General features: G+C 42.0%; 3 protein-coding genes across 3 annotated transcripts in view; 1 reads left to right on the top strand and 2 right to left on the bottom strand.

Moving 5' to 3' along the window:
* Positions 1-877, top strand: part of ttll4 (tubulin tyrosine ligase-like family, member 4) — a 42,945-nt gene extending 42,068 nt beyond the window's left edge. Inside the window, exon 27 of the mRNA XM_080755792.1 lies at positions 1-877. This exon is cut by the window's left edge and continues 1,081 nt beyond it. The gene's annotated coding sequence lies outside the window, so the exon portion shown is untranslated.
* A 39,337-nt stretch (positions 878-40,214) lies between these two features.
* On the bottom strand, positions 40,215-54,803 carry LOC308309768 (uncharacterized protein; the record flags this gene model as incomplete). Its single annotated transcript, XM_080755685.1, has 13 exons — positions 40,215-40,385; positions 49,035-49,227; positions 49,342-49,408; positions 50,220-50,489; positions 50,693-50,848; positions 51,238-51,292; positions 51,422-51,516; positions 51,878-52,011; positions 52,514-52,708; positions 53,256-53,330; positions 53,469-53,542; positions 53,819-53,982; positions 54,692-54,803. 13 exons carry the CDS (start codon positions 54,801-54,803, stop codon positions 40,215-40,217), a joined length of 1,761 nt encoding a protein of 586 aa, XP_080611811.1.
* A 3,824-nt stretch (positions 54,804-58,627) lies between these two features.
* On the bottom strand, positions 58,628-59,855 carry LOC308309767 (protein SET-like; the record flags this gene model as incomplete). Its single annotated transcript, XM_080755684.1, has 4 exons — positions 58,628-58,787; positions 58,873-59,004; positions 59,280-59,450; positions 59,754-59,855. 4 exons carry the CDS (start codon positions 59,853-59,855, stop codon positions 58,764-58,766), a joined length of 429 nt encoding a protein of 142 aa, XP_080611810.1. The 3' UTR covers positions 58,628-58,763.
* Positions 59,856-72,089: the final 12,234 nt, after the last annotated feature.

Below are 72,089 nucleotides of genomic sequence, written 5' to 3'. Positions count from 1 at the left end.
AACTGATAATACTTGATATGTTAATGAGTTAATTACAGTTAATTACAGTTAATTACATTATTATCTACACAGGCGACGAGCCAGCGTTACCACGGCGACAGTGTTGTTTTCGTCGACTAAAACTACGACGAAAAGGGTTCGTCGACGACCTTTTTTCCACTGACGAAAACTAGATGGAAACTAAATGAAAACTAAGCTACGACGACTAAAACTAAGACGATTTAGTCAACAGATTAAAAACTAGACTAAAATGTCAGGAAAGGGACTAGTGGTGGACAAGAGATCCAGTATAAGTCATTTTACACTTGGTTGCATGCTGAAAATAGCAGATCTACAAGCTCACAGCTTGTAGATCTGCTATTTTCAGCAAGTGTGAAATCAGTCATTACGACGACATCAAGGCCTTTAGTCGACTAAAACTAGACCAACAGTAAGACATTCCAGGTGACTAAAATGTGACTAAAACTAAATGAAAACTTTATGACTAAAACTAAAATAGAAACCTGCTGTCAAAAACAACACTGCACATCGACGTCATGTATTCTAATGAGATTAAAATATTCACGTACTCTAATGAGATTCAAATATTCACGTATTCTAATGAGATGCCATGGTTGACGATGTAATAATGTAATTAACTATTAATAACGGTAACTTTATTACCGATGTGATTGGTTGTTGCTTTCTTTTGAAGTTGTAATGATTTAATCGATTATGTTCTAATTGTTTATAATAGATTTATTGGTTTAATCTATATTTTCTAACGTTTGATAAAAGGGCTATAATATAATATCATAAAACGCTCAGGTTTCCAGACGGGTTTTCACAATAAAAGCTGACGTATGGAGTTATTGTTCAGACATGTTTTCACAATAAAAGCTGGCGTATGAAGCTTATGTTAAACTACGTTTGTGAGCGTGAGTTTTCATTGGTTGAATGGAAGTCATCGGTTTAACATAGTTGTTTTTCATTGGTTGAATGGAAGTCATCAGGGGGCGGTGTTGTGTTGTCGTTCCCTATAGGAGGTTAATGTTTAGTATTTAAATAATAATATACACTAATAGCTCTTATTTTACAGTTTCCTGTCTGCCTGCCTGCCTGCCTGCCTGTCTGCCTGCCTGCCTGACTGCCTGCCTGCCTGCCTGCCTGCCTGTCTGCCTGACTGCCTGACTGCCTGCCTGCCTGCCTGTCTGCCTGCATGCCTGCCTGCCTGTCTGCCTGCCTGTCTGTCTTCATAAGGGATTATTTCACTGTTGTGTGATCCTAATTCGACTGTGACTTGACTGACATGAAAGCGTGTGTGTGTGTGTGTGTGTGTGTGTGTGTGTGTGTGTGTGTGTGTAAACGTATGCAACATCCTGTTCAGTGACACCTGACACTGACTGTCCTGTCATCAGGGTTCTCAACATGTGTCTCTGGACCCTTCTGTCCTCAGAGGGTTCGCTCAGTGGACGACCCCAGCTTCAGGGTTAGGTTCTCTCAGTGGACGACCCCAGCTTCAGGGTAGGGTCTCTCATTCCATTCCAGGCCAGCTCCACTCCAGTACGCTGGAAAAAGGTCTCCCGAGGCCCCCCTCCCCATCCTCTCACAGCCCAGGCCCCTCCAATCACCATAAGCAACTCTTTTTCTGCACTTAATATGAGTGAATTTCCCCCACTCTCCAATGGCCCGAAAAGCGACCGCCGTCACCTCCTCAAGGCGGCTGTGCAACGTCGGGCGGGAGGTTACTCTCCCCGCGAGCAAATGGCCAAGCACCAACCCACACTCCTGAAACCTCCGCCGCTGATGGAACTCATACTGGCACCACGTCCCCTGCCACAGCTGCTCCCTCCCGTTAACAATGCTCCATCCACAGCGCCACCTCATCGGACCCCCTCCCCTCCTGCTGCTGTCCAGCACAGTCCTTTAAATCAAGTGAATCAGCCCACCGATAACAATGCTCTATCCACCGCGCCCCCCCCTACACTTCTGATTGTAGGGGACTCCATAATAAAGGCTATTTCTCCTTCCCTTTGTTTAATCCGCTGCTTTCCAGGCGCGACCGTCCCAATCCTCCTGGAGAAACTTCCACATGTTTTTAATTCACTTCCACCGTCCATCACACACGTGATAGTCCACATTGGATCGAACGACACTGCTCGCTGTCACACCGAGCAGACAAAAACTGACTTTCTTCGCCTTTTTGATCTTTTAACTAGTAGTGGTCTTGTATTTTTTATCTCCGGTCCCATCCCAATCCTCATGGGCAGTGATGAGCGCTTCACAAGAATTGCCAGCCTCAACACATGGTTAACAAGGATCTGCCGCGCCCACGACCTTAACTTCATCGATAATTTTAATCTGTTCTGGGGTCGTGCACTTCTGTTCCGAAATGACGGTCTCCACCCGAACAGGCTGGGAAGTAAAATGTTAGCACATAACATGGTCCGTGGTGTAAGCCACCACACAGCGCTGACCGCAGATAGGTCCGTCTACAACTGACGTCCCCCGACTCCCCCCGGTCTGTCCCAGTATAGTTCCGCCCTGCTCCTTCGCCCTATCTGCACTGGGCTCGGACCAAATCAATTAAATTCATATTTACACTTCAATTCATACTTTCATTCCAATCCATACTTACACGCTCACTCCATCCCTGTTAGAATTACTCCCAGGCTGAACAATCTCAAGCGTCCTGCAGTACCAGCGTCCAGCTCAATTAGTTCCGCCTCAAACCGTGGCACTGTCCTTTCCAACCTCCGCAAACTGAAACGTGTTAACTCACCACCAGATGTCACTGCACCTCTTATGATGTGCCTGTTAAATGTTAGATCACTCACAAATAAATCGTTCATTTGCAGAGACCTCATTATGTCCTCAAATACAGATATATTCATGATTACCGAGTCATGGCTGGGTCCAGGTGACTCACCAACCCTCAAGGAGACCTGCCCACCTGATTACTCTTATTTTAATCACCCTAGATTGGGCCATGGCGGTGGTTTGGCTATAGTTTATAGAAACCTAATTAAATGCTCCCCTGTTGATTTTGGCAGCTACTCTACCTTTGAACTGTTCTGTTTCGTTATTAACGGTAAGACCCCTATTCTATGTGCATTAATTTATAGGCCCCCAAAACGAGTTCCTCTCAATTATTATGGCCAAGCATGATAGAGTAATCCTGACTGGGGACTACAATACCCACGTATGCTGCCCTTCCTCCACTTTTGTAACTGATTTTATTGACCTTTATGAAACCTTTAACCTGACACAGCATGTTAATGGTCCCACCCATAAACTAGGCCACACCCTTGATTTAGTACTCACTCATGGTGTTTCCCTGGACAACTTAGATATTGTAGAATTCCCTCCCTCTGACCACAAAGCTGTCTTTTTTAACACTATGCTCCCTCCTCCGGAACCCCTGCCACGTACATCTTCCCGGTCCCGGACTTTTAATTCAAACTCTAGTCATCAATTTCGTCAGGCTTTCCCAGCCACCCCAGCCAATTCCACCATACTCCCACCACGATCGGTTGATGATCTAGTCGAAGCTTTTAACAGTACATGCTCCCATATCCTGGACTCCATTGCACCCTTTAAAACCAATCACTCCAAGCCCAAAGCCATGCTCTGGCTAAATGACCACACTAGGGATATCAAGAGACAATGTAGGAAGGCCGAAAGAAACTGGAAAAAACACAAACTCACCTCCACCCTAGACCATCTCAGGGAATTGATGCTCAGCTACCAATCCGCAGTGAAGGATGCGAGAAGCAGTTACTTCTCTAAACTCATCACCTCACACTCCCATAACTCCAAAATCCTATTTAAAGTAATTGACTCAGTTATTAGCCCTATGCCCAGTGAGCCTCTAGAGGCCTCCCCTGAAAAATGTGAAGAGTTCCTTAACTTTTTTATTAACAAGGTAGAAAACATTAGACAAAATCTCCCCTCAGTACCCAGAACCCCGGATAACTGTCCACCACCTCCTTCACATCTCAGCTCATTTCATTCAATCTCATTAGCAACACTCATAGAGATAATATCACTCATGAAATCATCCTCATGTGCACTAGATTCCATCCCCACCCTATTCCTGAAAGAGGTCCTGGATACTGTTGGTCCCTCCATCTTAGCTATTTTAAACAGTTCCCTAGCCACTGGTGTTTTCCCAAAATCCCTTAAAAGTGCCCTGATACAGCCAATACTGAAAAAGCCTTCCCTTGACCCCCTCATTTTAAACCATTTTAGACCTATTTCTAAACTTTCGTTTTTATCCAAGATTTTAGAGAAAGTAGTTTCCAACCAATTAATTTCCTATCTTAATTTTAACAGTATCTTCGAAAAATTTCAATCTGGCTTCCGCACCCTCCATAGTACTGAAACAACACTTTTAAAGGTCACCAACGACCTGCTCCTCGCCGCTGACTCCGGGGACTGCTCTGTTCTCTTCCTCCTGGACCTAAGCTCCGCCTTCGACACCGTTGACCACTCCATTCTGATTGAGAGACTGGAGCACTGGGGTGGGGATTAAAGAGGTGGCACTGGACTGGTTGAGGTCCTACCTCACAGGCAGGAGTGTCTCCGTCACCATTGGTGAGGCTTCCTCTTCCCAAGCCCCCTTCACTTGTGGTGTCCCACAGGGATCTATCCTAGGGCCTTTACTATTCAGCCTTTACATGCTTCCCATCGGCAACATAATCCGCTCCCATGACATTCATTTCCACTGCTATGCAGACGATACCCAGCTGTACATGCCACTAAAACCAGGTCCAGGAAAGATCTCACGCTTACTGGCCTGTCTCTCAGACATCAAAAACTGGATGACACAGAACTTTCTCCAATTAAATCAGAAAAAAACAGAAATCATTTTATTCAGCCCCTCCAATTTAACCCTTCCACTACACTCTCAACTCGGTTCCTTCTCCACCAATATTACTCCTGCAGCCCGTAACCTGGGGGTGATTTTCGATTCAGACCTCTCATTCAAAAAACAAGTAACAACAATCCAATCCTGCTACTTCCAGTTAAGGAACATAGCCAAAATCAAGCCATTTCTCTCAGCCCCGGATCTCGAAACCGTCATTCACGCCCTCATCTCATCACGCCTCGATTACTGTAACTCCACAATGTTTATAATATTAGGGCTGGTTGGTGAGGGTCGAAATGGGACAAAATCAAATATCACTATATTTTGGACAAAATAGTCCCGGGTTTCCAGGTGGTGGCATGCCCATTTCCGGGTTCCAGACAGTTCACTTTAGCTTAGTTTGATTGGCTCAGCAGCAGATTTGAACAGGAGGCACATTTCACCATCACGTGTTTTCAGTTCAAATCTGCTGTTGAGCCAATCAAATTAAGCTATAGGAAAATGAACCGGTACAGTGAATAATGTATGCCACACTTGCCACCTTCTGGAAGCCTGGGACTACAGTAACGCATGGAGCCTATATACCTAAATATTATTGTGTCAATAATATTGTATTGCACCGATGATATTTAAAAAACATTACATCCAGAAAAATACAACATTTGTGTGTACATAGAGTATATCACAATATTACGATATCCAAAATCACAAACTATCGTCTGTTCTAGTCCCATATCACAATATTGATATATTGGCCAGCCCTATTATTTATGATAACCCCCCCCCCCCCCCCCCCCCCCACCATATTTCATCCAGTATTTGTGTTTATTTGTGTTTTGTTTTGATGCATGGTTGGTTTAAACGCTCCATCTCCTCCACCTCCTCCCTGCTCTCTGTTCCCTTCCTTCCACACACAGCTTGATTTCTCGGTCAATGTGCCAGACGTGCTGGGCTTCTCCCAGGGTGCACTCTGTTCTGATGCCTCGTGTGAGCAGGCACAAGACAGCACGGGCTCAGTCCCCTGTGACCACCAGTTGGACCTCCTAGTTGTAAGTGACATATTATTAGTGACCTAATTAACTGAAGCCACTTAAAGTAAGAGTGAGGGATATTTTTGTTTTGAATACGGTAGTTTGGATATCTCCAACTTGAAAATGGAGAGATCTGGAGAAACGAGGGTAACTCTGTTACCGAACAAACACTTCTCGTCTCTTAGTCTCTCTTAGTCTTAGATCAGGGGTTCTCAACGTCTCGCGACCCCCGTCCCCCCTCCCCACCCCCAAAAATAACCTTTATATTAGAGAAAATATATCCTAAATGAATACTGAAACCAGGTGTAATCATTAAGGAAACTTTATGCATGTGCTATGTCATTTCCATTCTTTTTTTGGAAAATAATTTGGGGACACCCGGCAGGGTGGGAAATCTGGGTGGGAAAGTGATTTGTCAGCACTCGCCCCACCCCCGCAACACCGCTGAAGTGCCCCTGAGCAAGGCAGTGAACCCCCGGCAGTGGCCAAACAGTATAATCCTGAGGTTGCAATGGTCACCTCCCAGGTTTTCGTGTGTGTTTGTGTGTATCTGTGTGCATCAGATGCAGTATTGCAGCGCAACTCATCAAGTGGCTAGTGATGCGTAATGTGCTTGTCTTTCAGGATGTGATTGACTTAATGACGTGCGACCAGGTGGAAGGTAATGTAGGACAATAATCCTCAATATACCTGACATGTCTCATCTTTGTGTAAGAATATCAAAGGTCTTTATTTTTTGGTTTTTGGCTCTCCTGTTTTAGTTTCCTCCGATGAGAGCTACAATGAGGCGGCTCAGACACTGCTGACCATCGGCGCTGTAGCTCACCACTCTCAGTTGGCCCAGCCTCCTGCTTCACCGCAAAGTCATACAGCAGGTTAGAAACGGTGCTAAGACCATTCTTGTATTCATGTATAGTCATACAGCAGGTTCGAAACGGTGCTAAGACCATTCTTGTATTCATGTATAGTCATACAGCAGGTTAGAAACGGTGCTAAGACCATTCTTGTATTCATGTATAGTCATACAGCAGGTTCGAAACGGTGCTAAGACCATTCTTGTATTCATGTATAGTCATACAGCAGGTTAGAAACGGTGCTAAGACCATTCTTGTATTCATGTATAGTCATACAGCAGGTTAGAAACGGTGCTAAGACCATTCTTGTATTCATGTATAGTCATACAGCAGGTTAGAAACGGTGCTAAGACCATTCTTGTATTCATGTATAGTCATACAGCAGGTTAGAGAGAGCAGCTAAGACTTCTTGTATTCATGTATAGTCATACAGCAGGTTAGAGAGAGCAGCTAAGACTTCTTGTATTCATGTATAGTCATACAGCAGGTTAGAGAGAGCAGCTAAGACTTCTTGTATTCATGTATAGTCATACAGCAGGTTAGAGAGAGCAGCTAAGACTTCTTGTATTCATGTATAGTCATACAGCAGGTTAGAGAGAGCAGCTAAGACCATTCTTGTATTCGACTTTGTGTGTTAACTTCGGGTGGACACCTTGTAACATATTTAATACATTTTCAGGAAACTGAATCGATCCAATGTAGTTATTATTTAGTATTAACAAGCTCTTGTTAATACTTTTCATTGGTTAGTATTTATTCATACAACCAACAGACATAATGGACCACTTTCACAAATCTTCGGACGTAGGCGATCTACAAGCTTACAATGTGCATGATCGCAACATGTTTGAGCTTGTAGATCGGCTACTTTTTGCACGTCGTCATACGACAAAGTAGGGCGTAAACTAAATAAATATGAAATATGGACATAAAAGGTTTCTGCCCAAGAGCAACGGTATGCGTAAAGGGACATGATATGATGATAAATTAATTGTTCCACTATGTTGTTTTTTTGCAGGAGGACCTTTCAGCCATGGCAATGAGACTAGCAGCCGCGACTTGGAAGAAATGCCCACTGAGATTGTCCCACACACACAAAGCAGTGGCTCTCCTGAGACTGACTGTGTACAAAGCAGTGGCTCTCCTGAGACTGTCCCACACACACAAAGCGGTGGCTCTCCTGAGACTGTCCCACACATACAAAGCGGTGGCTCTCCTGAGACTGTCCCACACACACAAAGCGGTGGCTCTCCTGAGACTGTCCCACACACACAAAGCGGTGGCTCTCCTGAGACTGTCCCACACACACAAAGCGGTGGCTCTCCTGAGACTGTCCCACACACACAAAGCGGTGGCTCTCCTGAGACTGTCACACACGCACAAAGCAGTGGCTCTCCCGTTGCGGGTGTACCCTCTGGACCTGCGTGCACAGAACCGTCACAGACGACTGATGAGGACGTACCAGACATCAGTATCCTAGACGTCTGCGCCGAGATTGGTGACTGGATCAATGAGGAGGCTGCTGAAGGAACGCACAGCGGTCAGAAAACGAACGCTGACGTAGAAGCTGCTCCTGCAGTGGAAACGTGCCAGGGGATGTCCGAGCAGAATTCTCCGCCGGCCAAGAGGCGACGTTTACCCAAGGCCAAACTTAAACCCAACCTTGGCCGAGCCGCTAGGTTTGCTCAGTCACAATCTAATGAAATCGAAGAGACGGCCACCGTGCCTGTCACGCAAATACAACGCGGTGCCGCTCCTGTTGCAGCTGTACCTTCCTGCCCCGTGTCCACAGAATCATCACTACCGGCGACTGATATGAATGAACCAGACAAGCCAATGGAATCATCAAGTGTGACCGTTTCTTCTGAACTAGCGACAGTATCGGAGTCAACACTGTCGGACGTTGTAGCAGCACCCGTAGCTGAGCCTTCTACTGAAACGGTGCTCAGTGTAGACAACATAGGACCTGGTCTTCAGATGGACAGTGTAGACAACATAGGACCTGGTCTTCAGATGGAACTCAGTGTAGACAACATAGGACCTGGTCTTCAAATGGAATTGGGCACAGACATATCTGAGCAGCATTCCCCACAGAACAAGGGAAGCAGCTTCTCTAATGTTGAACACGAAATCATTTTGGGAGAGGCTATCACAAAGTCTATGATCACAAAGTCAGACTCTCATTCCAGTGAAGAAGCACTGCCATCTACTGAGAATAGTTGTACTGCTCATGCTCAAGATGAAACGATAACGTCTGGCATAGCTGCCACGGATGCTCAAGACGAAGCGAGGACTATAGCTGCCACAGAATTGCAAGTAATTAAAGAATCAGTTTTGGACACTATTCTGGGGCAAGACATAAGTGACCGTCCCGCTACTGTTTCATCAATAGGCACGTTGTCAGACAGTCATGGAAGTCGTAATGAAGCTGGATTTGCATCTCAGAATAAAAATAGTTGCTTCTCGGAGCATAAATCTGGAATGTTACCGCCCCAGACCACAGAAGACAAACATCCAGAGTCCACAGAGGACAATAACGGAGATCTAGAGTCCAGTGGAAGCACCTTGTGCACAACTTCAACACCACAGAGGGACACAGCAACACAGTTAGAACCACAACCAGTCGACAATACTCATCAGAAATCACCACAGTCTACCAACATCATTGAACCAATTGCATTTGCGTCGCTATTTAGCCGCTCACTCGCAGAGATCTGTACCCCTGAGGAGAAAAAGACAGATGTCAAACCTACATGTCAAGGAGACTCGAGCTCAGACTCTGGCTCAAAGGGAACCGTACCCCAGCAAAGGAGACCACGCTTCCCCAAACTCAAACCCAACATAGGAGTACCCGCCAGAAAAACACAGTCAAGGTTAGAGCTCCCAGAGGACACTAATAAACAATGCATGGTCAGCTCCTCGAATGTCTGCTCAGAAAAACAACCCGTTGAGCATTTGAAACCACCACTGTCTTCCTCGAGCACAGTCGATCACAGGCCACAAAGTCCTCGAGCCACAGGGTCCGAAATGCTATCGGAAAAGAGTGACACTGATTTGGAGATGGTCAACGAGTCTTTTTGGGTCATTGACGAGCCGTTCACGGTGACAGGAAACGCTCCTGAAACTCAGAACCGTGACAAAGTCACAAGTGAAGAGCCACAGAGAAAGGACAGTATTCCGGATGCCACCGACATGGTTTCTGCTTCACGCTTGCAATCGGTGGCAGAAAAGGATAGCCCACAGAGGAGAGGTCGTGTCACTAAAGTCAAACCCAACCTGCGGCAGGCCACTAGAGCCACACCGTCCAAGCCACAGCTCCCGGTGCAAACCCTCGCCTGCTCTGAATCAGACGGACTGGTCACCGGCACCGGAATACAACCAACCCGGGATTTAGATATTCGTTCGGATGTGCAAATACTAGAAGATTGGAGCAAGGATACATCATCACAACAACAGTCTCTCTTCATCCCAAAACATTCGGGGTCTTTGAAAGAACCAGGCGCTCTTCCAGCGATGCCAAGCTCGCCTTTGGTAACTTTGGGAAGCAGCAGTTTAGCAGCCGACGTCCTAAATGAAGACGACGTTATTGTGGATGAGACGTCATGGTTTATGGAGAATCCGTTTGAAGGGACAGACTGTGTCCCTGAAACACAGATCGCCGACATGCCCACTAGTAATACACATCTATCCGCAGAGGAGCCTTCTGCCAGTCAACACAAGATGGTTCCCACCAGTGAACCTCTATCCACAGAGGAGCCGTGTACCAGCCAGCTGAAGATAAATAGAAAATCTCTTCCAAAGAGGGGCGGCAGAGTCACACAGGCCAGAAAAGGCAAAGTAAGTGAACCGCAGCCCACAGAAGATGCAACTACCACTGGAGTTGCTCCCCCAGAGGAGGAAGATGCCGGGAAGGAGAACAGGGTGGTAGAAGAATCAAGAGAAACAGTCTCAAAACGGACCAGGACGGGCCCTTCTACCGCGGATAAGACCTCTGTGAAACCCAGACGAGGCACCAGAGCCACAAGATCTAAACCACAACCCACAGAAACTATCTGTGCCAGCTCGGAGCCAGAGACTGTCAGCGAAGCATCGCTCCCTACTGTGGGCACCGACTCCACCCCAACAAAACCAGCTCACGGTTCCATTATGCAGTCGTCACTGTCGCGGTCTGCCCAGCACTCGGAACGTCAAAATCCAGTAACTGGAGAAATCGGCGGTGAGATTATGACCTCCCCTGAATATACAGTGATATATAGTGAAGTAGCCTGGCTTATCGAAGATCCTTTTTCGATTAGTAACACGGAGGCCTTCGAGTTATCTACTGAACCCGCTGCACCATCTACTAGTCTGGCAATGGAAGCTGGATCTGTACCGCAAAGTGGCTTCACCCTGAGGCCTTCCACAGAAGCCAAAGAGCTGAAACCTCAGGCCAGGACAGATGCAGCTTCTACTTTGGAACTCCAGTCTGCAACAGATGCCTCCTCCGCTCAGTCTAAACGTGGACAGACCACTAGAGCAAGCAGAAAACGAGAGCCAACACAGATCAACTCTGATCCTCACCCATGGACTGGTGTGATCCACGTGTCTGACTCGGACCAGGACGTTGGAGATCATACCGTTGTCCAGGAAGGCCTTTCTGAGTCCGGCACCTCTGAGCCGACAGCCAAGGATGGTCTGCAAGATTTACAACAGTAAGATATATATATAGTCATCACTCATCAGTTTCGGTTTTGATGAATCTAACATTATTGAGAAGAAATTATTTGTTTTAATATGTCAACAAATCAAATTAAAACATTATTTCTAACTGATGTTTTTTTTAATAAGCGACTGAACCGATTTGTCTGACCATTTGAATCCTATTTTATAATTTGCTGTACAACGGTGTCGCACAGGATTTTTTTAATAAGAAATCTATTGATTATCCTGCGAACACGTGCAGGCCATTTGAAGAGGAGAGGTAACATTACAAACCGGACATTTCTTTTTGTCTCCTCCCTCAGTGCCGATGGCGCCTCGTCTGGGACGTGTGAGCATGAGGAGACGTCAACGAAGGCTCCGCCCACTCGCAGGGCCAGGCTCCCTAAACCCAGACCTCGCCTGGGCACACGCACGCCGCCAGTCCTGCAACCAACACCAGGTTTGAGAAACTTCAACTTCATTGGCTGCGGTTACATGAGGGCCTTTTCATTCTAAATGAAAACTTCAGAATTAATCAATTCAGAAGTATGTTTTTTTGCTGCGTGTTTACATGGGAAATGGTCAATCCGAAATGAGTGTTTACATGGACAATACTTTTAAATTCCATTATTTCATTCCGCTTCAGGTTTGGGGCTGGGAAGGCTTCTGATTGGATAGGGGGTGGGGCGGATATGTTTACGTCCAGTGGTGGAAAGTAAATAAGTATCTACTTTAGTACTCTACTAAAGTAAAGATTGAGGTATTTCTACTTTACTTGAGTATTTCCAATTTCCAATACTTTTACTTCTACTTCTACTACTTCTAGACTACTACTCTAGGACCCCCAATTTATATTGTAATATCAATGTCAATTAACTCTGAGTGTACAAACTATCATTTAGCCCATAACCCACTTTTGAAACTGCTTTCCATTTGATTTAAGCTGTAGAGATGGAACGTAAATATAACATTGCTGTGGTTATGATGAAATAAATATATTGTAATTTTGTCTCATGTTGGTAGCCCACCATGCAGAATGTAATTCAGCTAGATATAGCTCATTCTGACACCTGCTCAACAGTTGTACCTGATTCATTGATTATTGTATTAACAGTTTGTATAGCATGGGTACAGATATAGGGTTAGAAAAAGGAAAAACAATTTACAGTATATAAAGAAGGGGCTGTGGTCACTGGTCATAGTTTTTAATATCATTAAGAACAGAGTAACTTTCTATCAATGAAAATGCCATCGTGATTCATCTCCATTCAATGTACAGTCTGCACAGCAGCTTGCAATCTGTTCCATAGCTGGTTTGCCTGGGGGAAAAAACAACAAGCATTGCTAATTAGTTATGTAAGTTTTGCAACTTGTGGGGATTAGCTTAACATTGGTCATGATAAAACCATAGCTATCACTGCAGCGAGTAGCCAACGTTATGCAGCGTCAGCGTTATGTACAGTAGGCTATTTCACGGCTTTTAAGAGCTGAAAATGTTAACATATCGTGGTCTGGGGGGTCGGACTGATGCCTGCTAATAAGCTAGCTTGCATCCGAGTTGTATCACCGGCGCACCGGCGATAAATAAAAAAGAATAAAGCGCTGATGCGGTGCCAAATGGGTAACGTTGTATGAATGCAACGCCGTATCATATCGTTAGTTCACGTGAGGTAACGTTAACCTTTGCTAGAGATTGCGATATTTTTGGCGATGCAGATTGTTAATACATTCAAATAATATTTTTCCATAATAAAGGACATAAAAGGCTTCTTACCTCGTCCGCCTTTCAGCCCTCAGTGATGTTGCTCCGTTTTAAGTCCCGTCGAGACATCCCTTCAAACGAAGAGGATTCTACCCCTCGCCCTCGGCCCTACCCCTCCATCCAAAGACAATTGAGATAACACTTCCCCCTCACGTGAACGCGCATAAGCAAGGGCAAGGGCTAAGGGCCAGGACGAAGGGAGGAATTGGGATTGGGCCTTATACTGGATCTCTTGTTGTCCACTAGTCTCTTCCTAGCGTTTTAGTAATTGTCAATACATTTAGTCTTAGTTTTAGTCAGCATGGTTTAGTTTTTATTTAGTTTCCATTTAGTTTTCATCAGTGGAAAAAGGTAGTCGATGAACATTTTTCGTCTTAATTTTAGTCGACGAAATCAACACTGATGCAGATGCACTTTCTTCTTTTCCAGCAGCTTCCAGTTCTGCTCAGAAGGCAGCAGTGTCTGCTGGTGCTGTGGACACTCTGGAGCACTCAATACCCTGCCCCGACACCCAGCCACCAGTAGAGGGTGCTACCGTAGAGGAATACAAACACGGCAGTCCTTCCAGTCAGGCTGTCTGTAGTACTGTGGCCAGCCCCAATCGACCTAGGATTTCAGCTGTCTGTACTCTGGCCAGCCCGACTCTGACCAGCCCGACTCGACCTAGGATTTCGGCTGTCTGTACTTTGGCCAGCCCGACTCGGCCCGTGATTTCGGCTGTGTGTAATCTGGCCAGCCCGGCTCGACCTAGGATTTCGGCTGTCTGTAGCCTGGCCAGCCCGACTCGAAGACCTGCGATTTCTGTCCTGGTAAGAATCAGTGGTGGCCAAAGCACTCCCAACAACGCCCAGTACTTAAAATACAACACCAGTGCTTGAGTCAAAGTAATAGATACTCCTGGTCAAATATTGCTAAGTGAAAGTTACTGTCAAATTTGTACTCGAGTTAAAAGTACTGGAGACTAGTATTTGCTTTTGAAAATACTTAGAAGTATTGAAAGGTACAAATCACATCACATCATGTAAATATTCTTTCTAGTATTGATGCATTGCTGTATTGAAATATGTAATAATGAGGGACGATTTATGTACTAACTTAAATATACAAAGAATGACCGATGGGTAGCAATAATCCAAATGAGTACTGTACTGTACTGTACTGTCATGGCCACAAGCCATAATGTTGTCTATGTTGTTTGTTGGATGGTACTTACACCCACCTTCTAATGAGAGCGCAAAATCTGTCTTGGAAGAGCCACCCATCGACTAATCTATCTATATACGGCCACCTTCCCCCCGTGTTTCTGCACTAGTCCGATCCAGAAGAACACAGTTTGCTGGCCACAATGATGTTATATCTTCCCTTCTTCTCTGGAGTCCTGCCTCAAAGTAGACCAGAGGTAGAAAACTGTCGTTCCCTGATGTCATCGCTAAAAGGGACACGGGCATCAGTAAGCAGGAACTGGGAATGGCAATGAAGGACCGGGAAGTCTGGCGTGATATTGTGAAATCCACGATCTCCACCGCGGTCGAAAAGTTATGATGTCCAAAGCTGATTTTTAGGATTCAAATTCAAAAGTAGCAGATCTCCAAGCTCAAAATGCATTACTTTGCTTCACGTTTCGAGCTTGCAGATCTGTAGGGCGTTACTTTTTTAATTAAAACGTTCTCTGCCCTGCTACAGCAACGATATATTTAACCTTATACATTCAAAATGTTTCTAAAAGTTTGAATTTGGAAGTAACCACCAATGGTCTGGGATATTTCATAGAAGCAAAGGCTCAATCTGCCATTTCTTCAACTGTAATGTAGAACATGTAGGTTTAGAAGAATATGAACAAAACGTCACACCCTCCGCCAACCTAGTCCCCATATATGGGGGACATGGGGAGAGCAACGGACTTGAACTCATGCTTCCTTCATGCCTGAGTGTCCAAGTTGCTCCTTTTACACCTGACAGGGGGGAGTTTCCCTGGTTGGACGTAGCGCGTGGAAGAAACACGTTATTCCAACCAGTTCCTTTCCCCTCCATCAGGCGCCCCGGCTGGCCAGGGGGAGGCAGTTTAGAGTCCAGGATTACTGCATGTTTTTTGTGAGGTTGGGGGAAAACGTCACACTTCTACATATTATGCTAACTGTGTTAGTGTGGCAGGGCTCCTTTCACAAATCACATGCAGATTGGGACTTGGCCTAGCAAACGTTTTCAGTCAAGAGCTCTTATTTAGCTTCAAACCATGTGTAATAACTGTGACGCGCCCGTGTGTACTGATGTGTTCATGTGATCTTTTTTAGGACACTGGTGGTGCGGCGAGTGGCCAAAGTTACCCGGCGGTCACGGCACATCCAGAAGGTACGTAGGGCTGATAACACTGTAGCCTCGGAAACCCAGACGTTTTTATTTCCAGGGAGAAAAAGAAAGTCTGGGTCCGAGTCCACTTCAATTCGGCATAGAGTAGCGCAAACATCGCTCACTCTCTGCTGATTTATGATCGTCTGCACCTTTGTTAAATTGACACACACACACACACACCCGTACACACACACACTCCTCTCTCTCTCTGTCGCTCTAAGTAATTAGTCTCCTTTTGCGCAGCTGCACATAGTTTCTCCCGGCGGATCCTGCCGGGAGCTGCCTATGCCATAGGAAGCATAGGTGAGTTCCAGGCTAATAACACTGTGGTTCTCAAACATTTTCATGTTCAACGACTGCCCAAAACGTTGTATTTGACAGCGAACCCCCGTCTGAAAATACTTTGTGCCATGGACCCGATTTTCTCCTAAAACGTTTTCAAAAATTCAAAGATGTTCCAACATTTTCAAGGTTAAGATATAAATGGTCCAAGCCGGGTGCGATCGTAGTGAAGATGAATATTCAAGCAAATTTGATACAGGCAATTCAATTCAGTTCAATTCAGCAATTCAACAATGAATAGTACATTTTCACAGTGGCTGACATGTCCACCAGAATAATTAATTTGCTCGCTTATTATGTATTTATTCCCGTTTTATATAAAGTAGACGCTCAGTACCTGGCTCTTCATGCATGTTTCCAGCACAGCGTAAAATACCCTTCACTCCCACAATTCAAAACATACGCTGGCTCAAGGAGAGAGGGGGGAAAATAGCTGTCTGTGGTTGATAAATAAATACATGAAATGATGTAAATCATGCAGTATAACGCTTCTCTTTGGTTTGCCAGGTCTGTTGGAGCAGGTCCCTTCAGACAATGAAGAGCCCTTCTTCATCCTGTCTCTCACGGAGGTCCCGTTTCTCCAGGATTCACAGAGGTCAGTGTCTGAAGACGGCCATGATCCTAGTCAAAGACACTCTGTAACCAGGGCTGCAGCGTGCGCGCGCGTCGTCAAAATGTTAAATGCGCTGTCAATCAAGCGACGGGAAGCGCTTCTGCGTACCAACAGCCGGGGCCGCCTAGAATGATTATTATGGCCAGAATACTAGTCAATTCTGTGGCGAGAGCATTTTCCACCGACTGCCACTCAAAGTGGCTACTGGCCAATCACAGCACAGTCTTGCACAAGTGCACTGGCCATTGTGGCCAATCACAGCGCGTCCTTACTCAAAAGGGGAAGGATTCCATGCTGCTTTCTGCTGGTAGGAGGGCGGTTGACAGAAGGACACTACTGAGAAAACCTGACACAAATAGTTTCGTCTTCTCCGTTTCAGATAACAAACTACCGTAGTCCCCGGTGTAAAAGGGCATGCTTTGGATGCTTTGCACTCTTCCCATTTGCCGCTGTGCTTGTGTTTGTTTTCCGGGTGCTGGAGCAGCATGGTTGCTCGTGTGCGATGCAGTCTCTCACAGCCTAGGCACCGGCCACCGACCTTTTACGGGTACTAAGGTTTTAGTTCCGACATAGTGGAGTGGGAAGAGTTTAAAGCATTGCGGACTGGCACTGCTGCTGCCCAACATGAACACCGTGTCTCGACATACTGTCCCTTATTATCGTAAAGTCGGGTAGTGTACACTGTTTATTTTTGCACCGAGGAGCCATGTGTGTCTGTCTGACTATCTGACCTGTACGTCGCCTCAGCTAAAAACTAAAGGGAACCCTGATGTATGCTTCGCCGTACGATGTGTCGCATGTTTAAAAAAATAGCTGATCTGCAAGCTCACAACGTGTTGCAACACGTTGTGGGCTAATAGATTGGTTATTTAAATACAAAATAATAAAAAATCTAAATATAGCTTTGATGCTCATATTGTCCTTAGGAAGTATTAAGTTGTTTTTATTAGAATATGCATTCCATAGGGCTGGACCACACCTAGATTTTAGCAAATTTAGATTTTTTTAATAATGGGATGAATCTACAACAAGAGCCATTCTAGGGCAATACCCTCCATTGACTCCCCACTCATCAATACCCTCCATTGACTCCCCACTCATCAATACCCTCCATTGACTCCCCACTCATCAATACCCTCCATTGACTCCCCACTCATCAATACCCTCCATTGACTCCCCACTCATCAATACCCTCCATTGACTCCCCACTCATCCAATAAATATCGTTTTGCTATAAGTTATTCATCCCTCTTTTATCCATCCGGCGAGACGGGTCGCTGCATTTTAGGAGCACCAAGAAACTCCTCCAGGTGCTCCTCTGAGTACTAGACCAAGTAACTCCTCCAGGTGCTCCTCTGAGTACTAGACCAAGTAACTCCTCCAGGTGCTCCTCTGAGTACTAGACCAAAAAAGTTGTGTGCAGCCCTGTCTATAACAAGAGAGGACAGTCCTTGTCTTCTTTTTAATCACCACTAGATGGTGCATCACTCCAAGATGGCGGCCGTAATACTGATATTCTGAATTAATGTTAATGTGACATCTCTCAAACACGCACGAAAACATGTGCATGCATACATGTATGTGCACCCTGAAATTCTGAATGAATATGTTACTAATTTCGGCTTTGATCCATTCATAATAAATGATAAATATATGAGTAAGAGTAAGTATAGTAGCATGGATATTTTTAATACTTTTTCACTGTTAAAACAGGCCAGTTCTGTAGAAGCGTTAACTATATGATGGTAGAATAGAATAAAAACTAGTTTTTGTTTGTTGACGAAATGACAAAAACGATGGGTTATAGCCCATGTTTTTTGAAATTTTGAAAAAATAATTTAGCCTCGTTTCTCATCATTTTGGACCGTGGGCTATAGCCCATATCGTACGGCATACTATAGCGCGCCGTTTTTCATCATTTTTGAAGATTTGAAAAAAATGACGAAATGACAAAAACGATGGGTTATAGCCCATGTTTTTTGAAATTTTGAAAAAATAATTTAGCCTCGTTTCTCATCATTTTGGACCGTGGGCTATAGCCCATATCGTACGGCATACTATAGCGCGCCGTTTTTCATCATTTTTGAAGATTTGAAAAAAATGACGAAATGACAAAAACGATGGGTTATAGCCCATGTTTTTTGAAATTTTGAAAAAATAATTTAGCCTCGTTTCTCATCATTTTGGACCGTGGGCTATAGCCCATATCGTACGGCATACTATAGCGCGCCGTTTTTCATCATTTTTGAAGATTTGAAAAAAATGACGAAATGACAAAAACGATGGGTTATAGCCCATGTTTTTTGAAATTTTGAAAAAATAATTTAGCCTCGTTTCTCATCATTTTGGACCGTGGGCTATAGCCCATATCGTACGGCATACTATAGCGCGCCGTTTTTCATCATTTTTGAAGATTTGAAAAAAATGACGAAATGACAAAAACGATGGGTTATAGCCCATGTTTTTTGAAATTTTGAAAAAATAATTTAGCCTCGTTTCTCATCATTTTGGACCGTGGGCTATAGCCCATATCGTACGGCATACTATAGCGCGCCGTTTTTCATCATTTTTGAAGATTTGAAAAAAATGACGAAATGACAAAAACGATGGGTTACTTATAGCCCATGTTTTTTGAAATTTTGAAAAAATAATTTAGCCTCGTTTCTCATCATTTTGGACCGTGGGCTATAGCCCATATCGTACGGCATACTATAGCGCGCCGTTTTTCATCATTTTTGAAGATTTGAAAAAAATGACGAAATGACAAAAACGATGGGTTATAGCCCATGTTTTTTGAAATTTTGAAAAAATAATTTAGCCTCGTTTCTCATCATTTTGGACCGTGGGCTATAGCCCATATCGTACGGCATACTATAGCGCGCCGTTTTTCATCATTTTTGAAGATTTGAAAAAAATGACGAAATGACAAAAACGATGGGTTATAGCCCATGTTTTTTGAAATTTTGAAAAAATAATTTAGCCTCGTTTCTCATCATTTTGGACCGTGGGCTATAGCCCATATCGTACGGCATACTATAGCGCGCCGTTTTTCATCATTTTTGAAGATTTGAAAAAAATGACGAAATGACAAAAACGATGGGTTATAGCCCATGTTTTTTGAAATTTTGAAAAAATAATTTAGCCTCGTTTCTCATCATTTTGGACCGTGGGCTATAGCCCATATCGTACGGCATACTATAGCGCGCCGTTTTTCATCATTTTTGAAGATTTGAAAAAAATGACGAAATGACAAAAACGATGGGTTATAGCCCATGTTTTTTGAAATTTTGAAAAAATAATTTAGCCTCGTTTCTCATCATTTTGGACCGTGGGCTATAGCCCATATCGTACGGCATACTATAGCGCGCCGTTTTTCATTATTTTTGAAGATTTGAAAAAAATGACGAAATGACAAAAACGATGGGTTATAGCCCATGTTTTTTGAAATTTTGAAAAAATAATTTAGCCTCGTTTCTCATCATTTTGGACCGTGGGCTATAGCCCATATCGTACGGCATACTATAGCGCGCCGTTTTTCATAATTTTTGAAGATTTGAAAAAAATGACGAAATGACAAAAACGATGGGTTATAGCCCATGTTTTTTGAAATTTTGAAAAAATAATTTAGCCTCGTTTCTCATCATTTTGGACCGTGGGCTATAGCCCATATCGTACGGCATACTATAGCGCGCCGTTTTTCATCATTTTTGAAGATTTGAAAAAAATGACGAAATGACAAAAACGATGGGTTATAGCCCATGTTTTTTGAAATTTTGAAAAAATAATTTAGCCTCGTTTCTCATCATTTTGGACCGTGGGCTATAGCCCATATCGTACGGCATACTATAGCGCGCCGTTTTTCATCATTTTTGAAGATTTGAAAAAAATTACGAAATGACAAAAACGATGGGTTATAGCCCATGTTTTTTGAAATTTTGAAAAAATAATTTAGCCTCGTTTCTCATCATTTTGGACCGTGGGCTATAGCCCATATCGTACGGCATACTATAGCGCGCCGTTTTTCATCATTTTTGAAGATTTAAAAAAAAATGACGAAATGACAAAAACGATGGGTTATAGCCCATGTTTTTTGAAATTTTGAAAAAATAATTTAGCCTCGTTTCTCATCATTTTGGACCGTGGGCTATAGCCCATATCGTACGGCATACTATAGCGCGCCGTTTTTCATCATTTTTGAAGATTTGAAAAAAATGACGAAATGACAAAAACGATGGGTTATAGCGCATGTTTTTTGAAATTTTGAAAAAATAATTTAGCCTCGTTTCTCATCATTTTGGACCGTGGGCTATAGCCCATATCGTACGGCATACTATAGCGCGCCGTTTTTATCATTTTTGAAGATTTGAAAAAAATGACGAAATGACAAAAACGATGGGTTATAGCCCATGTTTTTTGAAATTTTGAAAAAATAATTTAGCCTCGTTTCTCATCATTTTGGACCGTGGGCTATAGCCCATATCGTACGGCATACTATAGCGCGCCGTTTTTCATCATTTTTGAAGATTTGAAAAAAATGACGAAATGACAAAAACGATGGGTTATAGCCCATGTTTTTTGAAATTTTGAAAAAATAATTTAGCCTCGTTTCTCATCATTTTGGACCGTGGGCTATAGCCCATATCGTACGGCATACTATAGCGCGCCGTTTTTCATCATTTTTGAAGATTTGAAAAAAATGACGAAATGACAAAAACGATGGGTTATAGCTAGTGGTGTCAAAAAATATCGATATGAATCGATAATCGATTTTAACATTAACGATGCGACTACATCGATGCACGTGTGTCTGGATCGGTCAAAATAGCGTCTGCATCGGACGTTGGTTCGATCCTAAAGCTGCGAATCGATATAATTCAACTAACTGCGGGAAAAACACAGATGTACAAGCCCAAAGCGCTGTGCATTGCGACGGGTAGATAGCTTGTAGATCTGCTACTTCCAGCGCAGGACGGGCGCATGCTTATGATGACGCTCTATATGCATCAGCAGCCAGCAACAACAGACGAGCACTATAGCAGCATAAACCACTCGTTGTCAGACGGAATACACACGCAGATACGAGTCACGACACAGCATTATTGCACATCTGTGCTTTGCCTTTCATCCACGCTTCTATAGCCTTTTACATTTCATTTCCCATCCACGGGCACAAGCAACGTGATATCAACAGCTTCCACCCGATCTGGATGGTCGTGTTGTTTCTGACGAGGGTAGCAACTAGTTAGCATGGGAGCTAACATTAGTTCCCCAACCCTCACACTCGATGCTGCGTTTACACGAGCAGACACAAAGACGAATGGGAATATCATTTGGAGCAGGCCGAGCAGCTACTGTACACGTCTGTTTGCATCGACAGTATGACTGTATTGTTGCGTCTGGTTTCACTGTCCACAGCAGGCAGACCTGTCAAAACAATGCACTTCCCAAAGCTCAGAGATATGCCACCACCTATAAATTCAAACCCAGAATGTCTTTCCCCAGCTATCTCATTCCACTTTCATTTATTTTATTCCATAGTCTTAGTTTTTCTCTTATAAAGTTGTTTTAATTAGTTTTCTAATGTTCCCCTTGAAAAGCGTAGTACTCAGAGAAGCATTATATAAATAATAATATTATCACTATTAGTATTACTACTTTTTTAATTGCCTATTCATTCATTGATTCACTCGTATCCAAATCCATTTGAAAAAAAAGCTCACTGATCAGGTCAAATAGGCCTATTGATATGCGATTAAAATGTGATTAATTGAGATTAATTAATCACAAATCCTCCAATTAATTAGATGTTTTTTTAAAGTCCCAACCCTATTCTTTATAGATCTAGCTTCAAATTAAAAATCTAAAAAAGGTTAAATGTGTCAGATCGCACCGTATCGTATCGAATCGCATCGAATCGCATCGAATCGCCTCAAATTCCACAAAATCAAAATCGCATCGAATTCCACCGAATCGAATTCGAATCGTTCTGTGTATAAATGTATCGTCTCTGAATCGCATCGTAGCCCATGCATATCGATACGTATCGAATCGTCTTGTAAAGGAGAGATGCACACCCCTAGTTATAGCCCATGTTTTTTGAAATTTTGAAAAAATAATTTAGCCTCGTTTCTCATCATTTTGGACCGTGGGCTATAGCCCATATCGTACGGCATACTATAGCGCGCCGTTTTTCATCATTTTTGAAGATTTGAAAAAAATGACGAAATGACAAAAACGATGGGTTATAGCCCATGTTTTTTGAAATTTTGAAAAAATAATTTAGCCTCGTTTCTCATCATTTTGGACCGTGGGCTATAGCCCATATCGTACGGCATACTATAGCGCGCCGTTTTTCATCATTTTTGAAGATTTGAAAAAAATGACGAAATGACAAAAACGATGGGTTATAGCCCATGTTTTTTGAAATTTTGAAAAAATAATTTAGCCTCGTTTCTCATCATTTTGGACCGTGGGCTATAGCCCATATCGTACGGCATACTATAGCGCGCCGTTTTTCATCATTTTTGAAGATTTGAAAAAAATGACGAAATGACAAAAACGATGGGTTATAGCCCATGTTTTTTGAAATTTTGAAAAAATAATTTAGCCTCGTTTCTCATCATTTTGGACCGTGGGCTATAGCCCATATCGTACGGCATACTATAGCGCGCCGTTTTTCATCATTTTTGAAGATTTGAAAAAAATGACGAAATGACAAAAACGATGGGTTATAGCCCATGTTTTTTGAAATTTTGAAAAAATAATTTAGCCTCGTTTCTCATCATTTTGGACCGTGGGCTATAGCCCATATCGTACGGCATACTATAGCGCGCCGTTTTTCATTATTTTTGAAGATTTGAAAAAAATGACGAAATGACAAAAACGATGGGTTATAGCCCATGTTTTTTGAAATTTTGAAAAAATAATTTAGCCTCGTTTCTCATCATTTTGGACCGTGGGCTATAGCCCATATCGTACGGCATACTATAGCGCGCCGTTTTTCATCATTTTTGAAGATTTGAAAAAAATGACGAAATGACAAAAACGATGGGTTATAGCCCATGTTTTTTGAAATTTTGAAAAAATAATTTAGCCTCGTTTCTCATCATTTTGGACCGTGGGCTATAGCCCATATCGTACGGCATACTATAGCGTGCCGTTTTTCATCATTTTTGAAGATTTGAAAAAAATGACGAAATGACAAAAACGATGGGTTATAGCCCATGTTTTTTGAAAATTTGAAAAAATAATTTAGCCTCGTTTCTCATCATTTTGGACCGTGGGCTATAGCCCATATCGTACGGCATACTATAGCGCGCCGTTTTTCATCATTTTTGAAGATTTGAAAAAAATGACGAAATGACAAAAACGATGGGTTATAGCCCATGTTTTTTGAAATTTTGAAAAAATAATTTAGCCTCGTTTCTCATCATTTTGGACCGTGGGCTATAGCCCATATCGTACGGCATACTATAGCGCGCCGTTTTTCATCATTTTTGAAGATTTGAAAAAAATTACGAAATGACAAAAACGATGGGTTATAGCCCATGTTTTTTGAAATTTTGAAAAAATAATTTAGCCTCGTTTCTCATCATTTTGGACCGTGGGCTATAGCCCATATCGTACGGCATACTATAGCGCGCCGTTTTTCATCATTTTTGAAGATTTAAAGAAAAATGACGAAATGACAAAAACGATGGGTTATAGCCCATGTTTTTTGAAATTTTGAAAAAATAATTTAGCCTCGTTTCTCATCATTTTGGACCGTGGGCTATAGCCCATATCGTACGGCATACTATAGCGCGCCGTTTTTCATCATTTTTGAAGATTTGAAAAAAATGACGAAATGACAAAAACGATGGGTTATAGCCCATGTTTTTTGAAATTTTGAAAAAATAATTTAGCCTCGTTTCTCATCATTTTGGACCGTGGGCTATAGCCCATATCGTACGGCATACTATAGCGCGCCGTTTTTATCATTTTTGAAGATTTGAAAAAAATGACGAAATGACAAAAACGATGGGTTATAGCCCATGTTTTTTGAAATTTTGAAAAAATAATTTAGCCTCGTTTCTCATCATTTTGGACCGTGGGCTATAGCCCATATCGTACGGCATACTATAGCGCGCCGTTTTTATCATTTTTGAAGATTTGAAAAAAATGACGAAATGACAAAAACGATGGGTTATAGCCCATGTTTTTTGAAATTTTGAAAAAATAATTTAGCCTCGTTTCTCATCATTTTGGACCGTGGGCTATAGCCCATATCGTACGGCATACTATAGCGCGCCGTTTTTCATCATTTTTGAAGATTTGAAAAAAATGACGAAATGACAAAAACGATGGGTTATAGCCCATGTTTTTTGAAATTTTGAAAAAATAATTTAGCCTCGTTTCTCATCATTTTGGACCGTGGGCTATAGCCCATATCGTACGGCATACTATAGCGCGCCGTTTTTCATCATTTTTGAAGATTTGAAAAAAATGACGAAATGACAAAAACGATGGGTTATAGCTAGTGGTGTCAAAAAATATCGATATGAATCGATAATCGATTTTAACATTAACGATGCGACTACATCGATGCACGTGTGTCTGGATCGGTCAAAATAGCGTCTGCATCGGACGTTGGTTCGATCCTAAAGCTGCGAATCGATATAATTCAACTAACTGCGGGAAAAACACAGATGTACAAGCCCAAAGCGCTGTGCATTGCGACGGGTAGATAGCTTGTAGATCTGCTACTTCCAGCGCAGGACGGGCGCATGCTTATGATGACGCTCTATATGCATCAGCAGCCAGCAACAACAGACGAGCACTATAGCAGCATAAACCACTCGTTGTCAGACGGAATACACACGCAGATACGAGTCACGACACAGCATTATTGCACATCTGTGCTTTGCCTTTCATCCACGCTTCTATAGCCTTTTACATTTCATTTCCCATCCACGGGCACAAGCAACGTGATATCAACAGCTTCCACCCGATCTGGATGGTCGTGTTGTTTCTGACGAGGGTAGCAACTAGTTAGCATGGGAGCTAACATTAGTTCCCCAACCCTCACACTCGATGCTGCGTTTACACGAGCAGACACAAAGACGAATGGGAATATCATTTGGAGCAGGCCGAGCAGCTACTGTACACGTCTGTTTGCATCGACAGTATGACTGTATTGTTGCGTCTGGTTTCACTGTCCACAGCAGGCAGACCTGTCAAAACAATGCACTTCCCAAAGCTCAGAGATATGCCACCACCTATAAATTCAAACCCAGAATGTCTTTCCCCAGCTATCTCATTCCACTTTCATTTATTTTATTCCATAGTCTTAGTTTTTCTCTTATAAAGTTGTTTTAATTAGTTTTCTAATGTTCCCCTTGAAAAGCGTAGTACTCAGAGAAGCATTATATAAATAATAATATTATCACTATTAGTATTACTACTTTTTTAATTGCCTATTCATTCATTGATTCACTCGTATCCAAATCCATTTGAAAAAAAAGCTCACTGATCAGGTCAAATAGGCCTATTGATATGCGATTAAAATGTGATTAATTGAGATTAATTAATCACAAATCCTCCAATTAATTAGATGTTTTTTTAAAGTCCCAACCCTATTCTTTATAGATCTAGCTTCAAATTAAAAATCTAAAAAAGGTTAAATGTGTCAGATCGCACCGTATCGTATCGAATCGCATCGAATCGCATCGAATCGCCTCAAATTCCACAAAATCAAAATCGCATCGAATTCCACCGAATCGAATTCGAATCGTTCTGTGTATAAATGTATCGTCTCTGAATCGCATCGTAGCCCATGCATATCGATACGTATCGAATCGTCTTGTAAAGGAGAGATGCACACCCCTAGTTATAGCCCATGTTTTTTGAAATTTTGAAAAAATAATTTAGCCTCGTTTCTCATCATTTTGGACCGTGGGCTATAGCCCATATCGTACGGCATACTATAGCGCGCCGTTTTTCATCATTTTTGAAGATTTGAAAAAAATGACGAAATGACAAAAACGATGGGTTATAGCCCATGTTTTTTGAAATTTTGAAAAAATAATTTAGCCTCGTTTCTCATCATTTTGGACCGTGGGCTATAGCCCATATCGTACGGCATACTATAGCGCGCCGTTTTTCATCATTTTTGAAGATTTGAAAAAAATGACGAAATGACAAAAACGATGGGTTATAGCCCATGTTTTTTGAAATTTTGAAAAAATAATTTAGCCTCGTTTCTCATCATTTTGGACCGTGGGCTATAGCCCATATCGTACGGCATACTATAGCGCGCCGTTTTTCATCATTTTTGAAGATTTGAAAAAAATGACGAAATGACAAAAACGATGGGTTATAGCCCATGTTTTTTGAAATTTTGAAAAAATAATTTAGCCTCGTTTCTCATCATTTTGGACCGTGGGCTATAGCCCATATCGTACGGCATACTATAGCGCGCCGTTTTTCATCATTTTTGAAGATTTGAAAAAAATGACGAAATGACAAAAACGATGGGTTATAGCCCATGTTTTTTGAAATTTTGAAAAAATAATTTAGCCTCGTTTCTCATCATTTTGGACCGTGGGCTATAGCCCATATCGTACGGCATACTATAGCGCGCCGTTTTTCATTATTTTTGAAGATTTGAAAAAAATGACGAAATGACAAAAACGATGGGTTATAGCCCATGTTTTTTGAAATTTTGAAAAAATAATTTAGCCTCGTTTCTCATCATTTTGGACCGTGGGCTATAGCCCATATCGTACGGCATACTATAGCGCGCCGTTTTTCATCATTTTTGAAGATTTGAAAAAAATGACGAAATGACAAAAACGATGGGTTATAGCCCATGTTTTTTGAAATTTTGAAAAAATAATTTAGCCTCGTTTCTCATCATTTTGGACCGTGGGCTATAGCCCATATCGTACGGCATACTATAGCGTGCCGTTTTTCATCATTTTTGAAGATTTGAAAAAAATGACGAAATGACAAAAACGATGGGTTATAGCCCATGTTTTTTGAAAATTTGAAAAAATAATTTAGCCTCGTTTCTCATCATTTTGGACCGTGGGCTATAGCCCATATCGTACGGCATACTATAGCGCGCCGTTTTTCATCATTTTTGAAGATTTGAAAAAAATGACGAAATGACAAAAACGATGGGTTATAGCCCATGTTTTTTGAAATTTTGAAAAAATAATTTAGCCTCGTTTCTCATCATTTTGGACCGTGGGCTATAGCCCATATCGTACGGCATACTATAGCGCGCCGTTTTTCATCATTTTTGAAGATTTGAAAAAAATTACGAAATGACAAAAACGATGGGTTATAGCCCATGTTTTTTGAAATTTTGAAAAAATAATTTAGCCTCGTTTCTCATCATTTTGGACCGTGGGCTATAGCCCATATCGTACGGCATACTATAGCGCGCCGTTTTTCATCATTTTTGAAGATTTAAAGAAAAATGACGAAATGACAAAAACGATGGGTTATAGCCCATGTTTTTTGAAATTTTGAAAAAATAATTTAGCCTCGTTTCTCATCATTTTGGACCGTGGGCTATAGCCCATATCGTACGGCATACTATAGCGCGCCGTTTTTCATCATTTTTGAAGATTTGAAAAAAATGACGAAATGACAAAAACGATGGGTTATAGCCCATGTTTTTTGAAATTTTGAAAAAATAATTTAGCCTCGTTTCTCATCATTTTGGACCGTGGGCTATAGCCCATATCGTACGGCATACTATAGCGCGCCGTTTTTATCATTTTTGAAGATTTGAAAAAAATGACGAAATGACAAAAACGATGGGTTATAGCCCATGTTTTTTGAAATTTTGAAAAAATAATTTAGCCTCGTTTCTCATCATTTTGGACCGTGGGCTATAGCCCATATCGTACGGCATACTATAGCGCGCCGTTTTTCATCATTTTTGAAGATTTGAAAAAAATGACGAAATGACAAAAACGATGGGTTATAGCCCATGTTTTTTGAAATTTTGAAAAAATAATTTAGCCTCGTTTCTCATCATTTTGGACCGTGGGCTATAGCCCATATCGTACGGCATACTATAGCGCGCCGTTTTTCATCATTTTTGAAGATTTGAAAAAAATGACGAAATGACAAAAACGATGGGTTATAGCCCATGTTTTTTGAAAATTTGAAAAAATAATTTAGCCTCGTTTCTCATCATTTTGGACCGTGGGCTATAGCCCATATCGTACGGCATACTATAGCGCGCCGTTTTTCATCATTTTTGAAGATTTGAAAAAAATGACGAAATGACAAAAACGATGGGTTATAGCCCATGTTTTTTGAAATTTTGAAAAAATAATTTAGCCTCGTTTCTCATCATTTTGGACCGTGGGCTATAGCCCATATCGTACGGCATACTATAGCGCGCCGTTTTTCATCATTTTTGAAGATTTGAAAAAAATTACGAAATGACAAAAACGATGGGTTATAGCCCATGTTTTTTGAAATTTTGAAAAAATAATTTAGCCTCGTTTCTCATCATTTTGGACCGTGGGCTATAGCCCATATCGTACGGCATACTATAGCGCGCCGTTTTTCATCATTTTTGAAGATTTAAAAAAAAATGACGAAATGACAAAAACGATGGGTTATAGCCCATGTTTTTTGAAATTTTGAAAAAATAATTTAGCCTCGTTTCTCATCATTTTGGACCGTGGGCTATAGCCCATATCGTACGGCATACTATAGCGCGCCGTTTTTCATCATTTTTGAAGATATGACAAAAACGATGGGTTATAGCCCATGTTTTTTGAAATTTTGAAAAAATAATTTAGCCTCGTTTCTCATCATTTTGGACCGTGGGCTATAGCCCATATCGTACGGCATACTATAGCGCGCCGTTTTTATCATTTTTGAAGATTTGAAAAAAATGACGAAATGACAAAAACGATGGGTTATAGCCCATGTTTTTTGAAATTTTGAAAAAATAATTTAGCCTCGTTTCTCATCATTTTGGACCGTGGGCTATAGCCCATATCGTACGGCATACTATAGCGCGCCGTTTTTCATCATTTTTGAAGATTTGAAAAAAATGACGAAATGACAAAAACGATGGGTTATAGCCCATGTTTTTTGAAATTTTGAAAAAATAATTTAGCCTCGTTTCTCATCATTTTGGACCGTGGGCTATAGCCCATATCGTACGGCATACTATAGCGCGCCGTTTTTCATCATTTTTGAAGATTTGAAAAAAATGACGAAATGACAAAAACGATGGGTTATAGCTAGTGGTGTCAAAAAATATCGATATGAATCGATAATCGATTTTAACATTAACGATGCGACTACATCGATGCACGTGTGTCTGGATCGGTCAAAATAGCGTCTGCATCGGACGTTGGTTCGATCCTAAAGCTGCGAATCGATATAATTCAACTAACTGCGGGAAAAACACAGATGTACAAGCCCAAAGCGCTGTGCATTGCGACGGGTAGATAGCTTGTAGATCTGCTACTTCCAGCGCAGGACGGGCGCATGCTTATGATGACGCTCTATATGCATCAGCAGCCAGCAACAACAGACGAGCACTATAGCAGCATAAACCACTCGTTGTCAGACGGAATACACACGCAGATACGAGTCACGACACAGCATTATTGCACATCTGTGCTTTGCCTTTCATCCACGCTTCTATAGCCTTTTACATTTCATTTCCCATCCACGGGCACAAGCAACGTGATATCAACAGCTTCCACCCGATCTGGATGGTCGTGTTGTTTCTGACGAGGGTAGCAACTAGTTAGCATGGGAGCTAACATTAGTTCCCCAACCCTCACACTCGATGCTGCGTTTACACGAGCAGACACAAAGACGAATGGGAATATCATTTGGAGCAGGCCGAGCAGCTACTGTACACGTCTGTTTGCATCGACAGTATGACTGTATTGTTGCGTCTGGTTTCACTGTCCACAGCAGGCAGACCTGTCAAAACAATGCACTTCCCAAAGCTCAGAGATATGCCACCACCTATAAATTCAAACCCAGAATGTCTTTCCCCAGCTATCTCATTCCACTTTCATTTATTTTATTCCATAGTCTTAGTTTTTCTCTTATAAAGTTGTTTTAATTAGTTTTCTAATGTTCCCCTTGAAAAGCGTAGTACTCAGAGAAGCATTATATAAATAATAATATTATCACTATTAGTATTACTACTTTTTTAATTGCCTATTCATTCATTGATTCACTCGTATCCAAATCCATTTGAAAAAAAAGCTCACTGATCAGGTCAAATAGGCCTATTGATATGCGATTAAAATGTGATTAATTGAGATTAATTAATCACAAATCCTCCAATTAATTAGATGTTTTTTTAAAGTCCCAACCCTATTCTTTATAGATCTAGCTTCAAATTAAAAATCTAAAAAAGGTTAAATGTGTCAGATCGCACCGTATCGTATCGAATCGCATCGAATCGCATCGAATCGCCTCAAATTCCACAAAATCAAAATCGCATCGAATTCCACCGAATCGAATTCGAATCGTTCTGTGTATAAATGTATCGTCTCTGAATCGCATCGTAGCCCATGCATATCGATACGTATCGAATCGTCTTGTAAAGGAGAGATGCACACCCCTAGTTATAGCCCATGTTTTTTGAAATTTTGAAAAAATAATTTAGCCTCGTTTCTCATCATTTTGGACCGTGGGCTATAGCCCATATCGTACGGCATACTATAGCGCGCCGTTTTTCATCATTTTTGAAGATTTGAAAAAAATGACGAAATGACAAAAACGATGGGTTATAGCCCATGTTTTTTGAAATTTTGAAAAAATAATTTAGCCTCGTTTCTCATCATTTTGGACCGTGGGCTATAGCCCATATCGTACGGCATACTATAGCGCGCCGTTTTTCATCATTTTTGAAGATTTGAAAAAAATGACGAAATGACAAAAACGATGGGTTATAGCCCATGTTTTTTGAAATTTTGAAAAAATAATTTAGCCTCGTTTCTCATCATTTTGGACCGTGGGCTATAGCCCATATCGTACGGCATACTATAGCGCGCCGTTTTTCATCATTTTTGAAGATTTGAAAAAAATGACGAAATGACAAAAACGATGGGTTATAGCCCATGTTTTTTGAAATTTTGAAAAAATAATTTAGCCTCGTTTCTCATCATTTTGGACCGTGGGCTATAGCCCATATCGTACGGCATACTATAGCGCGCCGTTTTTCATCATTTTTGAAGATTTGAAAAAAATGACGAAATGACAAAAACGATGGGTTATAGCCCATGTTTTTTGAAATTTTGAAAAAATAATTTAGCCTCGTTTCTCATCATTTTGGACCGTGGGCTATAGCCCATATCGTACGGCATACTATAGCGCGCCGTTTTTCATTATTTTTGAAGATTTGAAAAAAATGACGAAATGACAAAAACGATGGGTTATAGCCCATGTTTTTTGAAATTTTGAAAAAATAATTTAGCCTCGTTTCTCATCATTTTGGACCGTGGGCTATAGCCCATATCGTACGGCATACTATAGCGCGCCGTTTTTCATCATTTTTGAAGATTTGAAAAAAATGACGAAATGACAAAAACGATGGGTTATAGCCCATGTTTTTTGAAATTTTGAAAAAATAATTTAGCCTCGTTTCTCATCATTTTGGACCGTGGGCTATAGCCCATATCGTACGGCATACTATGGCACGCCGTTTTTCATCATTTTTGAGGATTTGGAAAAAATGACAAAAACGATGGGTTATAGCCCATGTTTTTTTTAATTTTGAAACAACCAAAAGTGTCAAATAATGGTTAGAAGCTGTTTTTCAACAACCAAAAGTGTCAAATAATGGTTAATGGAGTTGGAACAACTGATGTTCAGGAGGAGGAGAAACGCGCATTGGCCCTGCCCTTCACGCCACTCTCCTCCCTCCACGTCAATCTACCTGTCCCCTTTTTATACCTGCCAAATACCACCCAGAACCCTCCTTGCTTCGCCCGCGTCGCACACTAGCCGCCTTCCTACAGGCTTCTCGCAACCCACCCCCACCCCTTCACCTCCATAGCAGCTCCTCTCCCCGCTCCCCCCAAAGGAACTACTACATCCACCTCGCCAAAAGTGGATCAAACGATTAAAACAAAACTCTCTCCCATCATTATCAGGTTCCTGCCGTGGGATTTCGTCCATGCGCACCGTAAGACGAACGCCTTACGACGAACGCCACACGACGAGTGCCATTCGACCTCCTCCCCAAAGACTCCAGGGTCGGCGACCCCCCCGGAACCTACACATCCGCATTCATTCATCCCTCCTTCATCCCTCCATCTATTCACTGTCAATAAATTCCTTAAACCTCCCCAATGGCGTGTTTATTCCTACTAGTGAAGAGAAAGTTTAAAAAATCAAAGCAAATACAGGTAATTCGAAAATGTTATTTTTGTACTTTTTTGTTTCTCTTCTTTATATATTACTTTACTGTTGAAATGTAAAATTTACATTTCAACGAAAGGACCTGTAAATGACAACACAAAAACTAAGGCACTGGTGTCGTACTTCTGGTTTACCGGAACGGGGTGCAACTCCCTGCAGTGCCCTGCTCAATTTGTTGTATTTACATGGTTCATTGGTGTCCATGGTCTCAGAGGTCATCGCTATAGTCTTAATCATTTTTGAGGATTTAAAAAAAAGTGAAAATCGTTTTTTTTTATTATTCTTTTCTTCAAATTTCAATTCCATTTCCGCAATTCCACAATTTCCGCAATTTCCATTTCCGCAATTTCCCTAATTTCAACAATTTCCATTTCCGTAATTTCCGCAATTTCTGCAATTAATATTTCCGCAATTTCCGCAATTTCCATTTCCGCAATTACCATTTTCGCAATTCCACAATTTCCGCAATTGCGGAAATTGCGGAAATTGCGGAAATGGAAATTGTGGAAATTGCGGAAATTGCGGAAATGGAAATTGCGCAACACTTAATTTTTCCGGTAAATACAACACATTGAGCAGGGCACTGCAGGGAGTTGAACCCCGTTCCGGTAAACCAGAAGTCCGACACCAGTGCCTTAGTTTTTGTGTTGTTCATTTACAGGTCCAGGTGTGCATATACATGTGCGCCTGTGCGTGTGTAGGTGCACGCTTCAATATAACCCATCGTTTTTTTCATTTTTTCAATATTGTCCAATTCTCCATGAGTAGCTGTCTGTCTGTCTGCCTGTCTATGAGTAGCTGTCTGCCTGCCTGCCAGCCTGGTTAACAGAAAATAAATTGTTATGGCTGAGTAAAATAAAATACAATATCCATTTCCACCATTTCCACCATTTCCGCAATTACCATTTCCACAATTTCCGCAATTTCCGCAATTTCCGGATAACTTTTTTTTTCAAAATTTCAAAAATTGCGGAAATTGCGGAATTTTGAATTTTGAAAAAAAAAGTTATCCGGAAATTGCGGAAATTGCGGAAAATGAAAAAAACATGGGCTATAAGCCATCCTTTTTTTTCTAACACTCCGCAATTTGCTAATGTTTCCCATCCTTTCCGGTAAATACAACACATTGAGCAGGGCACTGCAGGGAGTTGAACCCCGTTCCGGTAAACCAGAAGTCCGACACCAGTGCCTTAGTTTTTGTGTTGTTCATTTACAGGTCCAGGTGTGCATATACATGTGCGCCTGTGCGTGTGTAGGTGCACGCTTCAATATAACCCATCGTTTTTTTCATTTTTTCAATATTGTCCAATTCTCCATGAGTAGCTGTCTGTCTGTCTGCCTGTCTATGAGTAGCTGTCTGCCTGCCTGCCAGCCTGGTTAACAGAAAATAAATTGTTATGGCTGAGTAAAATAAAATACAATATCCATTTCCACCATTTCCACCATTTCCGCAATTACCATTTCCACAATTTCCGCAATTTCCGCAATTTCCGGATAACTTTTTTTTTCAAAATTTCAAAAATTGCGGAAATTGCGGAATTTTGAATTTTGAAAAAAAAAGTTATCCGGAAATTGCGGAAATTGCGGAAAATGAAAAAAACATGGGCTATAAGCCATCCTTTTTTTTCTAACACTCCGCAATTTGCTAATGTTTCCCATCCTTTCCGGTAAATACAACACATTGAGCAGGGCACTGCAGGGAGTTGAACCCCGTTCCGGTAAACCAGAAGTCCGACACCAGTGCCTTAGTTTTTGTGTTGTTCATTTACAGGTCCAGGTGTGCATATACATGTGCGCCTGTGCGTGTGTAGGTGCACGCTTCAATATAACCCATCGTTTTTTTCATTTTTTCAATATTGTCCAATTCTCCATGAGTAGCTGTCTGTCTGTCTGCCTGTCTATGAGTAGCTGTCTGCCTGCCTGCCAGCCAGCAAGTTGGTTAACAGAAAATAAATTGTTATGGCTGAGTAAAATAAAATACAATATCCATTTCCACCATTTCCACCATTTCCGCAATTACAATTTCCGCAATTTCCGCAATTTCCGGATAACTTTTTTTTTCAAAATTTCAAAAATTGCGGAAATTGCGGAATTTTGAATTTTGAAAAAAAAAGTTATCCGGAAATTGCGGAAATTGCGGAAAATGAAAAAAAAACATGGGCTATAAGCCATCCTTTTTTTTCTAACACTCCGCAATTTGCTAATGTTTCCCATCCTTTCCGGTAAATACAACACATTGAGCAGGGCACTGCAGGGAGTTGAACCCCGTTCCGGTAAACCAGAAGTCCGACACCAGTGCCTTAGTTTTTGTGTTGTTAATTTACAGGTCCAGGTGTGCATACGCATGTGCGCCTGTGCGTGTGTAGGTGCATATGTGCATTTGTGTGTGCACGCTTCAATGACCACTGTTGGACCCCATGGGGATCAAGGACCTCTGGGAGCCACCCATAATTCACAACGGTCACTTGTATTTTTTTTTAAACATCTGTTTATTATGATTTTTGGCATAAAAGCATTTCAGTAATGATTAACCATAAAATTACAGATCGGGAAAAAAATAGCAAAAAACATACAAACAAGAGACTTACAATAAAAGGAGACAAAACATAACTCAAAGAAAAAGACAAAAACAATAAAATTATAACTGACAAGGCTGATGACTACACGGCATTCCGAGGACAGAAACAACATCACTATAAATTCTAAAAAACATTTCTGATGTGAAAAGGAAGACATATGCATACATGTGTACCCACATAGACAATACAGACGTATACAGTATACACATATCAAACATTAATTAGACGACATTACGGGGCAGAACAACATTCAATTACACCACTTCAGTCCAATGTAACAAGCATCTCAATAATGGGCGACCAGGTTTTTAGATAAAGATGTTCTTTTTTCGACAAGGTGAATCTAATTTTCTCCATATGCAGCACTCCTCCCAGCTCCCTTAGCCACATGTCAACTGTCGGAGGTTTATCCGATTTCCAGGCTTGTAGTATTAATTTCCTAGCTAACAGTGTTGCGAGTGAGACGGCCTGTGCCTCGTATTTGTTTTTTACTTGATCTGGTTCCATCACACCGAAGAGTGCAACTAGAGGTGCCGGGGGGAAGTCTTTTTTATAAGCTTTAGCCAAGAAATCAAAAATTTCATTCCAGAAACGTTGCAATTTATGACATTGAAGGAACTGATGAGACAAAGTCCCTTGTTCCGTTAAACACTTTCCACACATGGGAGAAGAATCTTTAAAGATTTTGTTTAATTTAGTTGGGGAATAGTGCAGCCTATGAACAATCTTAAATTGAATCAGAGAGTGCCTAACATTGATAGAGCTATGGTGAATGTTGGTGATACAATCCTCCCATACTACATCTGAAATCTCTATGCCTAATTCTCTTTGCCAATTGTCCTTAAACAAGCTTGAGGATGGGTTAACCACGGTCAGCAAGGTGTCATAGAATTGAGAGACTGCACCTTTTTCAAAGGGCTCAGTGTTGAAGAAACTATCCAAGACTGGATGACTGGGTTGTTGTTCATATTGTGGGACATGCGTTCTAAGAAAATGTCTCAATTGCAAGTAACGGAACAAATGTGATGATGGGAGCCGGAAGGATTCTCGTATTTGTTGAAAAGAGGCAAGATAACCTTTACCATGACCTTGATTAAAGTATACATTTCGGAGATTCACAATACCTTTCTCCTTCCATGACATAAAAACCGGGTCTGCCAGACCCGGCTGAAAAGCCGGATTGGAACATATAGGAGAATCCAAATATATTTTAGGAGCCTTTGTCAATGCTAAGACCTGAGACCATATTTTCAGAGAGTTTTGAATTATGGGGTTATGTCCATAACTACTTTTCTTGATCTTAATAGGGCTATTAAGTAATGCAGGAAGACACGACCCAGAACAGGATGCATGCTCGATACTAAGCCATGCAGGCAAATTTTCCAGGTTACATCCAGGATAGCAGTCATACCATAGATAAATAAAGTTTAAGTGAGCCGCCATATAGTATAACCTGAATTGAGGGAGTCCAAACCCTCCTTCGTTCTTACTTTTGCATAGATGTGGTCACAGCGAACTCTGTTGCATCACAACTGGTAGCCCATGTTTTTTGAAATTTTGAAAAAAAAAAGTTAGCCTCGTTTCTCATCATTTTGGACCATGGGCTATAGCCCATATCGTACGGCATACTATAGCGCGCCGTTTTTCATCATTTTTGAAAAAAATGACGAAATGACAAAAACGATGGGTTATTTATAGCCCATGTTTTTTTTTATTTTGAAAAAAAAAGTTATCCTCGTTTCTCATCATTTTGGACCATGGGCTATAGCCCATATCGTACGGCATACTATAGCGCGTCGTTTTTCATCATTTTTGAGGATTCGAAAAAAATGACGAAATTACAAAAACGATGGGTTATAGCCCATGTTTTTTTTAATTTTGAAAAAAAAAGGTTAGCCTCGTTTCTCATCATTTTGGACCGTGGGCTATAGCCCATATCGTACGGCATACTATAGCGCGCGGTTTTTCATCATTTTTGATGATTTGACAAAAATTAAAAAATTAAAAAAATGGGTTATAGCCCATGTTTTTTGAAAAAAAAAGTTATCCTCGTTTCTCATCATTTTGGACCATGGGCTATAGCCTATATCATACAGCATACTATAGCGCGCCGTTATTCCTCATTTTTGATGATTTGACAAAAATGAAAAAATGAAAAAAAACGATGGGTTATAGCCCATGTTTTTTGAAAAAAAAAGTTATCCTCGTTTCTCATCATTTTGGACCATGGGCTATATCCTATATCGTACGGTATACGATTCAATTCAGTAAGGATATAAGAACACAATCTATGATCAACCCAGAAACACATGTGACAGCCATGTGCTCGTAAAACTCATTTTTATTTCCTCGTGGGGACAATTTTCTCTGCCATGACTGTGTGTCTTTTGAATGGGCTCCAACCAGGCCTGGAATTTCATCATTTTAGGGGCAAGGCCACTTGGTCAACTTTTTGAGGACACAAGGCCAAGTGCCAGGGCATGAAGGCCATCAATTAAAACAATTATTTTTAAGTCCCCGGTCATCATTATTTTAGCTTAAACATTGGTACAGAACAGTGCTTCTTAAATAAATAATCACAGCTTTAAATAACAAAATATAAGTAGCTACTGTTGTAAAATATTGTAAACATGTCTGTAACATGGGGTCCCAGTGCAGAGATGAAAATCATAATGAAATGGCCTAGGACCCTGTCACCCTAGGGCCCTGTCACCCTATAGGCTAATTAATATACATTTAATTTGGGGGTCCTTGAAATTAAAATGGCTTCAGCACCCTCTAACTTTGTTTTTCAAACCGACTATTTTCACAAACGAATGTCTCGGTGTGCGATAGTAGTGATAGTGATAGTAGTGAAGATGAATATTCTGTGACTACTTAAACCTGAGTAAACATACATTGATGTAAATTATGGCAGTCTGGGCTTTTTTGGTTAAATATTCTTGGCAGGGAAAACGGGGATAAATTAGAATAGTTTGACAGCTTACTGAAGTCAGTGTGTTCCTCTTTCATGGAAGCCATCTTCAGCCATGTTTCGTTCCGAGCATCGAAGCGCCACATCTCACTACTTTTACCACTAGGACGAATACGACCCCGCCTGTCCCCTCCAGCCAGATACAGAGTAGAGCCTATATGGTGGGAGAGGAGCAGAATTAAAACAATGATGTAAGCTTTCATTGTTTTAAAAGAAATACATAGTTTAATATGCATACACAACTTGAAATGTCTTCATATATATATATATCGCTGAAGAAATTCACAGAAATTCATCAAAATAGTTCCAGTGTTATAATATAAGCTGCTGGGCGCTTATATTAGCCCGACGAGATCGAAAATGTTAAAACGTTAATAACTCTTCATCTGAATCATTCCGTCCAATTCTAAGAAAAGAACAATTATGTGTTAGACGGTCCGATCGCGGTCCCGTCGCTAGTCGCGTTAGAATTAATCATACCGCCCGTTGTTGTCGTTCGCACGGAGAGTGTTTTGGTCATCTAGCTACTTCAGCCACATCCGGGATAACATCCGGTCCTACTTCAGCCACATCCGGGATAACATCCGGTCCGTCGCTGAATGTGCTCCGCTGCTATAAATCGCTGGGCGCTCTGATTTAATGGATTGCGGATTAAATAATCCCGGGCGTTCGGGGTGTTAAATACCTGTGGATTAACCCAGTTTTCTATTTATTTAGCAGCATCACATTTTTTAATACTGTACATACTGTACAGAACCAGAGCATGTGAGCGGAGCGGAGCGGCCGATAATTCCGCTCTTCGCTCTCGACGGCTTTTGTTACGCTCGCTCCGCGCTCACGTTCATCTCCCCCCACGCCGCTCTACGCTCGCTCCGCGCTCACTTCAAAATCCACCCGCTCCGCTCCTCGCTCCGCTCCGCTCGCGCTCACATGCTCTGTTGTAGCCCATCGTCATGTGTCCAAATCCAAAAGAACAGATATGTAAACTGTCGACACGCCATGAGCGGTGCATTGATGATTTGTATGTCTATTCTCATGGACAGTCCGTGAAGCAGATTACGCGTATGGGGCTGGGCTTGAGTCTGAGAGCAGGCCCCGGCGCCAGGATGGAATGACTGAGAGGACATTGAGATTTTTGAGGGGGCACAAAGGCAAAGAGGTTGATTTAAGGGCGCAAACATCCCCTTTACCCCCCCGTGGTGCCGGGCCTGCCTGAGAGGCAATGATTGATGTAAACTGCTAGCCAAGCTTGCACAGTGCCGTGCCGTGTGCACTGAGCGGCTCGGAGCGGAGGACAGCTCTCGCTCCGGAAGTCAATCCGACCCATTTAAAAACCCGCTCCGCGCTCACGTCAAAATCTCTTCGCTCCGCTCACATGCTCTGTACAGAACCCAAAAAGGGGTTCCCGCCCAGAATGGGTTAAGTTGTGTACTATTTTTTATTTTACATCCTTTTAATGACTTTTTCTTGCCCGTCATGTCTCTTTTATGTCTATTCGTTTGTACTTTGTGCATGGACCCGAGTCCAATAATAGAGTTTTTCTTCTCACCTGAGGCGACCATGGCATGCCTTTCGCTTTTCATGGGCAAGTCTCCAACTGTCCTCCACTCTTCTGTCAGGGGATCGAAGATCTCCAATGAGTCGACGGTGTTCCTTTGGTACATCTTTTCTCCCACTGCCACGATCACTGCATCCAGTGGGGGAGAAAAGAGACCCACATATCTCACAGACGGGCATGCTGGCCTTTGGATAGATGTCCACTTTCAGCTCGTCACATACCGGTGTTACTGCATGGGCGTGCTGAGTTAGAGTATGGCTGCTCCCCCTTGGCCTCAGAGATGAACCTCTGACAGCCCGGCTGTTCTTTCACCACCTCCAGACTCTCCACCACAGTGTGGAGGAAGGAGGGACTGATGAGAGGCAGACGGATGTGCTCCAACACCTTCAGGAACACACAGAGAGAACACCGAGTATTAGTACTAGTCCAGGACCAACTGGAACAACATGAGAGCAGCAGTGGTCTCTGTGGTAGAGTGGGGGGGTTCCCAGTTCCTTTTTTTTAATAATTTTTTTATCCCACGATTTTGTAACCCAGTTTTCTTTTCACCCAGTTCCATCCTGGGCTCCCCCAGAGTTAGCAAGAAGCTGTGTAGCAGTGTATGAATGCGTGTGTGAATGTGTGTGTGTGTGTGTGTGTGTGTGTGTGTGTGTGTGTGTGTGTGTGTGTGTGTGTGTGTGTGTGTGTGTGTGTGTGTGTGTGAATGGGTGAATGTATTAATGCACAATCTATGTAAAGGTATATGAATGTGTGTGTGTGTGAATGGGTGAATGTAATGCACAATCTGTGTTAAAGTGCTTTGGATGAGAGTGCTATATAAATGCACCATTTACCAGCCAGTCCCACACCAGTATACAGTACAGTACAGTACAGTATACTGTATACAGCAGATGCCAAAGCATGTATTTGCAAAGGGACTCTAGCAACTGCCTTACATTTAGAAGACCTCCGACATGTCGATAAACAGAGACCTCTGATTGTCTTACAAGGCGTGAGAATAAGAAATGACTGACCTGTCCAAAGCTCTGTCTGTGGGTAGGACTCTTGTCTAAATGACTGACCTGTCCAAAGCTCTGTCTGTGGGTAGGACTCTTTTGAAATTTTGGAAAAAAAAGTTAGCCTCGTTTCTCATCATTTTGGACCGTGGGCTATAGCCCATATCGTACGGCATACTATGGCACGCCGTTTTTCATCGTTTTTGAGGATTTTTTAAAAAATGAAAAAATGAAAAAAACGATGGGTTATAGGCCATGTTTTTTGAAATTTTGAAAAAAAAAAAGTTAGCCTCGTTTCTCATCATTTTGGACCGTGGGCTATAGCCCATATCGTACGGCATACTATGGCACGCCGTTTTTCATCGTTTTTGAAGATTTGAAAAAAATGACGAAATGACAAAAACGATGGGTTATAGCCCATGTTTTTTGAAATTTTGAAAAAAAAAGTTAGCCTCGTTTCTCATCATTTTGGACCATTGGCTATAGCCCATATCGTACGGCATACTATAGCGCGCAGTTTTTCATCATTTTTGAAGATTTGAAAAAAATGACGAAATGACAAAAACGATGGGTTATAGCCCATGTTTTTTGAAATTTTGGAAAAAAAAGTTAGCCTCGTTTCTCATCATTTTGGACCGTGGGCTATAGACCATATCGTACGGCATACTATAGCGCGCAGTTTTTCATCATTTTTGAGGATTTGAAAAAAATGACGAAATGACAAAAACGATGGGTTATATAGCCCATGTTTTTTGAAAATTTGAAAAAAAAAGTTAGCCTCGTTTCTCATCATTTTGGACCGTGGGCTATAGCCCATATCGTACGGGATACTATAGCGCGCAGTTTTTCATCATTTTTGAGGATTTGAAAGAAATGAAAAAATGAAAAAAAAATCCGCAATTTCCGCAATTTCCATTCCCGCAATTTCAGCAATTACCATTTCCGCAATTTCCGCAATTCCGCAATTTGACAAAAACGATGGGTTATAGCCCATGTTTTTTGAAATTTTGAAAAAAAAAGTTAGCCTCGTTTCTCATCATTTTGGACCGTGGGCTATAGCCCATATCGTACGGCATACTATAGCGTGCAGTTTTTCAACATTTTTGAAGATTTGAAAAAAAATGACGAAATGACAAAAACGATGGGTTATAGCCCATGTTTATTGAAATTTTGAAAAAAAAAGTTAGCCTCGTTTCTCATCATTTTGGACCATGGGCTATAGCCCATATCGTACGGCATACTATAGCGCGCAGTTTTTCATCATTTTTGAGGATTTGAAAAAAATGACGAAATGACAAAAACGATGGGTTATAGCCCATGTTTTTTGAAATTTTGAAAAAAAAAGTTAGCCTCGTTTCTCATCATTTTGGACCATGGGCTATAGCCCATATCGTACGGCATACTATAGCGCGCCGTTTTTCATAATTTTTGAGGATTTGAAAAAAATGAAAAAATGAAAAAAAAATCCGCAATTTCCGCAATTTCCATTCCCGCAATTTCAGCAATTACCATTTCCGCAATTTCCGCAATTCCGCAATTTGACAAAAACGATGGGTTATAGCCCATGTTTTTTGAAATTTTGAAAAAAAAAGTTAGCCTCGTTTCTCATCATTTTGAACCGTGGGCTATAGCCCATATCGTACGGCATACTATAGCGCGCAGTTTTTCATCATTTTTGAAGATTTGAAAAAAATGACGAAATGACAAAAACGATGGGTTATAGCCCATGTTTTTTGAAATTATGAAATAAAAAGTTAGCCTCGTTTCTCATCATTTTGAACCGTGGGCTATAGCCCATATCGTACGGCATACTATAGCGCGCAGCTTTTCATCATTTTTGAAGATTTGAAAACAATGACGAAATGACAAAAACGATGGGTTATAGCCCATGTTTTTTGAAATTTTGAAAAAAAAAGTTATTCTCGTTTCTCATCATTTTGGACCATGGGCTATAGCCCATATCGTACGGCATACTATAGCGCGCCGTTTTTCATCATTTTTGAGGATTTGAAAAAAATGACGAAATGACAAAAACGATGGGTTATAGCCCATGTTTTTTCAAATTTTGAAAAAAAAAGTTAGCCTCGTTTCTCATCATTTTGGACCGTGGGCTATAGCCCATACCGTACGGCATACTATAGCACGCCGTTTTTCATCATTTTTGAAATTTTGAAAAAGTTATCCTCGTTTGAAACCTATAGCTATAGCACATGGTCCAAAATGATGAAAAACGAAACGAGGCCAATTAAAGAATTAGAACGTAGATAAAAACGGCAGGTTACAACACTTTTTTTGTTATTTTTGTACGTTTGTTTTTCTTCTTTGTAATTATTTGTTTGGTCCAAAATATTGTGTGTATGTTGTCACGACAAGAGTTGGCTTCGTACAACGCTTAAAAGGTCTTTAAATAAATACATTTTGAAATGCCCATGGGAAAATTAATTTCCTGGGCTACTCGTCGTTCTGAAAGGGGGAGGGACTGCGACACTCTATAGTCCATGGTGTCGGAGGGCATATAGTATGTCGTTTTTCACGATTTCGGAGGATTTAAAAAAAGGTGAAAATCGCGGAAAAGCGAAAGGCTATAGTCCATGGTGTCGGAGGGCAGATTCATGAAACACAGGAAATGATGTTGTAATCCAAAGTGCAGTGGACTCTGCATGGCAGGGGCGTCCTCCTCCCTGAGCCAAGCTTGCGCCTGACCGCATACCTGTTGTGTAGGATTGATGTTGGTAATCGAAGCACCGATGAGAGACACTGTGGGTCTTCAGATGAGCAGTGACATCGTTTGGGTCATCAGGTGGGCAGGCCCTCCTTCTTGGGTGTTTCGCTGACTGGCCCACGACACCTCCAGAGGGTTCAGCAGTGAATCCCAGCGTCCCAGGTTCACTCCCTACTAGCTGTCACGACTCATCTGAAGGCCCATGTGGGGTCCTTTTTCTTCATCCACAGCCACTGACTCCCCTTTTCAGCAGCCCTGGAGAGGTCCTTGATCGCCTGCCGGTGGGCCTTCCCCCGTACTCCCATCTCCCTGAGTAGCTTAGATGTTGAGGTAGCTACGAACCCTCTGCAACCTACTTCCATATATTGCATCATGTTTTGTTGCCTGTGTTAGTCTGCTATTGGGGGGACTACGGATAAAACAATGTCCATATTTAGCTAAATCCGGTGTATTTACATTACATTATGTACATTTATAAAATACGAGTCGAGTCAAAAATGATGCAGCATCCTCTTTGGTTGAATAGTTCAAGTGCTGGACAGGTTTGGGCAGTCTCCCATATCTACAGAAAAACACACAGACTGGCAATTATACTGTGGGCCGTTTACGAGTTATTTTTTACAGGTATGATTTGAGGTGTTCGACTCAACGATGCAATTTGGAAACGGGCATACACTTAACCCATTCTGGACGGCAACCCCCTTTGGTGTTTTAAGCATTATGTTATACTTTAGCTATTGAAAAATGTCAGATCTACAAGCTCATAGCGCAGCACCGAGTGCCATGCTATGAGCTTGTAGATCTGCTATTTTTGAAAAATCGTTCAAATACATATAATTCTGGGGGTCCTTGACATGAAAAAGGTTGAGCATCACTGAAATAGAAACATGGGTTTTTCAGAAAACTGTCAGGATTTAGAAGGCATTTGTAGAATCGGCCTCAGTTTTGTACCTGGTACGCTTGGGAGGTGAAACGGTAGACTCGTCTTCACCTTCACAGGAATCGTCCCCATCCTGCTTGTTTTCTTCTGTTGGCCTCAAAGGTGACGATTCTTCATCGACCTAAAACGGGTGACTTTCAGTAAGACTATGCCGCTTTATCGCTTCACCATATTCATGACTTGGAGGCCATTTTTGGTCTTACGTCATAGCTTTCGTCTCTTGTCCAACCAAAACTTTTACTTTTCAGGATTAAAATGAAGAAAAAAAATAGCAAAGGTAGCAGATCTACAAGCTCAGAACGTGTTGCTATGCGCCACATTTCGAGCTTGTAGATCTTCTACTTTTGCGTGACACTGTATTTATTATGACCAAGTAGGGCATTCATTTACAAAAAGAAAACACAATCAAGTCTTTGATTTGTTTTGTTTGTTGATGTATTAATGCTATAAAGTGCAGCAAGAGACGCCTTTGGGGTGATTTTGTACTATAAATAAAATAAACTGAAATTAAAATATGGAGATAAGAGGGGTTTTTCGCCCGACAGCAACGATATATCACCCATTCTTGAGATAAGGGACAAAACTTTTTTCAAACTGGATTTTTTTTTTTTTTAAGATACATTCAAATCAAATAGATGTATTTGTAGACACAGGTCTCAACTACCAATCTTGAGAAGGAACAGGTTTTTCGCATAACATTTCTTTCTAAAATGGGACATTTATGCACTTAATACCTGATTCATGTCAACTCCGTCAGACACACTAAAATCCCTTTTAATTGAATTTTATCATTTCAACAATAATATAAAGTCCTCAGTTATCTTATAATGGCTTTCAGTAATCAAGTTAAGTAATACAAATCTTTTAATATTATTTTGTTCCAATATCACACTATTATGAAATATCCAATTTCTCAAAACCGTCATTTCAACCTTTATTTTCAATATTATAACATGAAAACCATGTAAAAAAAAAAAAAAAACATCATTACGTATCATTTCAGTTGGTGTTTCAATACATAAGCACAAAAGATTTGACAGCGAATTTTCTATTTCTTTGGAAATTAACAAAAACATCACGGGACGAACGTCTGACGGAGTTGACGAACATCTGACGGAGTTGACAAGTTTAACTGATTTAGGTTCTAGACCACCTAGGATCTTGATTCTGGTGACTAATCCCACATTTTCAAGGATGAGGAATACAGTGGTACTATTTAGATTTGCCCTGTGAACATGGCAGCCATTTTTCAAAATGGCCGCCAACTTTCTGTTATTTCCCAATAACTCAAGTTCTACACCACCTAGGATCTTGATTCTGGTGACTAATCATACATTTTCAAGGATGTGGGATACATTGGTACTATTTAGATTTGTCCTGTGACCATGGTAGACATTTTTCAAAATGGCCGCCAACTTTCTGTTATTTCCCAATAACTCAAGTTCTACACCACCTAGGATCTTGATTCTGGTGACTAATCATACATTTTCAAGGGTGAGGAATACAGTTGTACTATTTAGATTTATCCTGTGACCATGGATGGTAGACATTTTCAAAAATGGTGGACCTGCTATTATTTTACCAATTTACTCAGGGAATATTATCAGAATAATATAAAATCTGTGAATACATTTCTTACCAAGAATTTTCTTCACCAATGTTTGTAAAGGTGTCTACTAACATATCCCACATTGGTTTCTATTTGACCACCCTAGGGGCATGTTTGACAGCTTCTGAAAGTTGGGTACCATCAACAACCAATATAAGGCTAAATGTTCTAAATTTCATTATGCTTTAAGTAGCATGTGGCATGTCAAACTAGGGGCTTTTCATGATTCTGGATCCATTCCAAGCATTAGTTTTGCACAAAAAACACTACGTTGGCTAAAAACGGCCATAGCCATCATCACAGATGTGATGAGGTCAGCACATGTCGGCACATTTGGACAAGTGGCTATGGCCAAACTAGGGGGTCTATGGCCAAACTAGGGGTCAAACTCCTTGGGCTAAATTCGGTGAGGTGAACAGTGAGCAGTGAACAGTGAGCGAAAGACTGAAGACAGAAGATTTGGCTTCAGGACCATCAGGCAGGATGTGCAGACACTGAAGGCATCAGTGTCTTTCTCTGTGTCCCCATGTCAACCAAAGCAATGTTACCAAATCAAAGGAGCCTTCACCTCATGTCACCTGGGGCTGGGTGAGCAATCGTATCCTGTATCTAAACTCACAACTAAATACAGACACTTGGCCAGACTGCCGTTTGAAAGGGTCAAACCCCTCATCCTGATTGGGGAAGACCACCCCACCTAATCACACCAACCGAACAAGTGAGGTTGGGGCCTCCAGGTGGGCCAGCAGCCATCTGCACAAGACTGGGCTGGACCCTGCAGGAAAGCAATCTCCAGCCAAGACAATGTAAGTTGACTATAACAGAGCCCCAGAACACAGAGCTCAGGAGAAGGATGGAGAAACACTGGCAGGAGGCCACCAAGATACAATGCCCCAGAGACCCAGAGTGTGCCACCACTGGCAGTAAGGAGATCAACTGCTGCAGCAAAGATGTCATGAAAGGCAAAAAAAAACACAAAAAAAAACCCTGAACCTAATCGGGGTGTCAAGAGACCAAAGTTTCTCCCCCACAGTTCCCTGCAGTGGCCAGTGAAGTCAAACTGTGCATCTGTACCTGAAAGGGGCTAGTCAAAGGCCAGAAAGCCCACCTCCTTATAATGTCCTGTCAGTAGAAACTCAACCTGCACCTGAAATAAGCCCTTACCTCTCCCAGAGAAAGTTCATCCTTGAAAATGTAATGATTAGTCGCCAGAATCAAGATCCTTGGTGGTCTAAAACTTGAGTTATTGGTAAAATAACAGCAGGTTGGTGGTCATTTTGAAAAACAATGGCTGCCATGGTCACAGGACAAATCTAAATAGTACCACTGTATTTCTCATCTTTTAAAATGTATGATTAGTCGCCAAAATCAAGATCCTAGGTGGTCTAAAACTTGAGTTATTGTAAAATAACAGCAGGTGACGGCCATTTTGAAATAAAAAATGGCTGCTATGGTCACAGGACAAATCTAAATATTACCAATGTACCCCACATCCTTGAAAATGTATGATTAGTCACCAGAATCAAGATCCTAGGTGGTGTAGAACTTGAGTTATTGTAAAATAACAGCAGGTGGCGGCCATTTTGAAAAATGGCTGCCATGGTCACAGGGAAAGTCTAAATTGTACCACTGTATCCCTCATCCTTGAAAATGAGGTCTTAGTCACCAGAATCAAGATCCTAGGTGGTGTAGAACTTGAGTTATTGTAAAATAACATCAGGTGGCGGCTCTTTTGTAATATGGCTGCCATGGTCACCACGAGACAAATCTGTGATGGCCCCATAGCCAAAAATGTTCCTTAAGGCATGCTCTAACTGTGTGCCAAATTAGAATACTGCCCATTATTCAAAAACAATAATTTTATTGTTTTAGGAACACTTTTGTCAACTCCGTCAGATACACGTCAACTCCGTCAGACACAAAATCTGACGGAGTTGACGTCTGACGGAGTTGACAAAATGGCATTTGTTTTCATCTTAACCCTCTTTAGTACAATGTAGCCATTTTGTTTTTGCTTAATTTTGTTAGCTAAACCTAACCCCTAAACTAAAATAATAAACATTATTTTCGAATTCTTAACAAAGATCATAAAAATGTGCTGACGGAGTTGACATGTAAAAGCTGTGACCACATTGTTATCAACATTGTTTGTTTAAAATATCAAACAATTGAATGCTTGTCAGACCAGGTACTCCACTGTTGCAACAAATATAAATGGGACTTGGAAAAGGAGTCTTCAGGCTAAATCTATCGACAATATTTTCTGATTAATTTAAGACTTTTAAAAAAACCTGACGGAGTTGACGGAGACGTGGGACGAACATTTGATATGAGATATTTAAAAGAAAATATAAATTAAAATGAACTGTGTATGTTATTTGCTATGTTGTTGACAATCTACTTTAATTTAGTATGTATATTTATGTGATTGTGACAGTATTAGACACTTTTTTGGCAGTTTGAAATTGTGGCCACTTGCTGGGGACAGGCTAAATACAGGCCTTTTTGGGTACAGGGCCTGCTTTTAACTAATTCAGATGGAATATGAAAACAATTATAATGAAATTAAGGGCATAATAATACACAACTGTATTACACTTAACTTTGCAAGTGCTTTTATTTTTATGAATTAATTTATTTTTTACATAAAATAAGGCTCTTATGTGTGGGACATGTTTTTTCCACTTTTGTCCCTCATCTCAAGAATGAGTGATATATATGACGTTACGTACGAGCCAAAAGGCCGTGTGTGTGTACAAATGACCACCTTGTCGTCAGCCGAGCTCTTTCCTCCTGCGGCCGGGGGGTCCTTGGTGGACGGCGCCGGTCCTTTCTTGCCCCACTTACGGCCCAGCGGTACGAGTGGCTTCGCTGCTCGGCCTCGCGACAGCAGCGCCGGTTTGATCACAACGGCGCTCTTGACGGCCGCCGTCGTCACAGATTCTTCAGTCTTACTAGAACTGTACATGTACATGGAAGGGATAATGTATTTTAGCAAAAATGCTGCTGGAAAAAAAAAACGAGGTGAAAGCAAGAGTTGGTGGTGTTTCTAAGTGCAGGCGGTGCGTCGGTACCTGTCCATAGGCGCCTGGTCCTCGGGCAGCGCTGCTGCATCCCCAGCTTCAGGCAGACATGCCTCGACTGGATGTACAAAAACAAAGAAACTCAATGACTGAAGTCCAATGCAGAACTCATTTTAAGCTGTAGTCACCCTTTGACTAGGGAAAGAAATATGACCCCCATTATAGAAAGAATCCTGTTCTCTAAACTGCCTCCCCCTGGTCAGCCGGGGCGCCTGATGGAGGGGAATGGAACTGGTTGGAATAACGTGTTCCTTCCACGTGCTACGTCCAACCAGGGAAACTCCCCCCGTCAGGTGTAAAGGAGCGACTTGGACACTCATGCATGAAGGATGCATGAGTTCAAGTCCGTTGCTCTCCCCAGGTTGGCGGAGGGTGTGTAGAGCCCAGGATCACATTAGATAATTGACACAGGGGTGAAAAATGGGTTACAAAATCGTGGGATAAAAAAATAAAGATTGAGACGCTACAAGACACAAGACCAATTCATTTCCTACAGTTACAGTTACAGTAGTACATACTGCAAGAATTGCATTTATTTTTCCTTCAATGCTTTTTTAAAACACACTTGAGCATTACTTGTAAGCCTTAGGGTCGGGCTCGGGCTAATAAATTGCAGACCCTCGTTGGGCTGGTGCCGAACCGGGCGGGGCTCGAACACCAAGGGCCAGGGCCGTGTTCATGGAAGGACGTAGGTGTGCCAGTCACTCGAACATCACCCGTTACAAAACTAAATGTTTTGTCGTTCTCAAGGCTAGGACTGGGGTTTTGGACCCGTGCAGGGCTCTAGAGAGGGCCCGGCCGCCCCACACTTTGTAAAACAGTGCATGTAGTCAATAATGACACTGGGGAAAGGAAAGGAACTCCTGTACCTTGTTGCTCACTGGATTGTTCTTCATCTGTTTTCTTCTTTTTCTTCTTCTTCTTCTCACTGGGTGACGACGAGTCAACTGAGAAAGTTGACTCGTCATTGTCTTTCTTCTTGCGTTTCCCTTTCCTTTGCGGGGAAGCAGGATCTCCTCTCTCGTTAGAGACGTCCTCGTTCTCCTTCTCTCCCTCCACCATGTCAGCCCCTCCATCCTCCTCTTCCTCCTCCTCCTCCTCTTCTACGTCGCTCAGTATCGTCTCCGCACTCTTAATTCCTGAAAGCACAAGGTACATACATTTACTGAAAGTTAACAGTTTGGACATACAAGACTTCTTCAACCCAACTGCGACGATATGCAGTATTTCGCTCCAACTCAAGGAAAACATAAATCTCTAACACCAGCCTAACTGAATTCAATCCAAACCATTTTACACCTGGTCTTAGTGGAGTGCAGTGATGTTGAACCGTTTCCGTTACCTTTTGTCTTCCTGCTGGGTTTCCTCGTGGTCTTTTTCTCGTCGGGCGACTTGGGCTTCCTCTGCCTGGGGGCTCTGGGCTTCTTGCATTTCTGCACCTCAAGGATCTTCTCCAGGAGCTTAGAGAAGAACTCGATGTCCAACTTACGCTTCTCTTCTATAGGAAACGTTACAGGATAGTGTTAAAGGCCACTCGATAGATCAGCTCTATTGAATAAGGCAGTGGAGTGCACACACATTACACAACATGGTTCCCGTAGTAAAACAAATAGCGAAAATAACTGATCTACAAGCTCAACGCATTGTGATCTTGATGCCAAGTTTGGGAAACATATTGGTTCAATATTTGCCCATATTATCTCTCGATAAAGCGATAGATAACATTTCTTGTAACCAACGCGCCTGCCCTAATTCCCTAAACCAATCTCTCTGAAGCAGAAAAGTTGCATACGTAGACATAAACAAATCCCTGCCACAACAGAACACGATAAGACAACAAAACGAGATAAGAGTTGCAAAAGCAACGTCTGACATTCAAATACTTACTGAAAGCCTTGTCGACCCTCCAGGAATTGCCCCGTTCCTCCCTCTTGAACTTGTGCTGAAAAGGTTAAAAACTCAATGAATGCAACGCTACGTACGAATGTGCGTCAATGTATATTTAGTCTTGTAGACACTTTAACAGTGTTAATTAAATACGTTCATAGCATTGGTTCAGATCTCCACTGACCTTTATCTGTGACCGACCTCTGTGAGGAAACAACTGGCAGATCATGGAAAAGTCTGTCCCCACCATGCTGATCGCCAGGAAGAACATTTCTGTCTCTGATGGAAAGAAAATAAGAACGTTAAAGTCAAAGTCTGGTGTGGATTAATTTACATTTTTTTAATCCAATGGGGCTACAACACTATCCCTATGTGGGCATTTTATTAAAGACAACGGTTTTAAAATACATTAAAAAATACCAAATCCACAAGCTACACAGCTTCGACGGAACTGTGAGCTTGGAGATCAGCTATTTTAGCATGACACAACGTCGTACAACTTGTTCTTCTGAATTATTTTGAGAAACCCACAGCAACCATAACAACTACACTTTGAATAATCAGCAAGAAACCAATGGACAGTTGCACCCCTAACAGCAGCAAGATGTCCACCTAAACATATAGTACAATCAGCACGTACCTTCAGTGGACCAGGGTTTAATATAGTTCCCTTTCCTGAAGCTGGAGTAAGTGGTGGTGGAGCCACGTTCAAAGATGGGGTCTTTGCCATCCGCTGGGTTTGGTCCTTTCGCCCTCTTGACCTCCACTGTCAAACTGAGACACAAGTTTGCCGAGCGTCACTAAAACAAACAAGCCTTTGTGTTTTGTCTCACACATTATATATAGATACCTGGCATTAACTGTTTAATTAACTCGACTACAGCAGCAACATAAGAGATCAAAACGGAACGCTCAAATTGACTTTTTCCTTGTTCCACAGCCACGACAAGGAACCGGAGAGAAGGTTCAGTAACGTCTGCTGTCCACAGGGTGGATCTGTAGACCAACATAGAACACCAACCTTTGTTTATACCGAGCTAACACGCTTGGCACGAGCCCTTCAAAGTAAACCGAAAAGTCGATAAAAAAAACCCACGAACCACGAAAACTAGGAATTCACCAAAAAAACAGACATTTGACGACTTCTGCACTGCTTCTCACGGTCTCAACTGACTGTTTAGCGTTGATTTCAAAAAGGCGCAGACCACGTCCTGAATGAAACGTGACGCATGCCATGTGTAGGCGAAAAAATAATGAATGACTGAACATCACTGACCTGGACTCGTCGATAATCAGCGTGCCGTCCTCGGCCACTTTCACCCTGGGAACCATCAGCTGCTCGTCGTCCGCTTCACAGTCGTCGGCGTCCGCTTCTTCTTCCTGTTCGTCATCGCCGTCGTCCTCGCCCGCCTGTTGAGACGACGGCGCTGGGCTCGGGGGAGGGGGAGGAGTCGGGACCCTCTCGGGTGACCTGCGGAATTCAGGAGAGTTTTGTTGAGGCTCACTCGCTTGAGTGTTAAAGAGCCTATGTACAAGCTCACAACGTGTCGCTAACGTTGTGAGCTTGAAGAAATGTGTCCGCGGCCCAGACGGTTAGCTGAACCGTCTGGGCACCCAGGCTGCTGAGCCAGCCTGACGGCGTGCCGCGGGTTCGACTCCCGATCCCGACGGCCACGTGTCTTCCCCCCCATTTCCTGTCAGTCTACTTTCATCAATAAAGGCAGAAAAAGACAAAAAAATATCATAAAAAAAAAAAAAAAAGAATGTGTCCACGACCCACAAATGGGTCCCGATCCAGTGTTCGGGAACCAGTGAGGTAGGCTATTTTCGGCAAAGAGATTTGGTGTAAAAAGGGAAATACTATTATGGAGCGATTGGAGCCCTGGTGCACAACGCTAACATAAAAAGTTAAACTAATAATGTAATATAGTTACAAAAGAAAAAAGGTACTTCATATACAGTAAGTATGTTTCAATTATTGAGCTTCAACAGAGGAATATAATAAGACAGAGTCTTACGGTTGTCTAACTGGAGAAGGTGGGACCACAATCTCCTCGTCGTTCTTTCCCTGTGACTCCTGTGCTAAATAAGAGCTGGAGATTAAAAAAAAATAAGAAAGAGCAAATAATTACAAGTCAGGAAGACGGTAATAATAATCCATTTTAAATAAATACATTTTCTAGAGGCAAGCAGTGTCACATGATATAAATAATTCCATAGTGGACACTCACCTCATGGGGTTAGAGACCGGTAAATAGTAGATGAGGTCTCTCATGGTCATTTTGGCAGGGTCCGGAGTGTATTCCTTCACACGAGATTTTGACGTGGAATTTTTCCACGTCAGCGTATATACAGGTCATATACACAAACTTTCTAAAATACTGCAAAAATCTCAAAGCTCACACACGCTCGACAGGCTTATCAGTCTATTTTCTCAATTTATTTTTAATGGAAACAAGTCTAAGTAACAATTATTATGTGTTAATTTGCAGCCAGACTGACCTCCAGAGAGCATCCGCTGCTGGCGTGGGGACGTGGTTCCCTGTGAGAGCGTAGCATCAGTCTGGCTGGAGGCAGTCACATCCTGGCTGTCTGAACAAGGTCCTTCCGGGACCGCCGTCCTGACCGGAGACTTTGGGGCTCGAGCTCGGTTCAGCGCCGGAGCAACTTTGGGCTTGATGGAAAAACGCTTCCTCCTCTGGAGCGCAGCTGAGGGGGAGGTCGCCACCCGCATCACTGGCGTCCCTAAATGAGACAAGACACAACGCAGGCAAAAGCAGCTCTCGTGACTGAAGATTTTTGTCATGTCAATTCCTAATCTGTGAACAGCATGAAAGAGTTTTTAACCCATTTTGACCCGAGATCAGATTCTAAAAATGTCTTCTACATCCTGACAGTTTTCGGAAAAAGCTATGTTTCTATTGTCAATCGTTCTTCGATTTTTCGAAAATAGCAGACCGACAAGCTCATAGCGCGCCACTCGGTGGCGCGCTATGAGCTTGTAGATCTGCTATTTTTCAATAACACCAAAAGAGGTTTCCGCCCAAAATGAGTTTTAATGGAAGCTGCTGTATTCTATTACTAGTTTTGAGTCCCAATGCTCTTCAATCTTATCAAAAATGACTGTAATCAGTTGTGGTGACTGAGAATGGATTCAAGCCATTCAAGACATTGAAAGCAAAAAGTCAAATCGGTATGAGAGGACACAACGCATTTATCTTTAGCTTGCAAAGCCTGAGCAAAATGTATAATAGAATGTATAATAGAATTCCAGCGCTTGGTTCGCACAGGCGGAGGCGCAATTCGCCATCAAAGAGATCACAGTTGATGAAACAAAGTTTTATCATGTGGTGGCGGCTCTTACGAGCGCGACTGCGGGGAGAGTGGTGAGTCTACTAGAACGTCCTCCGGCGAGGAATAAATACGGCACTTTGAAGGCGCATTTACTGGAGACTTTTGGACTTAATGAATCCGAGCGTGCGCGCCAACTCCTCTCGTTTCCCGGTCTCGGCGACAGTAAGCCGTCGGAGCTGATGGATCACATGCTGGCTCTGCTGGGAGACCATCAGCCTTGTTTTCTTTTCAAGGAACTCTTCCTGCAACAGCTTCCAGACCAGGTTCGTTTGGCACTTGCAAATTCTTCTATTACTGATTTTCGTCTGCTGGCCAGGGAGGCAGATACATTTTTCTCAGCCGGCAAGAAATGTTTTGCAGCCACGCCCACTACTACCTCCAGTGATGACAATGCATATCAGCCATACTCCATCTCTGCCACTAACTCTATGCCCCGACGTGCAAAGCAGTCAGGAGGATTATGTTTCTACCATGCCAAGTTTGGCAATAAAGCCAAGAAATGCCTTCCTCCCTGTACATTCAGTGCGTCGGGAAACGCACCGGCCGCCACCTATTAGCAGCCGTGGGTGACGGCCATACCAGCGGCTTGTTGTTTATCACTGACGCCCTCTCCGGTCGTCGTTTTCTGTGTGATACAGGCGCCCACATGAGTACGTTGCCAGCTTCAGCCACAGACATTCGCACAGGGCCACGCGGCCCCCCCCTTGTGGCAGCCAATGGCAGCACAATCCACACCTTTGGCACACGCACTGTGACGGTGTGTTTTGCTGGTCAGCGTTTCACATGGGATTTTGTGTCGGCGGAAGTCTCCACCCCCCTCTTGGGCGCTGATTTCTTTTTTGCCAATAAACTTCTGGTCGACGTGAGGAACCGACGCCTCGTCCATGCCGAGACGTTCAGCTCATTTCCGTGTGAGCACAGTGGCACTGCCCCGACAAGGCTGTCCAGTGCCCTCTCACCTGCTGATGACTTTTCTCACCTCCTCGACGAGTTCTCAGACATAACCACGCCTACTTTTTCGTCCGCCTCCACCAAACATGGCGTGTTGCATTACATCTCCACCGAGGGCCCACCTGTGCACGCCAAGGCCCGTCGTCTTGACCCACACAAGCTCGCCATCGCTAGGACGGAGTTCGATGCAATGGAGCGCCTTGGAATCGTGCGTCGGTCAAACAGTCCCTGGGCCTCCCCCCTTCACCTGGTGCCCAAGTCCAATGGTGGTTGGCGCCCGTGTGGCGACTACCGGCGCCTTAATGCTGCCACTGCGCCTGACCGCTACCCTATTCCACACATCCATGACTTTTCGGCCCATCTGGCGGGTGCGACTATTTTTTCAAAAGTGGACCTTGTCCGAGGCTATCACCAGGTGCCTGTGCATCCTCAGGACATCCCAAAGACAGCGGTAATCACCCCGTTTGGGCTTTTTGAGTTTCTCAGGATGCCGTTCGGACTGAAAAATGCTGCCCAAACCTTTCAGCGTTTGATGGACACGGTTCTGCGCGATTTGTCATTCGTTTTTGTCTACCTCGATGACATTTGTCTGGCCAGCTCGTCGAAAGCGGAGCATCTGTCGCACCTACGGCTTCTCTTCAGTCGTCTCAGGCAGCACGGCTTGATCATCAACCCGGCGAAGTGCCAGTTTGGAGTTTCTGCTATGGATTTCCTGGGCCACCACATCACTACAGCCGGAGCGATTCCACTGCCCTCGAAGGTGGAGGCAGTGCTGAAGCTCCCACGGCCTCTCACGGTCAGGGCTCTACAGGAGTTCTGTGGCATGGTAAATTTTTACCACCGTTTTGTGCCTCGTGCTGCCGACCTGATGCGGCCCCTGTACAGCGCTCTCAAGGGGAAAAACCCTCCTAAGCACCCCATTTCTTGGTCCGCAGAGATGTTGGCGGCTTTCTCTGCGACAAAACATGCCCTCGCGGGGGCGACCATGCTGGCTCACCCAGTGCCGGGGGCTCCTGTTGCTCTCACCACGGACGCGTCGGATTATGCTGTGGGTGCTGTTCTCCAGCAGTTGGTCAAGAGCGTTTGGCAACCGCTCGCTTTTTTCAGCCGCCAACTTCGTTCCAGCGAGCAGAAATATAGCACTTTTGACCGTGAGCTCCTCGCCCTGTATTTAGCGGTTCGCCACTTCCGTTTCCTGCTGGAGGCTCGTCCGTTCACTGCCTTTGTTGACCACAAGCCTTTGACTTTCGCCATGGCCAAGGTGTCGGAACCATGGTCGGCCAGGCAGCAGCGCCACCTGGCGTTCATCTCTGAATTCACCACGGACGTCCAACACGTGTCAGGCAAGGACAATCCCGTGGCTGACTGCCTCTCTCGTGTAGTCATTGGAGCTGTGCATCTAGGGATCGATTATACCCGGATGGCTATAGACCAGGCCTCGGACCCTGACATTCAGGCTTACAGGACAGCAGTCACTGGCCTCGAGTTGGCCGACGTACCTTTTGGCGATGACGGCACGACACTACTGTGCGACGTGTCTCTGGCGCTACCACGTCCTGTGGTGCCGCAGGTCTGGCGGCGGACTGTTTTTGACGCCATACATGGGCTCTCGCACCCAGGCAGTAAGCCCTTAGGACTGCGCCTAAGGAAGACCTCCTTTCTTCCTCGGCGGAGTTAGTTTATGGCCAGACCCTCAGGGTCCCAGGGGATTTTATTCCCTGCACTACTGTCCCCTGGTCTGCTTCTGACCAACGCCGTACTCTCCTGGATGCTGCTAAGACTTTCCTGCCCGTCCCGACCTCACACCACTGCTTGCCCCGGGTGCACATCCCCCCTGACCTGCGAGCGGCGGGGTATGTGTTTATCCGCCATGATGCCCATCGTGGACCCCTGCAACCGCCTTACGATGGTCCTTACCGGGTGGTGGAGGCTGGCGACAAGACGTTTGTTGTTGATGTTGGGGGCAGGTTGGATCGCATCTCAGTGGACCGGCTGAAGCCAGCCCACCTGGATTTGAGCCGCCCGGTTGAAGTGGCTCAGGCACCGCGCCGCGGTCGTCCCCCGGGTGGGGCTCCCTTGGAACGGGTCCGGCCACCTTTGGATCTCCCACACGGCCGCCCGGCGCCTGCTTGCCGTCAGCACCCGTCGGTCACCCTCCCGCTGCGGCCCCCTCTGCCTGCCCAGGAGCTTCGGAATAGCTTTGGGCGGGTCATTCAGGTCCCTGGTCGTTTCACTGGGCCAGTTCTTGTGAATTCTGGGGGGACGTGTGTGGTGGATAGACACACACTGAACAATTATTAATGACATTTATAATTCACTGCGTTCCTGTCTTTGTTATATATGGTTGTTCCTCTCACTTTAATGCAAGGCATAGTGTGTTACCTTAGGAGCAAAGAAACACACCTCCGAGGTGTTGACGTAGTAACAAGTTGACGTTCTATCTATGCGACAAGTTTGTTGTTGTCTCTCTCTTCTGTTAAAATAAACGGAGTGCCACCATTGTTGGCTTTTCCAATACGAGAATAAATCTCTCTTTTCTCTCTGCCTACACCGGCACTCCTACAACACCTTCATTACCTGTGCTGTGCAAAACCACTTTGATCACACACCTGGCAATGAGCGCACAGGTAATGCACTTGTAGATCAAAACTTATTTGAATCATGCAGGAGTTTGACTAAATGTTTCTCATAAGAGTGGATTTATCTGAAACAAAGCCTTTGTGTGGACAGAGAGGATAACCCAAGCTTTTGTAGAGGTGCAACATTAGCTAGTTTGTTTACAACAATCAGATGGAACTTTTTCGTCTCACAAACAGGGCCGTCAATGGAGCAAACTGCAACTTGGAGGTTGGATAGCCTGGAAGTTGTTTGTGGCCATCATCAAGAGTTCCTCCCAAGATACGATAATTTCTGTCCAAACTCTAGATCTGCAGAAATCTAAACTATGTAGGCGGCATCTAGAGACCATCCAGTCTACTTCCAGTTCCCACCCATCCCCAGCGTAGCCCCCTAACATTACAAGTGATAGGAATGAGCTGGTACTTGTTAAACACATAGGGGAAAAATAAGATTTAGATGAGTCAAAGGAGAACTTAAACATGGCACAAACAGGTGAGAGGCTTCAGAATGGAGATGAAGCACACAAAAATAAACTTCCTGATCATAGGTGAAAAACCAAACAGGGAAGAAAAGGTTGAGGGTCTTGGTAGATCCACGTCATCTCAGTCATCTTCTCCATCATCATCGTAAAAATAAGAAATTAACAGTCATGACAGTACACAGATACAACTGCCAATAGTGACAGGAGTTAACAGATTATGGCATCCATACCTCTCCATCCTCGCCATCATCTTCCTCATCTTCCTCTCCATCTTCATCACCCTCCTCATCGATGTCCTCCAAACCCTCTTCGTCCTCATCATCATCCTCACCTTCAACCTCCTCATCATCCATGTCAGGAACCTAGACATTAAAGAAATGTAAATTTCAAGGAGCTCAGGTTGATTCTTAAAGATGTAAGTATTCAACGTTCTCACTTCAAACTCACCAAGGCAGAACAGCTACAAAAATGTCCATGAAAACATGTACAAGTTTTAAACTACATAGAACAAGCAGCTCAGATCTAAAACAACTGAAGTTTCAAATCCCAGCAGGGGTGCAATGTTCACTTTTCACCGTGACCGTGAGTCAAAAAGTATGCCACAGCTGCAATAGCCATGACGGCAAACGCTACCTACCAGGTAGTACTGCAGGGGGTTAGGCCAGATGTCATCCTTGATGACCTCTCCCAGCTCGTCAGGCCCAGCATCAGCGTGGTCAGTGAACCAAGGGAAGAAGCTCTCTGGCTCTTCATGTTGCCTCTTACGACCAGCTTTGTTCTGCGTCTGGCTGGAGCGCTTGGTCAGGTCCTTCAAATAAGACAAAGAATATAAAGTGTCCATGATGTATATTGGCACATGCCTGATATTTTTCCATCAAAGGCAGCACACACAAACACGCAAAAAATTATTAACTTTAATTTAAGGGACAGATACATTAATCAATATTACTGTGGGTGTGCCAGTATTAGACAATTTGGACAACTTGCCAGTTTAACTGTAGTCCTCCTTGGCTGGGGATTGTGGGACTAACACCTCAAGTGGTTACCTTGATTAACGAGCATTGTGTACACCAGCATAATTGTTACCAAATGTAGCTCAATTAACACATACCTTTCCTGACTTCCATTTGATTTCCGTCGACTTTGAAGATGGGTCTCCGCTCTCATTCAGGTGGAACTCTTTGGAAAGCACTTTGTTTTCAAAGTACGGCATTATTGTATGCATTATTTCAAACAAAACAAATAAATGTGAAATACAAAATAGCGAATAGCTCCAACATAGAAATACAGGTAGCATATGCCCTCAGACATTTTGTGGGGAAATGAAACAGTTATAGCTTCTACTGTAGGTGTTTCAATTAATTCAAGCAACTTAGAAATAAGAATCTCATGTGATTTCAGTGTTTGTATAGCTATGGAAAAAGTTTGAAGAGCAACAGCGAAAAGAGTCAGACGTCCCAGGAGTTAACGGAACCAACATCATACACTTATGGATAGTTTGGTCTCGATTAAAATTAAACTACAAATAGATCTGCTATAATGTTACCCAGTGATATTTACAGGAATGACGATGATGGCAATATCTGCTCTCTGTGAGTACACATTAAATCCTCAGTCTTAAATTAACTCGAAAAGGTGAATTTTCAGTTACACAGTAACTGAGGCTATTGTGTATTTAAATGTAGGCTATGTCAAAATAATCCACAATGGCATATCTCTTGACAGACATTAAAACATTGACTAAAACATTGTATACACAATACACTATGAATTAAGTTTAAGTTCAATTACAAAAAAATAATTGAGTTAGATTCAACCTAGAACCCGCCACTTTCCTCAACCACCTAGGCTGGGCAGCATTCCATTTTGGGTTTATAACACTTTAATCTTAAAAGTAGCCGATCTACAAGAGCGAATACAGGATGTCGCTGTAGCATGCTGCAAGCTGGATTTGTACTCTGCTACCAGGGAAACTCTTTTTAGGAGAATATGATGATATTTATCTGTACTCTGCTACCAGGGAAACTCTTTTTAGGAGTATATGATATTTATCTGTACTCTGCTACCAGGGAAACTCTTAGTAGTATATGATGATATTTATCTGTACTCTGCTACCAGGGAAACTCTTTTTTAGGAGTATATGATGATATTTATCTGTGGCGACTTCAACCAAGATCTGAATCCACACAAACTCAAATCAACAGATGACTTCATGAATAGAATGTACAGTATGAATGTATTCCTTTTAATATCCAAACCTAGTAGAACAACAAGAACCACAGCGACCTTAATTGACATTTATTTTAAATTATGTTTTTATCATAATTGTCCAGTACAAACATTTTGCATCATATGGTACATTACAGTTAGATGTTATGATTGTTGTTAAGTCGAACAGGTGTGAATTTATCAAAAACATGAGTCATGTTACGACTCCTCCTGGTCAGATGCTCATCGATATATTTCCAGTACTCAATCATGACCAAAGTGTCAATAAAAATTCTTCATTCAAAGGGGAAAAAATAAAATAAAATACAGCTTTTTGGAAAAGACTAAGGAGGCGCTTTCACATAATTACACTCGTTTGAAAACAGATACAAGGTCAACAATGAGCAAGACACCAAAAAAATAAAAATAAACAAAAGAGTACTTTTTTAATTCGCATATTCAGTCCAAATCCATTAGATGTGTTCTTCCTGAGTTCTAAGTGAGTAAAACAGTTTTTATGTTTTGTAAATATGAGTTCTCAATCCATTTTTCAACTGTATAGGCTGCTGTGGTTGTAGCCACTTTCTCGTGATAGCCTTCTTTCTCCCCACCAGGAGGAACAGAATTGTGTTTTTATCACTGCAGTCCAGTAAGTCATAATTATGGGAGGTATGTATAAAGTATCAAACTGGAAGGGGGTGATAATTCCAAATACAACTTCCAAATGTTTGTGAATTTCCTTCCACTATGGATTCAGGACTGAGTGAAAGTGGCAAAAACTATCCCAATTTTGAAAACTACAGACCAATTTCTCTGCTACCACCAACTCTCAAAAATATTAGAAAAGATACTTTTGGTCAGTCTGGATGATTATCAAAAAAATACAAACAGTATGGCTTCTGAGCAAGATCACCTTCATTGGCACTAATCAATAACAGAAGACATAACAGACTACAATAGATAAATTAAAAAAAACTACACAATTGGAGTATTCAATGACCTTAAAAAAGCTTTTGTCGCCATACACCACAACATACTCAGCACTAAGCTGGAGCAGCATCTAAATGGCTGTGGAGCTACATTGACAAGAGACAACAGTATACAACTGGGAGAATGCAAATCAAATCTTCAAAATATCACGTGTGGGGTTTTAGGTTTAGGTTTATTTATTTAGCATAAAGTACAAAAAATAGACAATAACATATCAAAGAAACAAAAATACAATGCAAGGAAAGGAAGAAGCCAGAAGGCTTATATGGAATCCTTTCCTGAAGGAAGAGGTCATAGGTTTAAAAGATTAAAAGTTCATAAAGAACAGTACATGAATCTACAAGTTGTCAAAGGGGGGCAGCTGTGCTGTGCAGAAATAAAAACACAGACTGCACAAAAAACAGAAATAAACAATACAACAACACACAAAAGAAAATATAACGCATCAAGGTAAAACATGTAATCTACAGAGAGGAAAAAATAAGATATTTCTTTAGATGTTTTTTGAATATTGGCAAGGATAATGAGGATTTAAGTGAAGCATCTATAGGGAGTTCCATAGATGAGGGCCTCTAAATTTGATGAAAGATTGATGTTTGGACGTGCGACAATAGGGTAATTCAAAATGATCTCTTTGCCTTGTGGGGTAGGAGTGAATGTCAGAAGTAACACGGAAGAAATTGTGAAAAGAAGACGGAAGGTCTTGAATGCATTTTTTGAATTTAAACATAAATAAACAGGTCTGAAAAACGTTTACTTTGTCAATGGGTAATAGTGAGTATTTAATAAAGAGCGGGGCAGACGGCTCATACCGATTTGAATGTGAAATCATTCTCAGAAACCTTTTTTGAATGATCAGTAATTTAGTGAGATGTGTTGAATATGTAGCAGCCCAGACATTACAGTAATTAATATGAGGGAAAATTAAGCTATAATAGAGTGTTAAATGACATGAAGGAAGAACAAAAGGGCAGATTTTTCTCAAAATACCAAAGCATCTTCATAGACTTCATACATAGAGCATCAATATGTTGTTTCCAATTTAAATGTTCGTCTATAATGACACCCAAGAATTTAGTATGGGGAACATGGCAAATTTCAGAGCCATTGATTAAAATTCTAGGTTTTTCTTTGGGAAATGTTTTGTTTATATTACTAAAAATCATGAAGTTGCATTTTCTTATATTGAGGGTAAGCTTATTCAATTGAAACCATTTGAAGACATCCAAAAATTCATCATTAACATGTTTAACGAGGGTGTTTAAATTCCTGTGTGAGGCAATTAGATTAGTATCATCTGCAAATAAAATGGGAAGAAACTTATTGCAGTTCATGGTTAAATCATTAATATAAATCAAAAATACGGGTACCGCAGGGATCAATTATGGGACCGAAACTATTGATCATGTACATCAATGACCTGTGTACAGTATCAAATATAAAAAAGAAATGTACTTTGTGAGTTGTGACACAAACATCTTGTGTACCAGAGAGCATATCCAGCAGCATATGCAAACCATAATAGCATTAAGTAAATATAAACAGTGGTTCGACAAGAATAAATACTGGTTAACCTGAAGTTCCCATATCTAGTAGAATTCAAAACAGCCCAAATCATGAGCAGAGCAAAATATAAATGACTTCCATCCAATGTACGAAACAGATTTCCAGATACTATGACCTAAGAAACCATTGGACTTTGGGCTGGTCTGAACTACCCTCACATTAATGTGGGTTTTTGTCACCGAGTGTCACTGTGGAGCGAGCAGGCTGAGGATGTAGATCTCATCTAAAATAATTATATAGATTATACCACTAGTATTATACAATGTATTCTAGCATTATTCATTCATTCCATACATATTATCTAATTATCGTATAGATTAAATTACTATGGTATTACATAATTGTAGCTATGTCTATACCATTAGCAACAGTAAGACGCCTGAGAAGGTTGACAAAATCAACACTGGTACAACAATAAATCTTTAAACTTAACAAAAACAAAGAACTCAAGCTTAAGATCAACAGAGCGCGTTTATGAAAAAATGTGGTACATATTATCTAATGATGATAACACATTTGCATTCCTTTCGTCTTGTTTTTCTTTAGAAGCCTACATGGAAAGACCGCATTGCAGGAAAGTGAGGAACATTGGATTGACCCTCCAGATATATTCTTATATATGTGAAAAGTTCCCAGAGCGTCGGGGCAAGATCATCAAGGTAGTTATCAGGGTTGAGTTTGACACCACATTTTGATGTGGTGTCAAACTAGTAGTCTTTTGAATAAAATTCCTTTGAGTTTTAGTCATATTTTAGTTTAAAAAAAATACCATAGGATTTTAGAATCGCAATGGCAGACTGTACACTTGGTTGCATGCTGAAAATAGCCGATCTACAAGCTCACAAGCTTGCCAAAATAAAGTTTGTGCTTTAAATTTTATATTTTTGCATTGTATCCAAAACGGATTTTATTTTTCAATTTTAAGTAATTTCTATTTTATTGATGTATGTATTGTGTAAATGAATGTATTGCAAATTAATAAAGAATGTCTTTGCCGATTTCAACATCCCTTCAATGTCATATTTCACTGAAACATTCTTAGATTTTTGCAAGCACATACAATTCCCTGCTTTGCTTCCCCCCCCCCTTTTTTTTAAATCACAGACATTTTAGTCTAGTTTATTTTTGACGAAATTGTCAATATATTTACTCTTAGTTTTAGTAACCATAGTCTTATAGCTTATAGTATTATATAGATTATACACTAGTATTATACAATATATTAATATAGTATTATATAGATCATACCACTAGTATTATACAATATATTGAAGTATTATATAGATTATACTCTAGTATTATACAATATATTAATGTAGTATTATATAGATCATACCAGTAGTATTATATAGATTATTATTATTAGATTATATTATAATTCCTCAAGAGAATTATATTATATTATATTATTATTATTATTATATTATAATTATTTTTATTTCAGAGACAAAAAAAATAGAGCGGCAGCCGCCGTGAAAAAACACCGGGCAAAAATAAACGCAGACCCTGTTCTCCGGGCGGCCAGAAAGAAGGACAGGGAGAGGTCAGAAATACTGTAATATATACTGCATCTACCACATCCAAGGAAGGCAGCAGGCGCGCAAATTACCCACTCCCGGCACGGTGAGGTAGTGACGAAAAATAGCAATCCAGGACTCTTTGGAGGCCCTGTAATTGGAAAATGTATATAATATGCTTTATACTTTTAGGAAGACGGCCGCCAAACGACTGCGAGGCGGCCCCGCTGAGTGGACTTTAAATCCTTTGACGAGGAGCCATTGGAGGGAAGTCTGGTGCCAGCAGCCGCGGTAATTCCAGCTCCAATAGCGTATCTTAAAGTTGCTGCAGTTAAAAAGCTCCTAGTTGGATCTCGGGACCGAGCTGACGGTCCGCCGACAGGCGAGCCACCGTCCGTCCCAGCCCCTGCCTTCCGGCGCCATTTAGTGAAACGATGTAACATTCCAATTGTAAATAACATTGTTTTAATTTTGAAAATTTCTCAGTGGACGATGAGTGAACTAAACTACCCCTGCCCTAGCCGTCGGGTAAAAATGACACAAACCGAGAAAAAAAAGAGAGCGGCAGCCGCTGTGTTAAAACACAGGGCAAAGGTGAGGTCTGACCCTGTTCTCCGGGAGGCGGCCCTCAAGAAGGACAGGGAGAGGTCAGAAATACTGTAATATATACTGTATTATCCTGTCACATAGTGGATAAGAGATGCCATTGGTTCTCAAGCGCCTCTAGGCGCTGGGTCGCTACTGGATCCCTTCTCCACTAGTCCCTCTAACATTTTAGTCTAGTTTATTTTTGACGAAATTGTCAATATATTTACTCTTAATTTTAGTCACCATAGTCTTATAGCTTATAGTATTATATAGATTATACACTAGTATTATACAATATATTAATATAGGGTTATATAGATCATACCACTAGTATTATACAATATATTAATATAGTATTATATAGATCATACCACTAGTATTATACAATATATTGAAGCTGAAGACCCTCACCCACGAGGTGTCCACGGATGACGCCGCGGCCACCCTTTTACTGTAAAGATAACCTATATTGCATTAATGATATTTTTCTGTAGAATTGACTGTTGACATATATTTATATTATAATTATTTTTGTTTCAGTGAAAAACAAAGAGCCGCTGCGGCTGCAGCTGTAAAGAAATGGCGGCAAAAGCTGGTTCAGGACCCCCTTCGCCTGGAGGAATACAGAAAGAAGGACCGAGACAGGTCAGAAATACTGTAATATATACTGTATTATCCTGTCACATAGTGGATAAGAGATGCCATTGGTTCTCAAGCGCCTCTAGGCTTGCTGACGATGGATCAGTTTTCATAGCACTAATTTGACGGAGATTATCAATCTCCGTCTCGGGCACATGACCGCGCACTTGAACTTGACGGTGATTTACGTCGCAGGCTTTAAACTATTGTGTTAGAAGAATAGTATGTTCACAAAACCATATTTATTGAAATTGGAAAATGTATATAATATGCTTTATACTTTTAGATGGATCCCCAATCCCCAATCGATTCTGTGGGTGGTGGTGCATGGCCGTTCTTAGTTGGTGGAGTGATTTGTCTGGTTGATTCCGATAACGAACGAGACTCCGGCTTGTTAACTAGTTTCGCGGCCCCGTGTGGTCGGCGACTAACTTCTTAGAAGTTCTTAATAGTTTTTCTTCTGTGTTTTGCACGTTTATAGGTGACGTGATGTCCGAGGACAAGAGGTACCTGCCCAGTGCCCCCGGTGCCCCCATCCTCCGCGTCCCACCACGCGTCCATCCCCCCGTACCAACGGGACCCGTCGGGTTTCCCACGCCACAAACGTAAGGCCTGTAAAGGTAACCCAGCGCCGTCGTCTCACCAGGCGGGCGAGGACAACGGACAACTGATTCTCAACGAGTCCAGGTCAGTGAGTGAGGCCTAAGGCCTCACTCACACCTATCGATCTAGCATACAACATTAATGGATGCTAAATGTAAACAAAGGGTGCGGTCCATACTGTCTCTGACCATCCAACTTTTCGTCGGAAAGCTCCGGTACAACTACAACATGACGTCACTCGCAACTTCTGAAACGCATTCCTCCGAATTTTTGTTCTGAAAGCTGCACTCCCAGATGTTGTGACTCGGAGAAAAAATTAAAAGTCTGATCTTTCCGACGAAAAGTTCGGTGGTCTGAGACAGTATGGACTGCCCATGGCCACCCCAATGCATTTCCAATGGAAGTCACATGGTTTGACACAACATATTTGTTGTACAGCTTTCGGCTGTGTTTCGACTGCCCCCCTCCCCCTCATACAACAAATGTTGTGTCAAACCATGTGACTCCCATTGGAAATGAATTGTGAGCTTGCAACAGTAAACAAGTCTCATGCATCAGCTATACAACAATATGTGCACGCGTGAGTGAAGCCTTAGGCTTCTGTCTTTAAATAAATACTTTTTGAAACGTCTACGGGAAAAATGAACGGGAAATTCTTTTCTGGGTCCCTTGTCGTTCTGAAAGGGGGCGGGGCTGAGACGCTCTATAGTGGTGTTGCCAACATTCAGAGTGTCGGATGGTCACAGGTCCTTGGAAATGAAAGTCAATATTGAGGAGGATCCTGATTTTATGATACAATATTCACTCTATCTTGACCAAAAATGCTAAGTTTGTTATTTACTAAGATGGATTGGTCACTCTGGAGCCAAGTCTGATTTTGTGTGTGTGTGTGTGTGTGTGTGTGTGTGTGTGTGTGTGTGTGTGTGTGTGTGTGTGTGATTAAGGACCTCTTCCTCCACCACCACCACCTCCAGCAGAGCCAATATGACGGTCAAGGAGGCCATGCTGTAAAGATAACCTATATTGCATTAATGATAATTTTCTGTAGAATTGACTGTTGACATAATATTGATTTATATTATAATTATTTTTATTTCAGAGAAAAAAAAAAGAGAGCGGCCCAGGCGGTAAGGAAACACCGCAAAAAAATGAGGGCGGACCCTGTTCTTCGGGAGGAGGCCAGGAGGAAGGACAGAGAGAGGTCAGAAATACTGTAATATATACTGTATTATCCTGTCACATAGTGGATAAGAGATGCCATTGGTTCTCAAGCGCCTCTAGGCTTGCTGACGATGGGTCAGTTTTCATAGCACTAATTTGACGGAGATTATCAATCTCCGTCTCGGGCACATGACCGCGCACTTGAACTTGACGGTGATTTACGTCGCAGGCTTTAAACTATTGTGTTAGAAGAATAGTATGTTCACAAAACCATATTTATTGAAATTGGAAAATGTATATAATATGCTTTATACTTTTAGATGGATCCCCAATCCCCAATCGATTCTGTGGGTGGTGGTGCATGGCCGTTCTTAGTTGGTGGAGTGATTTGTCTGGTTGATTCCGATAACGAACGAGACTCCGGCTTGTTAACTAGTTTCGCGGCCCCGTGTGGTCGGCGACTAACTTCTTAGAAGAAGTTCTTAATAGTTTTTCTTCTGTGTTTTGCACGTTTATAGGTGACGTGATGTCCGAGGACAAGAGGTACCTGCCCAGTGCCCCCGGTGCCCCCATCCTCCGCGTCCCACCACGCGTCCATCCCCCCGTACCAACGGGACCCGTCGGGTTTCCCACGCCACAAACGTAAGGCCTGTAAAGATAACCTATATTGCGTTAATGATAATTTTCTGTAGAATTGACTGTTGACATAATATTGATTTATATTATAATTATTTTTATTTCAGAGAAAAGAAAAAGAGAGCGGCCCAGGCGGTGTTGAAACACAGAAAGAAAATAAGGGCTAATCCTGTTCTCCGGGAGGAGGCCCTGAGGAAGGACCGAGAGAGGTCAGAAATACTGTAATATATACTGTATTATCCTGTCACATAGTGGATAAGAGATGCCATTGGTTCTCAAGCGCCTCTAGGCGCTATTTTTGACGAAATTGTCAATATATTTACTCTTAATTTTAGTCACCATAGTCTTATAGCTTATAGTATTATATAGATTATACACTAGTATTATACAATATATTAATATAGGGTTATATAGATCATACCACTAGTATTATACAATATATTAATATAGTATTATATAGATCATACCACTAGTATTATACAATATATTGAAGCTGAAGACCCTCACCCTCGAGGTGAAGGACGAGGTGTCCACGGAGGACGCCGCGGCCACCCTTTTACTGTAAAGATAACCTATATTGCATTAATGATAATTTTCTGCCTGTATTTCTGCATGTTTTTCTCCTTTGCTGCGACGTGAGGTAACAAATGGCTTCATTTTTCATTTAGTGAAACGATGTAACATTCCAATTGTAAATAACATTGTTTTAATTTTGAAAATTTCTCAGTTCAACGATGAACAATCAAGGTGGACAAGGTGGGCTTTACTACATTTGATCATCATGTGACATTCATTGTGCTAACATTTTGTTATTTAGTTCCTGATGTAATAAAGTATTTTATTTTTCTTGAGACAAAAACACGTTGGGAGTTTGGGTTCGGCATAAAGGCTTTTACTACCTTTTTATTTAATATTTTCCTTTAAATTCATGCAGATAAAGCTCAGCAGCAGGTGCCCCACCCCTGCCCTAGCTGTCAAAGAAAAATGACACCAACGTAAGGCCTGTAAAGATAACCTATATTGCGTTAATGATAATTTTCTGTAGAATTGACTGTTGACATAATATTGATTTATATTATAATTATTTTTATTTCAGTGAAAAAAAGAAGAGGGCGGCAGCCGCCGTGTTGAAACACAGGGCTAAGATAAGGGCGGACCCTGTTCTCCGGGAGGCGGCCCTCCGAAAGGACCGGGACAGGTCAGAAATACTGTAATATATACTGTATTATCCTGTCACATAGTGGATAAGAGATGCCATTGGTTCTCAAGCGCCTCTAGGCTTGCTGACGATGGATCAGTTTTCATAGCACTAATTTGACGGAGATTATCAATCTCCGTCTCGGGCACATGACCGCGCACTTGAACTTGACGGTGATTTACGTCACAGGCTTTAAACTATTGTGTTAGAAGAATAGTATGTTCACAAAACCATATTTATTGAAATTGGAAAATGTATATAATATGCTTTATACTTTTAGGAAGAGGAAGCTGGCCAAGGGGAGACGAGACTGGCCCCTCCCCCGAAAGAGCGGCCGCAGCGGTCCTAAAACACCGGGCAAAAATAAGGGCTGATCCTGTCCCAGAGTCTTTGGGTTCCGGGGGGAGTATGGTTGCAAAGCTGAAACTTAAAGGAATTGACGGAAGGGCACCACCAGGAGTGGAGACTGCGGCTTAATTTGACTCAACACGGGGAAGCTCACCCGGCCCGGACACGGAAAGGATTGACAGATTGATAGCTCTTTCTCGATTCTGTGGGTGGCCGCAAAATGTATACTGTTTAAATAGAACTACCCCCCCACTATAGACCATATTTATTGAAATTGGAAAATGTATATAATATGCTTTATACTTTTAGGAAGAGGAAGGCCAAACTCATTGGAAGCCGAGGCGGACGCTTAGATGTCCGGGGCTGCACGCACGCCACACTGAGCGGATCAGCGTGCGTCTACCCTTCGCCGAGAGGCGCGGGTAACCCGCTGAGCCCCGCTCGTGATGGGGATTGGCCCCCGGCCCACGCGGAGTTCTCTAACCTCTCTCTGTCCTTCCTGTACCTGTACCTCCTGTGCGCCTCATATCATGTATCATATAAAAAATGCAATAGGCCTACAGTAAAAGTCATATGTAAAGTGTGTGGGAGATTCATGATTAATGAGTTATAAAGTTAATTTCAGTTCTATTGCAACATTAGACCACTGTGTCTAGTCTTTATTTTTCTCTTGTGTTTAGAGTTTAAAGAGAACTTTGTAAACTTTAGTTATTTTTTTCAACCAAGGTTCATGTTTTAGGTTATTAGACAAAGTAAAAGATGATTGTGAATTTCTTTTCATTTGCCCCGTGTGGTCGGCGACTAACTTCTTAGAGGGACAAGTGGCGTTCAGCCACACGAGAAGGAGCAATAACAGGTCTGTGATGCCCTTTGAAGAGCAGAAGCGGGCGACGCAGTTTGTTGTTGTTCTCAGTTTTGATTTACGTCTATATTAAATCATTAGTATTGGTTGACGGACTATAATACCTGTAGGAGCCATTAGAAGAGAGGCATTATTTGTATTATTATTATTACCAGTATTATTTTTGACCACCTGGTGGCGGGCTTTAGAAACACAGATGATAGAAGGTGAGCACTTATAAAGGTGACACACAGGGGCACTAGGCAGGAACTAGACACAGGGTATGGTGGGAGCACACCGTTCTTACCAGCTCTCCACTCCAGACAAAATGGACGGCATGAAACAGGATAATCGATGTATGTTCATCATCTACAACACTTCAATAAATACAAGTCAAACTGAGCTCTACGACTGGACATCCATCATTCATATTTCTGTGTGCACTGCTGCGTACGACCACTTTCACCACCTGTGAAGTAATGGGCAACAAATTCTGAAGGGAAGGATTGCCATTACAATACCGTTTGGTTTGTGTGCGACTGCGTTGTTGTGGACACTGTTTGAATTGGACTAATTTCCTTTAGAGTTGTTTCTGTATGCAGACAACGACAATTAAGGAGGCCGGCACCACCAGTGTACCACCGTCCTCACTAGGAGACTGAGATGTTTAAGGACTCCGGCCATCCCCAGAAGGTCTTAGGTCGCTCAACTCGACGCGCTGTCACACAGTGACTTGCTACTACGTTTTTTAACAGTTTCCACTCAACTATTTTATACCAAACTTGGTTACTTTTGACTTACTTTTAATGCTACTGGATCTCTTCTCCACTAGTCCCTCGAACATTTTAGTCTAGTTTATTTTTGACGAAATTGTTAATATATTTACTCTTAGTTTTAGTCACCATAGTCTTATAGCTTATAGTATTATATAGATTATACACTAGTATTATACAATATATTAATATAGTATTATATAGATCATACCACTAGTATTATACAATATATTGAAGTATTATATAGATTATACTCTAGTATTATACAATATATTAATGTAGTATTATATAGATCATACCAGTAGTATTATATAGATTATTATTAGATTAGATTATATTATAATTCCTCCAAGAGAAATATGAATATATATGTGAGAAG

The sequence above is a fragment of the Protomyctophum bolini genome (genome assembly GCF_963924005.1).
Source record: "Protomyctophum bolini genome assembly, chromosome: 22".
NCBI classification, from domain to species: Eukaryota; Metazoa; Chordata; class Actinopteri; order Myctophiformes; family Myctophidae; genus Protomyctophum; species Protomyctophum bolini.
The sequence above is the reverse complement of the archived record's forward strand: the minus strand, read 5'-3'. Positions and strand labels throughout refer to the sequence as shown.